The sequence below is a fragment of the Xenopus laevis genome, chromosome 2S (assembly GCF_017654675.1).
Source record: "Xenopus laevis strain J_2021 chromosome 2S, Xenopus_laevis_v10.1, whole genome shotgun sequence".
NCBI classification, from domain to species: domain Eukaryota; kingdom Metazoa; phylum Chordata; class Amphibia; order Anura; family Pipidae; genus Xenopus; species Xenopus laevis.
In genome coordinates this window covers 106,594,179-106,647,261 of record NC_054374.1, presented here as the reverse complement: position 1 = coordinate 106,647,261, position 53,083 = coordinate 106,594,179, and the positions used below count along the sequence as shown (strand labels likewise).

The window sequence follows — 53,083 nt, the reverse complement described above, 5'->3', positions numbered from 1 at the left end:
ACCTTGTAGTTCCAAGCAATATGTCAGTTTGGAGGGGTCCTGGTCTCCAATAAAGAACAATACCACATACATTTACTAGAACTCTTGGCTGTCAGATTAGCAATTGTACTGTGCTTTCTCCAGATCCAGCCACAGAACTTTCAGACAATAAAGTTGTATCTTTTCTATGCTAAGAAGCAGTTTTGCTTTAGAGCCAGATCATTGAAAGAAACATATTCCTCATATCCAAAAGACATACCAGTAATGCAAGAGAAATAGCAGTCAGACCATCTATAGACTTATAGTGTGTGTATATATATATATATATATATATATATATATATATATATATATATATATATATATATATATATATATATATATATATATATATATATATATATATATATCGTGTATATGGCACACTGCAGTAAATGTAGTCTCCCACCACAAAAATCTATTTTGAGATTCCCTAAGCTTCAGGGAAATAAATTTAGTCGCACCATCATCATTCCAAGCCAAAAATGTGTTTTAGGCTATTGTACCACGTGTCTAGTACAGACAAACAGTTTTATATCTACTGGCAATTTCTGTCAGGCCTTTGTGCTTATCATAACATTGATTCACAGAGCACTTGTGAACATATATCAAGACAGGGCAACAGATGTAGTTATAAAATGTCCATTTAACTTTCCAAGATGAGGTATCAGATCTTACAACTAATGCATCATGGTCTAAAAGTTCCCTCATGTTTACAACAGAATACCTTCAGGCCCTAGGTGTTTCTACAGAAATGAACCTACTCATGATTGTCAGCCCCTAAAAGGGTTAGATATTTGAACTTTCACTTCCCTTTCTTCAGCTAAGGATATTGTGCCCAACATATCCAGTTTATCTTACCTTATTATTTAACTTGGGTCTTGCATTTCTATACTGAAATGTATCATTTTGCAAAGGATTTATTATATCAGCAAGTTACAAAACATTGCTTGCAGACTAACTGTAAGGAGTCTCTACAGAGGCTAATCTATCCTCGCTATGGATACATACACACAAGACTTAAGTTCTCTCTCCTATGAAAGGTGTTTAATAACCCTACAGATTTGAGCTCATTGTCCATTAAATTAGCTTGTCTTCTATCCTCAGTTTATCAGCAATGAAAACAGTACTCTAATTTTGGCCCTTTGTTATGAGGGATCACATTTGTTATGAGTTATAACATTATCCTTAGAGGATCACACAGATTTTTGCAGTGTGGTTGAATTAGACATAATTTAAAGGACCAGTAACATCAAAAATTTTTTTTAAAAAATTCGTTAGTACACAACGAAAAAAAACACATACACAAATTATACTTTAAAAAAGCAAAGTCTTTATTAAGAAATAACTTACAGAAACTCTGCTTCCTGTCTTCTACAGAAACGGCGAAAGGGCGACCATCCATTGAGCGGTGCTTGATTTCTCCTCCCTGGCTCTCTGCTGCTGGATCCTTCAGCTGCCACATTCTGTGCTTTCTGTAGTGCAGCGGCGCTTCCAGCAGGAACTTGAGGCGGATCTTCAGGTGTTCCTGTGGGCCATGATCTCTCTATCACTGCTGTAACAGCTCAGGCCCTACAAGATCCCCCTCTGCCCGGGGAGGTGAGTCCTGGTCAGTTCCCGACAAAACTCTCATTGCTGTAACAGCTCAGGCACTGCTGAGCTGCGGGGCTCTGCATCCAGCTGACTACAAGTCCCTGCGTCCCACTGCCGGTAACGCTTTCGGAGAAGCAGATGGGACGGATGCATGGTGGGACTTGTAGTTTTGTCGGTTGCTGCGAAGCGCCAGAGAGAAACAGTTGCAGCGGGTGTGTGCAGCTGCGAGGGCGCACTACCGGTTGTCCCAGCAAACTGTCCCTTGCCACACAGCTGCCCTACAGGGAACTGACCAGGACTCACCTCCCCGGGCGGAGGGGGATCTTGTAGGGCCTGAGCTGTTACAGCAGTGATAGAGAGATCATGGCCCACAGGAACACCGGCACCGCAGATCCGCCTCAAGTTCCTGCTGGAAGCGCCGCTGCACTACAGAAAGCACAGAATGTGGCAGCTGAAGGATCCAGCAGCAGAGAGCCAGGGAGGAGAAATCAAGCACCGCTGAATGGATGGTCGCCCTTTCGCCGTTTCTGTAGAAGACAGGAAGCAGAGTTTCTGTAAGTTATTTCTTAATAAAGACTTTGCTTTTTTAAAGTATAATTTGTGTATGTGTTTTTTTTCGTTGTGTACTAACGAATTTTTTAAAAAAATTTTTTGACGTTACTGGTCCTTTAAGACTCCGATCATTGCGTTGCTATATTTATAAGCCTCTTAATTTATTTACACAATGTATTCCTTAAGAGGAAATATTACATATTATTAATAACTTACAAATAATATCACAGGATTATTCATTTTGGTCCAATCTAAAATTTTGATGTTGATACATTCCATTCAAGGAAAATTCCTTTTGAAGATCCACAACAACCAAGGCTACCCTGAGATGTCTTATTATTTTAATATAGTAGCATTGTGGCATGCTTGACATAATGAGACATTCATAAAACAACTACTAGATGTGTGGTATTCTCCCATCAGCTGTTGCTAGGTGGTAATCTCCCGTAGAACAAAGAAGTGTTTGCAGGAATCTATGACCTGCAAACAACATTTGTTCAAGGGATAAGATTGCCACCTAGCAACAGCGCCCACCCGTGTCCCGCCCTTAAATTGCAACATGTAATTCCTTCCGGAATTCCTAGTAGTTGTGATTATTTCGTGGATTTTTCTTCCTTTCCCTCTTGTCGTAAAACAAAATCTTGGGAAGAAGTTGGATTATAAATCCAAAATCACAGAGGACAAGAAAGGACGTTACTTCCATCACTCTGGATGTGCCTAATGTGTCTTTAACCAAATTGATTGGGTTCATTTCATAGTGAATGTTATAATACAGGTAGCTAGATGTTATAAATCATTTAGTTCCAGAAACTATAGCCGTATTGCCTGATACTTCCACCCTGAGATGATGTATCTATTTCTCAACAACATTAATTGTTATAACTTTCATTTAGTTTATTAGACAACTAAGGCTTAAACTGCATCTTGTCACTTAATATTTCTTATTATCTCTGCTTTTATCAAAGAGCATTCCCTTATTTAGGATTGTCATCCACAGACTCCCGGTAAAAAATCTAACTTCCCCGTTCAGCTAATCCCCTTCCTGTGATGTCACACTGCTCCTCACTGTCCAATCAGCACTGAGCAGACCTGTGCTTGCTCCCACATCTTAAAGGCACAAGCACGTCGGAAGGGAAATGCTAAAACGTGGATGTAGTGTTAAAATAAATTTTTCCAGCGTATCTTCGGGAGGCTGTCGCTTAACCCATCAGCTGTTGCTAGGTGGCAATCTTATCCCTTGAACAAATGTTGTTTGCAGGTCATAGATTCCTGCAAACACTTCTATGTCACTTATTAATAGAAATAGTGCTGTGTTTTGATGCTACTATTACTTGATGGTGTTGTTGATGTATGATGCAATACTCCCATGTCTTTAAAAAAAAAAAAACACCTCTAAACTATCTCCTTATGTAACTGTGTGCCCTTTATCAAATCCCCCTACCCCACACTGCTACACAGCAGCTTATTTCCATAAACTGTAGCAAATACAATGTTTTACCAGAGTAGAGTACAGTGTATTATTATTCTGTGTTTCTGGTCCTTTAAAGGAACCGAATCCAAAATAGTGGATTTGGTGCATCCCTAAAAGTAATTCAGATGTATGTTAAATATATCCGAAATCCTGCATAACAAAGCATTATTCTCTGGCTTCTATTGCCTAACTTATGTAACTTCCTTTAGCTAAGTTACTATTTATGAGTTTATTTACTATCAGTTTGAGTTTTACCTTTTTTCTGTTCCCATAAATAAAATTTGTAAAAGAAATCGTAATGTGTATACATTTTCACTCCCACTCAGAATGTGCATTGCCAAATATAAGGGGTTTTAATGGAAATTGTCATTTTTTTACCCCAAATTCCAGTGTAATTATAATTGTGGATGCAAACTGCAATTTTTTTACCCAAAATTCCAGTGTTATTGCAGCCACGCTTCAAGTTGTAGCTACTGCAAATTTGATGCAAGTTACATTTAGCATTTGGGGTTTATGTCACTTTGGGGTGCGCTTCAAATATTTTTTGCATCCAATTCACAAGGTGTCTGGTGCACATATCAACACAATCTACTGTGGGAACCCTGGAGATGCAGGATGGATCGAGCTTCAGGGTGCCCCCGCATCAGTAGTTATTTAGTTAGTCCCTAATTAGTATCTAGGCTTGAGATAAAAATGAGATAACATTTAGTACATATATTAGATAAGTGAACTGGAGTATGTATTCCTTATAGTCATTATGAGATGTTCCAGCTGGACAACTCTGACATGCAATATTGGTGTTCAGTAGAGTAATGTCACTGTTTCTATGACAAATAGTCCTATTACTAGATACCATTGTCTGTTGATTAAATTCAGTATAACACAGGTTATTCTCATAATCAGAAATTCAGCAAAGCATCATGCAATGTTCTTGAGTAGTACTATACTTCCATAAATGAAGGAATATCAACAGGAGCATAGCTATTAACACTTTACAGCACCAGAGGGACTAAAGAAACCCCCCACACCAGAGCACAGAGAAATGGAGAAGTGGCAGGAATTCTCTGAATCCATAATATTTAAATTGGGCCAGATATGTAATAATAGGTTTATCCTTATTCAGACTTCAGCAAAGTTACGATAAATCCATAATTTGTGAACAAATAGTCATGGCTTTGTCATATCACACAAGTCCTTCAATTTGGTTTGGATTTGAATCTTCCAAAAATGTGTGTATTACACAAATAAAGCAAACCAAAGGAAACTAAACACTGAATTTGAATATATGTTACCATTCTTATAGCATTATAGCATCCAGAACTGATTAGGTTATGGGGTAGTTCACCTCCAAACATTTTTTTTAGTTCTATTGTTATTATGTAAAAAAGAATATAAAATGCTATAGGGGTCATTTACAGTTAGGTTTATAAATATTTGGACAGAAACAACTTTTTTTCTAATTTTGGTTCTGTACATTACCACAATGAATCTTAAATGAAACTTTCAGTTTTACTTCAGTGGGTTGAACAAAATGAGTGCATAAACATGTGAGTAAAGCCTTTTTGAACACACACAATTACCTAATTTCAGGGGCTCAAAAGTAATTGGACAAAAAAACTGAAAATAAAATGTTCATTTCTAATACTTGGTTGAAAACCCTTTGCTGGCAATGACAGCCTGAAGTCTTGAACTCATGGACATCACCAGATTCTGGGTTTCCTCCTTTTTAATGCTCTGCCAGGCCTTTACTGCAGCAGCTTTCAGTTGCCGTTTGTTTGTGGGCCATTCTGTCCGAAGTTTAGTCTTCAACAAGTGAAATGCAGCTCAGTTGGGTTCAGATCAGGTGACTGACTTGGCCATTCAAGAACATTCCACTTCTTTGCTGTAATAAACTCCTGGGTTGCTTTGGCTGTATGTTTTGGGTCATTGTCCATCTTTATTATGAAACGCCTCCCAATCAATTTGACTGCATTTAGCTGGATTTGAGCAGACAGTGTCTCTGAACACCTCAGAATTCATTTGGCTGCTTCTGTCCTGTGTCACATCATGGATAAACACTAGTGTCCCAGTGCCACTGGCAGCCATGCATGCCCAAGCCATCACACTGCCTCTGTCGTGTTTTATAGATGATGTGGTATGCTTTAGATCATGAGCTGTTCCACGCCTTCTCCATACTTTTTTCTTGCCATCATTCTGGTAGAGGTTGATCTTGGTTTCATCTGTCCAAAGAATGTTTTTCCAGAACTGTGCTGGCTTTTTTAGATGTTTTTTAGCAAAGTCCAATCTAGCCTTTCTATTCTTGATGCTTATGAGTGGCTTGCACCTTGCAGTGCACCCTCTGTATTTACTTTCATGCAGTCTTCTCTTTATGGTAGACTTGGATATCGATACATCTACCTCCTGGAGAGTGTTATTCACTTGTTTGGCTGTTGTGAAGGGGTTTCTCTTCACCATGGAAATGATTCTGCGATCATCCACCACTGTTGTCGTCCATGGACGTCCAAGTCTTATTGCGCTGCTGAGTTCACCAGTGCTTTCTTTCTTTCTCAGGATGTACCAAACTGTAGATTTTGCCACTCCTAATATTGTAGCAATTTCTCGGATGTTTTTTTTTCTGTTTTTTGCATCTTAAGGATGGCTTGTTTCACCTGCATGGAGAGCTCCTTTGACAGCATACTGTTTGTTCACAGCAAAATAATCCACATACAAGCACCCCCCCCCCTCCCTCAAATCAACTCCAGGGCTTTTATCTGTTTAATTGATAATGACATAACGAAGGAATTGCCCACATCTGCCCATGAAATAGCCTTTGAGTCAATTGCTTTTTAGCCCCTTAAATGAAGTGATTGTGTTAAAAAAAGGCTTCAGTTCCTCACATTTTTATGCAATCTTTTTGTTCAACCCACTGAATTAAAGCTGGAAGTCTGCAGTTCAACTGCATCTGATTTGTTTTATTTAAAATTCATTGCAGGAATGTCAATACCAATACAGTTAAAAAAGTAACTGTCCAAATATTTATGGACCTATATAGCACAAGACACCACCAGCAATTAACTAATGTACAAAGGGTACAAAAAACTCTCACACACTTCTGCCCAGGGTCTGTGTGCTTTCTGCAACTGGCACAAGTTCCAGCACAAGGTGCAGACAGGGGTGATTCAGACATGAGGCAAGGTTAAAATCTTGCCACGAGCAATGCTTTACTTTATTTCTTCATATGAGCTGTCTGAACTAGTAAAGTGGCCCCTCCTCAACTTGCTCTGATGCAAAAGAGGTAAATGCACGAAGGTTTAGGGGAGGTAAAGTGTCTGAATAACATACAAGTTAGAATGCAGGAGAGGGGGGATGCCTATATTCCCCCTTCTCTCAAATGCAGTCAGTAATGATTACTGTAACGTGTAAAAAAATGCTGGCTTTTTGCTGGTTGAACCCTACCCTCCCAGTCATAAACTAACCCTTATGTGTAACAGTTCACATCATGAAAATGGCTGAAGACATTTTTCAGTTTTTCTTGAAAGCTTGCACTCATATATATTAGTTAGCCAACAGATGTTACCACAATATATATTTTTTTCTTTTTCAGAACTGTGTTTTACACAATGCTCCACTCTGCTTCTGCCACTGTAAACTTGAATCATACCACTGGGGGGAGCCAATGAATGTTTGAATGAGCCAGTGAAGGTTTTTTTTTTAAAGTGAAAGTTATGGATTTGTGGATGTACAAATTAAATATATTAATGTGTTTTGGCCCTTTGACCCATAATAAAGTGGTGTGGTTGTTTTTTATGTGACATGGGACAGTTATTTCCACAATAGTCAGGTACACAGATTAAAGTTACAATATTGAACACATTAGATGCAGCCAGTATTGCGAGTATAACATCATCTGATGATACACTAACCTAAAGGAAACTTAAGGAACCCAGTATCAGCAGCCTCTTCTTCCTGTACTTGCCCCTTTTTCCATTGTTGATAGTTCTTAAGCTGGGAACACACTGTAAAATCTGCTTATTTTAACAAAGTCGCCAAAATGGCAGCTCTTTACCATACTTGAGCCATATCAATACAGTATAATCTTTGGTCTTTGAGCCAAAGATCACTTTAAAATGGTTGCTTAGAGATATCTTTGGGTTTTTTTTAGGACTTTTCAGTGCTCTAATGTGTTGTTCACCTTATAGACATCTGGTCACAAATGTGGGTGCCTCAGTACCAGCCCAAGAAGCATAGGTGCCCAAGGCCAGACTACTTTGCCTGGTGGTGCCATGTCGATGCTTGTTCAACCTCAAAAACCAACCCCCTCTACACCTGTTTGATCCACAGGTAAGCCCCATCTACTGTCCTTCAGTTCACATGGCCCCCAAGCTCCCCACAACACTGTCGATTTCATCCCTCCTTGGCCGATGCTGTTGGGGGCTGTAAGGAATCTAAGAATATAAAGGATGATAGACAGATGATTGGCTGGGTGACACTGGAGGTTTGTAGCAGTCAGGCTGGGGCTATACCTGGGTGCAGATATTAGTGGCCATTGGCAACAAAATTCATTTGGCTGATAATCATCAGTATATATAAATCTGTGTTATCTTCTAGCTCTGCACAATATTCCCTCTTGAGAATAAAATGTCATATAAAATAAAAATTATGACCATAATTTTGTAAGAAGCTAACATTATTTGAAAAAACAGCACACACACATATATATGACATATTTACTAAAAAGTGAAAATGAAACGCTTTATTACAAATAGTCAAATACAAGAGTCCTCTGGTTGAGTGCAGAGGACTCTAGTATTTGACTATATGTATTTTGTGGTCACAGCCTCATTGCACCCCCGCCTAATCGTTTTTAAAAAATAGTGGTGAGCACAACTTTCCCTTGTTTGTTATGCTTTATTACAAAACATTGCAATAAATATTTAAAAGGGGATCTTCCCCTTCAAATTATTTTCCAGTTCAGTTGGTTTTAGATAATTTACCAGAAATAAAGTTTTTTTCACTCACCTATCTATTTGTGACCGTTTTTCAAAAATTTTTCAGCTTTTTATGTGTATTTAAGGGCTAGGCCACACGAGGAGATTCGGGGAGATTTTGTCGCCTGGCGACTAATCGCCTCGTCTTTTGAGCGACTATCTCCCCGAACTGCCTCAGCGTTTTTCCCCATAGGTTGCTATGAAAAGTCGCCTGCGCTAATGCCTAGCCCTTAAATACACATAAAAAGCTGAAAAATTTTAGATTTTTCCATCTTCCCCTGACCACCAATCTTTTCATCCTCCATGCTTACTAGAATCTCTTCTTTAGAGTTTAATGAACTTTCTGATTTTTGATCTATCTCAAGTGAATATAATGCTCTCTCTCTCTTTCAGTTGGTGTATCATGCTTAGTTGCATTATATCAGCTTCACTCTTATCCAGATTTTTACATTTTAACCCAGAGATCTTATTCAGATTTTTACAGTTTAACCCAGAGATTTTATTCAGATTTTCACAGTTTAACCCAGAGATATTAGGGTTGCAGGCTTGAGACTTGTTGTTAATAGCATTGCAGGCCATCCACACACCATACAAAAAAGTTTATATCAAAAAGATATACGTCCCAAGGCTTTTCAGTGGTTAAAACAAAAATATTTATTTAAGTTACATTAAAATAGTGATACATACTGACCACACATGGTCCACCCTACGCGTTTCGTACCCTCCGGCACTTAATCATAGGTGTCTCTGTTAACAGCATGTTTCAACTAGTATTTATACCCTGTGAACCCCTCCCATTAAGTTTAAAACCAATCAACCTTCAATGGGGATTAACCTTGTATTCTCAATATTCACCCATAGCTTCCACTGTGGGGCATATGTATCTTGACCCATATATCTTTAATAGTAATTTAAAGTGGCACATTTAGTTTTTTACAAACTTAGTTAGATTCATGTGAAATGTTGTATAAATGATTCTAAAATTAATCAAACATTGATTACTTTGCATTATTAGCTATAAAAACCATCAATATGTTTATCGAAAGAGTTTTCTCTTTATGTTATAACTGACAGTTGCAACAAGTCTATGTATTTAGCTAGTTCAAATATAGCAAGTAACGTCAAATTCATAGTTAAGTCCTAAGGGTAAACGTGTTCCTAAATGAAAAATCCAATAGACCTCTCTCCTCTCCAGTCTAAGCTGGTCTCCTCCTCTTACTCCCAGTCTTACTCTCTCTATCCCTTGAATGGAAAAATGATCTATATCTCCCTCATTACATATTGCAAAATGTCTAGTGATGTAACTCTTTTCTGCTGTTCGAGGATTTTTTATCTGACTCATATGCTCCCTTGCCCTTTCCTTGAGTTTTCTCGTTGTGCAGCCGACATACTGTTTCCTGCACTTCAAGCATGTGATCAGATAGATCACAAAAGTGGTATTACAATTAATGTACCCCTTAATATCAATCTATATGATCACAAGCTGGAAGTGCAGGAAACAGTATGTCGGCTGTTTTCATGTACGGTCTCTTTAAAACTTCGACTTCGACCATTCGCCACCTAAAAGCTGCTGAAGTGGTGTTTTAGCCTATGGGGGACCTCCTAGAACCTATATGGAGGCAATTGGTGGAGTTTGAGAGATCGAAATTTTTTGGGGGGGAAAAACTTCCAATCGAAGTAGATCGAAGGTGCTATGCCTTCGATCGTACGATTTGAATGCGGACCACTTCAACCACCAAAAACCTTCAACCTCTATTCGGTTGGTCTTTTTGAATTCAAAGTTCAATGTTTTTTTTTTAAATTTTTTTAATTTTTTTTTTTCATATAAGTATACAGCATTTTCAATTTTGACATAATGTATCTAAGTTTGTATAAAATACATTACGAAGCAAGAAGTTCAAAGTTTTTTTAACTTCGACCCTTGATAAATATGCCCCTAAATGTCTAGCTATCTGGAAGCATGCTTAAATTAAGCAAGATAAGCTGTTCCGTACCAGAAAATCCCCAAATGCTCAGAATGCTTTGGACCTTGGGTTTTCCTTATAAGGGGATGTTTCCTAAAATACGGAGCATCATCAATATGGATTTATGCTAGCTTAGTTCAGATCAGGTACAGATCACTTATTTTAGTATTACAGATAGAGTGTAAATCAGTCAAAAGTAAAGAATTATGTGCTTATATAGGACACTATGATAAATGCAATGCCTTTTATTAGTTATTTCGGGATCATGGTGTCTAAACAATATATCCCACACCTGTATTTAATTGCAATAAGCATAAGTATGTTTGTTTAATGCAAAAGAAAGAAGCACGACAGTCACAATAACCATTAAACATACCCCATTATTACTACTGCAACCAATATGATCAACAGGCCAGCATCCTCAACCACAACTTCGGGCAACTTCGGAAAATGAACCGTGCTGAGTGCCATCCCACCGGCGATTTACATTTTAGCCAGTGGGAAGGCAGGAGAGGCAGTTCGGGGAGGTTAGTCGGCACAAAGAAGAGGAGATTTGTCGCTAGGTGACTAATCTCTCTGTGTGCCCTGACCAGTGGCGGAACCACCGGGGGAGCAGGAGGTGCGACCGGGCCAGAGCCCGCACCCCCTCAGGGCCCCCCGGCAGCGTCGCACGCCACTAAAATCCCTGCAATTTGGGCCGTACGGAGGGGGGTGGGGGCCTGGCTGCGCGTCACGCACCAGGGCCCGCCCCCCTCTAGTTACGGTACTGGCCCTGACCCTTAAAGGCTACATCTTCAAACATTGCTATGATACAACATTTTATGCATAATTGGTACAAAATACTCAGCTTTTTAAATATAATAATATTTGCCAGACCCTCACATACTCCATTTATCATCCCCAAGGCACCAAAGTCACTTCTTTATCACCCAGAGAACTACTATTGATAATTAGGGGCATATTTTTCAAAGTGTGAAATTAGAACTCACAGACTTCCTATTCATTCCTATTGGATTTTTAGAAGTGTATTTTTAATGGGTGAAGGTTAGAGTTCACCATTTGATAATTACACCTCTAAAAAATCCCATAGGAATGATTAGAAAGTGGGTGATTTTTTGCTGTGGTGAGCTCTAATTTCACATTTTGACAAATCTGCCCCTTAGTATTATACACAATTATGAATTAGGCATTTTTGAATTTTGCTTTGCAAACTTAGCATCATGCTTAAGAAAAAAAAGTAGATGTTATAGTATTTATTTATAATAATATCAGGAAAAATCAATTCTAAAAATTGTTTGTCACTGAAGAAACAGAAAAAAAACATCATTTTGCTGGCATTAAAAGAGTTGGAAGCATAGACAAGGGAAAACAAATTTATTTTGAATAAACATTTCCATTCAGTTGAAATGGGATTGTGTTGATTTGAACCTTTAAGTAAGAGCATCACCTAACATTCCATTTTTTCAAGAGTGTTTAAAGTACTAAAATTCTGGTATAAATATATAAAGCTCCGTTATATACATGCACTTAAGGCAGAAGCAGAAAAATCACAAGATGGAAAATTTAAGAACAAAGATAATGTAAAAACATAGTTGAACTTCAAAGACAAATATAGTTACCAGTATACAAACAAGCATTACTAAGGTCCAATCACTATTACAGTCATTACTATAATGATAGTTCTATATAATGTAACCACAGTACGTAGTGTTCTGATGTTTTTGCTCTATATCAGGGCTGCATATCTAAGGGGGTTATATGGCTAAAAAATGCCACAAAATCCTTTGTATGACATCATTATTTAAATATTCTCTGCTCTTCTAGTTTGTGATATGACGATCAATCTGTCCATAGAAAAGGCTGGATTTATCTGTATAAATAGAAGTATGTATCGGTTGCCCTTTTCTGTTCTGTCTTCCTTACGTGAATTTTACAAACAAGTCCGTTTATTCATCTTCCGGTTATTTAGGATGGGGCATTGTAAAAATAGGAAAATGTGTAATGGTGTAAAGAAGGAAACCGTGGGATAGCCATTGAGTTACTAAAGAAGTGTTTTCATGGCACACTTTATTTCAGGATCAGAGATTTGAATCATCTGCCAGGGGTTGAACTACAAATAGCCCCTATTCTAAATACACTAACTGGCCTATTCAGATAAAAGTGAAATATCATCAGATATATTTACCTGTGACAAACAACAGATCTAGGGCATACAAGATGTTTCAAAAATGTTTTATACCAAAAAACAGAAAACAAATGGTGAATTTATAAAGCACTGATGCAGCCCTTTGTGTGTTGATTACTACCATGCATCATGATGACCCAAATAATTTATATAAAAGAAGCTAACTGGCATTATGAAGAAGTGGATTTACTTTTACACCAGAGTAATGCCTAAAATGATTTTACACCATTCCAGACCTATAATAACCCATTTAAGCTCATGAGGCAAATTCAGATATCCAAGAGTTTGCAGAGTGAAGAGTGATGTAAAATGCAGTGTAACCTTATACACATGTATAAATATAGTAAGTGAGTGTGACAATAGTCAGTGTATTAAATGCGTATAGACAGTATCCTCACTGGATCAAAAATGTATAAGAATAACATAAAGTTCTAAGAGAAATGGAAAAAAAACCATCCTCAGTCTCTAAAAGAAAGGTAATGACAACTCACAGTTTATTACTGTCCATAGTGTTGGGAAGATAAATATAAGAAACATAAAATAGTAGAAACTGCTTTACTTTTCCATTGTAGCTAAGTGATAGAGCTTCTTGCCAAGGTTTTCAAGTCTTTCCTTCATCTCAAGCTGCTGGTATAAACTCTTTGGCACTTTACTTATGCCATAGAGCAATCCATAAAGACACCCTGCTATGGACCCAGTGGCACCACCTTCTCCTGCAATACAAATGAAAACATTCATCCAAATGTAGAGAATTTAATGTAATACAATTGTACATAAAACTAATACATAATCAGAACTTATTGTTGTTATTATAAAAGAACTGATCCATATAGTTTTTGGCTACTGTTTTAATCATGGAAACAAACTCTTGTTCTTTCTTGAGCTAAACAGGACAACCAGGGAAAACTTAAGCTACTCCTTATGAGGTAAATAACCATAATGATAGATAACCATTAGATTACCAGTGCAGAGATCAACCCTCTGCGTAATGGACTGCTGTCAAAAAAACAGGGGGTGAAGGAAGGGGTTGTACTGTATATTGGTAATTTAATTATCAACATAATAAGGACCAAATTTGGAGTAGCTTTAATTTCCCTATTCACCCTTTTTAACTCAAAAAATAACAAAACCCATATAAGGTAAAAATATATGAATATATTCCATGATTAATACAACAGGCAACAAGTACATTCAGCACAAGCTCTTTTCATTATAATGTCCCTTTAATTTGGAAAGTTTTTATCAGAAGACTTTGTTATCACATACACTTAGGGGCAGATGTATTAAGGGTCGAATATCGAGGGTTAATTACCCTCGATATTCGACTGGGGAATTAAAATCCTTCGACTTCGAATATCGAAGTCAAAGGATTTTGCGCAATTCGTTCGATCGAAGGAATAATCGTTCGATCGAACGATTCGAAGGATTTTAATCCATCGATCGAAGGATTATCCTTCAACCAAAAAAAGATAGCCAAGCCTATGGGGACCTTCCCCATAGGCTAACATTGACTTCGGTAGCTTTTAGGTGGCGAACTAGGGGGTCGAAGTTTTTTCTTAAAGAGACAGTACTTCGACTATCGAATGGTCGAATAGTCGAACGATTTTTAGTTCGAATCGTTTGATTCGAAGTCGAAGGTCGAAGTAGCCCATTCGATGGTTGAAGTAGCCAAAAAAACACTTCGAAATTCTAAGTATTTTTTCTTCTATTCCTTCACTCGAACTTAATGAATGGGCCCCTTAAAGTTCTCTGTTGAAAAAATCTAGCTTGTTGGTTGTCAAGTTAGTCATTTATAGCAATCACTAGAACCATTTTCAACAGTCTGTAGCAACAACATGTTTTATTTCACCACAAATTGCAAGGAATCCACTTTGAATTGCATACATAATCAATATACAGCCTAAAAGCACTGCTGACCTTCAACAGGATCCCAGATATTAATATATTAAACTGGCAAACAATGGAGAAGGCAAAAACCAGAATGCTGTTAAGATGATTATTATGATGTTTAGCAAATGAAAAATAGCTTGTTGCATCCAGAACAAATGGCAAAGAATACAATTTCATATAAAGTCATTTTTGCTTACTAATGTACTTGGCAACATCAGCGCAGGGTTGCAAATTTAAGAAATGGCATAAAAAATAAAGGGACACTTTCTTATCCAGTTTCTCATCCAGTTTCCTCTTCAGACTTGCACTTGTCCATTGGGATCATGAAAGCACAAAAAACTTGCTCAAGTGACCATATCCATAGTTACCTAACTGAAGTAGGTGAATGAAGGCAGTTTTTGGATACTACATTGGTACTTGTGTAATAGAGAGACTTCTGCCAGGGTGAGCTTATCTTTACAAGTATCAGATTTCCCAGACACATCCACATACCTCCATGGAACATTGCTCTGTTACAAAGTTCTTTCCAGTCACCCCCTGCCCCTAGAAGAGCATCGTATGCAATCATAGGGGCATCATGTCCTCTTCTTCCCCCTCTTCCCTCTGAGCTCCATGTCTTGTATGCCTGTGGTGTAGGTAGGGACACAAAGAAAGCACCGTTACTTTAACATTTGTATTACATGAATAAGATTAAACTACACATCTCTACATTATCTACACTTCAAAGTACAATAGGAAGAAACAAAATGGTTGATACTATATGTTTACCTTGTCTCTTTCTTCCGCATCATACTTATCAGGAAATTTAGGTTTGTTCTCATTCTCTTCTGCAATTTCTCTTTCTTCCAGGTAAAACTGCCACTTGGCTTCAAAATAAAACCAGTGTTCCTGATATTCTAAAGTGGAGAAATGAATTTGTGCTTATGGATTATCGCACACAATAATATTTTTCATCTGATGAGGATGGTGTTTGAACTCACAAACAGACAAGAATAGACCCTTGTATAATGGATTCTTAAATGTTGTTTTGAACAACTTGCAATACCAGAACATGTTTTATAATATTTCTATATACCGAGTATTCAGTCAAGAGATAGTGACGGATAAAAATCTATAAATGCACCACAATCTTGATGGAATTGTATCCAATTATAAAAATACTTTGAATATACAGTGTACTATATATTATGATGTTACTGCTTATTGTAAACCTAATCGCATGGTTATTGAAAGACAAAATGTTACAAACACTTTTAGAGATCACAACCGAGTCAATTTTACTGCTACCTGTGCTTTCCCTTACCTGCCATGTGCCGTATAGTCTTCTTACAGTACTCTTCAGCCATAGGCAACAACTTCAGCATTTCTCTTCCCCACTGAGCAAGTGGTTTCTCTTGTATTGCATAGGAAGTGAACAGGGCCGTGCACAGGGACCCAAGGAATCCTTGAATGTAGAGAAACCCATTAAAAAATACACTTTATTTGTATAAAACATCATCTTGTCTATATAATGGGGCATTCTATTTAATTGTAATAGCAGTTATATTTTATATAAACCAACAGATGCCAGTCCTTGCTGTGAATTTTCCTAATCCAAAAGCCCCAAATTTCTTATAAAATAAAAAGTCTCCTCACAAACGGTCTACTAGCAGAATTTTCCTGCTGCTGATCACATGCTGCCTCAGGCAAGTTTCTCACCTTGTCTCATGGCAGAAGAAACTCTGGGTATTGCTCTAAAAATTTTACTGCTTTACACATTTTATGAACCAGGTTCAGACTGGCCTGCCAGAATAACCAATGAAGATATTGGTGCAGGGCTGAAGTGGGAGGACAAAGCAGCCCAAGTATTCACACGCATGCAAAGCATGATATATATTTCCAACCCCAAGGTTAACTGGAACTAGTCTTTATTAAGAGATATTTTAAGAGTCCATTATCAATAATCCCCAGCAATATTATACACCCTATGTGCTGGAACTGGCCCTTGCAACAAATATCTCAACCTAGTTTACTATTCTACCAGATGGATAAGTGGCCCTATACTTACTGTATAGTCTAATTTTCCTTTGTGTGCCCCCAGCTAGAACATGCACCCTGGCAGATCTTTAATGTGAGTCACAGGGCCAAAGTGTGGCATACTTGAAGAGACTAGGCTGCCTCATGCAACGGCTCATTTATATTTCTAAACTGAGTGGCTAATTTACACAGTAAAGGCAGACCGAATTTGTATTTTAAAGCAAGTGGCCCATCGGGCCACAGATTGCCAATCTGGGCCTGTATTGGTGTCCTCGGGAAGTGTCTGGCCTCATTGAAAGACAATAACCAGCAACTACCACTAGTGCTCTATTTATTATACGAGGACTTTTTATATTGTAGTGGCTCCATGTGGATAAATCCATTGCAGCGCACAAACATGTCTCATACTTACTTTAGCTCTTACTGATGCTGTTTACTACTTCATCCCTTTCCCCTAGTCATAGACATCCACCCACTGTTACCTCACATGTTGCAGTAGTGCAATGATGGACACTACAAATGCTTTGAATTGGGGGTTCCTTCTTATAAATCAAACCAGCATATATTGCTTATGCATATCTCAATGTTATCATCTGTGCAAGCACAGTGCCTGCCTCACTCAAGTATTTGTTATTAAGGTTTCCACTCAGCCATCGCTGTGACATTTCCATTAGCTCCCTATTTAGCAGGTGACTTAGCCCACCAAGAGTTTTTGGCTGCAAGATATTCTGTCATCACTGAAGTTTTCCTTTGCATAACTTTATGATGGATGTATTATAAGAAAATCTAAGTCATCCTAAACCATGCACCATCTTGAATCTTAATGCCACACTAGTATAAAGCATACTATAAAATACACAATGACAGAAATCTCAGTAGTGCAAAAAACATTTTATATCTTGATTTTTTTTGGATCAAGCTAGAATAGACTTTTTTTTATTTAGCTGTCTCTGAGGAAGGGACTCAAAATATCTAGCTGAGGCCAAAGTAAAGTTACAAAATAAGTTTAAATTTATACCTATTGAATTGCAGTTCACAATAGCAGGTTTGATCAACTTGTATTTGAGCAAGCACACAACCCATTATAAAATGGTAGCTTGAGGTAAAACATGTAAAAGTGAAATATTTATAGATTTTCATAAGGTGGTTTTATGCTTTGATAGGTCATCAATTACAATAGAAATATTCTTATGATTACATTTTCTTTGTGTTGTACCTGTTGGATGGTTATGAGTCATTCTCCCACTTTCAATGCTGACTTCAATTAGTGTTTCCAACCTGCCTGGTTTCCAGTATCTCATCCCAATACACATGGCTTTTGTTGCAGCTCCAAATCCTGAACCTAAGAAACGACTAAAGTCACTGGTGGTCTTCCCTAAAGAACCCTCTTTGCAGTTTAGTCAAATTCTAAAATTGTAAGTCTAATGTGGGAATATAATAAAATTAATGGAACAGCTTTTGCAATGTAAAAAAAAATTCCTTGGCATGGCAATCATGGCAGAAATTTAATGCAAATTTTGCAAACTTAGAGAATACGGGGAGGCTGATTTATCAAAGGTTGAATTTCGAATTCATGTAATTTTTTTAAATTCGAATATACTCACAATTCGACTGGGAGGTTATTTAAAAAATTTTTGAATGTCAAATATTCGATTGAATGGTTCCAATCCAAAAATTCGAATCGTACTGATTCGAATTTGATTTTTCCGAAAAAAAACCTTGAATGTCAGGAAGGCTATTAACGTCTCCGAATGGCTCAACTGGCCTCTGCCATATTCAAAATAGGTCTGTTTTCATGGTCGAGATGTGATAAATCTCATATTCAAATTTACATTCGAATAGGGGGATTAAAATTCGAATTTGTGTATTTTGAATTTCGAATTTGAATTTACTATTCGTCTCTTAATAAATCTGCCCTGTAGTGACCCTTCCACCAGTGGAAGAAAGTGTGAATTTTATAGTTTGCACCACTGCGCAGTGTAACTATAAGTCATTACCTTTATGTACAAAAAGACCCCATCTCTAAACAAGCATTAAAGATGCACAATTAAATCTCACATTGTAACTATCTATTAGAGAATAATATTACATGGTGGTGTGTTTTTTTATTCTTATTTATGCAGATATTTTTTCTTTTATTAGTTTTTCCCCATGTGATAAATGCACTAAAAATCTAAATTGGTAAAAAAAAAAAATCACATTAATAGAAACACAAATTTGCATTGCAAACTGTAACATTCAACATTAAACAGGCGTTACATTAGTGCCGGGGTGCCCAAAAGGTAGATCTGGATCTAACAGTAGACCATTAGCTGGTGATCAGTAGATTACAAGTCACTGTCAACAAACAGCTTGTCTAAATCATACTCCTATTTCATGCTTTTTATTCAGTTATTACATTAATGTCACATAAGAAATAGTTGTTTGTTAAATATAGCAATGTACATTTTCTCATAAATCAATATTTAATATCTTTCATGGAACAGAATGCTAAAAACATTTTATGGAAATAGATCATAATAGGACATCAACCAAAAGTAGACCTTACATTAGTAAAGTATGGGCACTACTGTATTAGTGCATTTTTGAGGCCTGCTTAAAATAACATATTGGTTAGATGCAAAATTACTTTTGCAGGAAGAAGTTTTCTAACATGCACGATGCACTGGTGCAAACTATAAAACTTAAAATCTTTGTTCCACTGGCAAACAGGCTCTAAACAATTTCTAGAATAACAAAAAACGTATTAAAAATTTGTGTAAAAATAACATTTGTATTGCAAATACGTTTTTGTTAATGATATTTCCGTTCCTCTATTACATTCCCGATAGATCTGTAATATATACACATTGTAAAAACACATTGGTAAGATGAATAAATGCAAACAGGTATAGATTTGGCTGAGAATTACAATAATACATCTTTTTAAAGAGTGGAATAGTCTATAAATGAATATTGTCATTTATTTCAAGTTTCTTTGACTATTTATTACTAAGCCTTGGCATGATACACAGAAGCACAAGCAATATCCCACAGGCCACATTAGGAGCATCTATGGCATGTTACAGCAGCCCATTTGGCCTTTGTAAGAATTTATAGATTGCCAGTCTGGGCTCAGCACCTTACAAACCTTTTTCATTGAATGGGGTGTGCCAAGCTAGCAGGTAGTTATCTGGTTTCAAGTGTGCACATCCTTCAATTGTTGCTGGATCAGGCCGCCGGCCCTGCAGCTTGTCAACAACATCAATGTAACGTTTTACCATGTCACGGTACAGGTCTTCTATGCTCCAGTAATCTGTTGCAAAAGAGAATTTTAGAAAGTGTTATGGTAGATTTATCTAAGCATTTTGAAACTTTTTTGTTTGCCTGAAACATGAGAAAAATATGCATTGGTTATAGAAGGAAAAACTTGTTTTATTTCTAATCAATTATGCTTTAATGCTACTAGACACTATGGTGTGTAAAGTAGCAAGACTTCCTTATTTACTTGCTACTCTTTCTGTACATCATCATCTTCCAAAAACCTTTCTCCAAACAAAGCACTACATTTGCAAACTGATTCAAGGTTATTGACATTGTATTTAGAAAACACGTCTAGTCTGCATCCACAACTGCCTTCCTATCCTTTCCTTCAGGACAAAAAACTCCACTATTATTACATTATTATTGCATTATTACATTTTATTAGCTTCCCCTTTTGCATTTCATGTTTCCTTGTGATTTTATTCATGTTGTAAGAGAATGAATACCAGAACCATAAAAAGTACTTTATTTAAGAAAGGAGAAATGCCCTGGTTCAATTGAGCTACTTCTGTCTTTTTATGCTTGGCTGAGCTTTATTTAGATAGCTAACATTCCCTCTTACTGAATATTGATGCTAAATTTAGGTCATTCTTGGCTGAGGATTAAACAGTGGCATTAAAACAAATGCCAGAACTTATCAGACAAAAGAGGTAGGACATTCCACTCTGTCCTCTCCCTATATGTGTATATACATTGCTACACGAGATAACAAAACCCTTTATGCTAAGCATATGTTATGGCCCTGCATGATGACTGTGCATCCGCCTATCAGTTCTAAGTCTGTTTAACACTACTTTATTGAATATATATAGTCAATGTTTTTCTGCATTGAATTGTACAAAATGGTTTGTTAACATGTTAATGGCCTAAATCGCTTTTTTAGAGCTCCTTGTTACCTCTCTGAAGACATATGTAAACAGTGAACCCGGTTTTAAGCTACTTGTGAAGGTTAAAATACAGGCTGACAGGACTTTATCATTACATAATGTGCTGCCAGAGGGCAAAGTCACTTTCATGTCAGTCAGTTGTCTCGCACAAGATTTGCAAAACCACTACAATAATATTATTATTGCTATTATTCATCCATATTGGATTTAGACATTAAAGTTCACCTCTTCTAGAAAGGTTGGATGTTGGTTTTTAAAAGTTATGTTTCAGTCTACTGAATCGTATCAAATGTCATAGCACGCTGGCAAGGCTATAGGCAATCTGACTGGTCAGCCCTTAGGCCAAACCGATGGGTATTGGTGACTATATTTTTAACCTGAAAGATCAAGTCTCCATGGAGATAGGGAGAGACTTGAGTTTCATTTGCAGCCTCATCCACCATGCCCCCATGCATCCACCAAGAAGATACATGTGCAGATGGCATATCTGCCATGTCACAATAATGGAGATGTTGTTGTCCAGGGTGTGACATTTTTAGTCTGGACAGATTGACTACAATACAACATGATTACAAAATGGCTAGTCAACCCTGCCCCCTTGATCAGTTCCTTTAGGTGTAGCATTACTTCTGTTCCAGTGATACCCAAATTGATGCTTATTTTGAATGCTTATTATCCCTGCCTTCTGCCTACTATGGCCTCTCATTACTTGCGTTGAAACCATTGAAAAAATATACTTCTTATTTTCCCACACTCTTTTAACATCTGTCTCTGCTATAACATCACCATCCTTTCAAAATCGTATTGTCTTTACATTAATTTTTCATCCATATTCTCATACCTTAAGAGAGTGTAACACTCATCTTTATTTCCCACCTTGATTTGAATCATTCTAACAGGCCTTACCCAACTACTCACTCTCCTTTCCATAATTCACCTTGTTGGTAGACCTCTCATTCTTTCCATAAATAATCTTTTTACTTAACTATGTCAGACATACCAGATAACATTATGCTAACCATTTTATTTGCTACAGCTGACAAATACTCTACCAAAAGTCTTCTACGTTATGTATGCAATGTCCTTATTTCAGTCACTCATGTCACCTCCCATAATTTTTAATTTATTTCAAGACTTTTGTGCTGTATCTATAATTGCTGAATCCATTCTTGACCAATCAAACTAAAACCCTAATCCAAGTTTTATCACATTACTTAGAAGCCCCCTAAACTGAAAATTTCAATTTAACCCACCATCACCCTGGCAACCAATCCTGGATTCTACGTCAATGTACTCTTCTTCCACCTTACAACACATTTTTATAAACACCATTCAGCTATATCTTTTTTGTACAATGGGTATAAAAGAAAACTATATGCAGGTCTGCGGACAGCCCTAATCTCACCAGAGAATGGAACAACTGCTGTATTAGATATTATTTATAACTATTTATATCGGCTGCCTTCACAGCTACATTTCTATGTGGCGATATAACTTTGCTGAACATTGTATCTGAGGACTTGGTTTAACAATACACAAGGTTTTAAGCTTCATTGCTATCACCCAGGCCCTGTACACTCTAAGGGGTAAATTTACTAACCTATGAAAATTCGCCAGCGACGGCTTCAAACCCATCGATACACTTCGCCAGGCGAAAATTCGCTCAGACAACACTAATTTACTAAAATGCGAAGTTGCCTCCAGGGCGGCGAACGCTGGCGAATTTTCGCTACCATTACTTTGGCAATCAAACCGAAGATGCGCTAGCGTTCAGTTATGCCTAGCACGACTTTGCTAGAAGAATTCGGTCAGGCTAATTTGCATACAGGGGGAAATGATAAAGTTGAATGGACGTATATTTTGCAGCAAATACATTACATTACACAAATCCAGGGAACCTTAATAAAGAAAATAGAGTTGTTATACTGCCCTACACATGAGCCCACTGTATAGTTTATGTTACATATGTTAGAAAATGTATGGGGGAACCTGGTTACCCAAAAAAATGCCATTGTTTTTTGGACTTAGAAACTTTTACCTATAAAATATGGTGTAAGTAACAGAAGAATGAGGAAGATCTATGCACTCCAGTGCACTTTGCCTAGTCAAGTCTGGCTAAAGAGGTAACATTCAGTAAAATTTGCATCTTAGTAAATTTGCGGAGTAACTTCCATTTGCCAGAGCGAAAATTCACCTGGCGATAGAGTGTGAATCACCGCTAGCGTCTATCTCCTTCGCTAGCGAAGTGACGCCTGCGCCCGTTAGTAAATCAGTGAACTGACTGAAAGCAGTAACGCTGGCGAATCATCATACTTTATAACAAATAATAGAACAACAACAGCTATTTGTATTCAGAATATGGAACATAAAGTTGCCATATAGTATGCACATAAATACATGTGAAAATAAATAATTACATACATAAACAATTATACATTTAGGGGCAGATTTATTAAGATTTGAAATGGTAAATTAGAATTTTCTAATTTTTTTTGGTCACAACTCACAATTTATAATTTTCAATCAACAACTCAAAAGTGAGATTTATCACACCGCGACCCTAGAAACAGTTCTAATTCGATTATTTGCCACCTAAAACCTGCCGAGTTCATGTAGAAATCAATGGCAGAGGTCCCTTGAACCATTTGAAGATGTTTATTGTAGAGATGCATAAAATACACTATTTTGGATTTGGCCGAACCCCGAATCCTTAGTGAAAGATTCGGCCGAATACTGAACCGAATCCTAATTTACATATGCAAATTAGGGGTGGGAAGGGGAAAAAACATTTTTACTTCCTTGTTTTGTAACAAAAAGTCACGCAATTTCCCTCCCCGCCCCTAACTTACATTTGCAAATTAGGATTTGTATTCGGTTCGGCCTGGCAGAAGGATTCGGCCGAATGTGAATTCATGCAGCTTACTTACCATGAAGTACAAGATTCTGTTTTAATATTACAGAGAAAAAAGTAATTATTTAAATTAAGTAATTTGAAGCTTTCTGTATAATGGGTTTCAGGATTATATATGGATAAAAAATATGTATAAAGTAGAAGTCTTACCTGAGACTAGTGATTCCGCTGTGGCTATGTGCATTAGAGTATTGTTACTCACTGGCCAGCCGTCTATGGACAGAACCAAATTTTCCAATCCCCCAAGTTGTTTTAGCTCTTCTTGGATTTTTACGCCTGATGCACAAAATACCCAGCTAAAGTTCTTATAGCCCAAAGCATCCCCTGTCCCAGCTAGAAGCATTGCAGCCTTAAACTTCTCCATAGCAAGGGCAAGTGCTTGTGGAGGGTCCAGCTTCTCTTTTGTTTGATAATAGCCAGGTCTAACTTTAGTGTCACACTATGGTTTGTAGGAACCCTGTAATCTTACTTGCTATAAAAGGCAAAGCTATTCTTATCTGAGATAGTCACATCCTCCACACTGGCTAATCACAACTACTAATGCTTTTTCTACCATCTGAAACCAATATATATATTCCATGGTACTCATTATAATACCAGTTCCAAGGTATAAGCTATAAACTATGTAGTTTCTTTTCATTTGAAAACTGACAGAAATGGCAGCTTTAGCATCATTTGCTATTTATTTTTCCAACTGGCCAGGACACACTAGACAGCTCATGACTATAGTTTTAGATTGTGAGCTCTATGGGACAGGGATCTCCTTCCTCTTGTCTCTTTAAAACTCAGCACTTATACTTGAATGTACAGTAAATATACTGTATGTAGCATTTATCTTTTATTTTATCATTAAACTAACCCTGATGTGTTCTATAAATGCATTGTTCTACTGTAAAGCACTGTATGCACAAGTAGAGCTTTTGCTTTATAAATAATATAGGGTATAAAGTACCCCCTATTGGAAAATATAAGGAAATTATAAGTATAATAAGAAATTATAAATGACCACATAAAAGCACAAGGCTGAAGGCTGAGTGCTTTTATAAAAGGTGACTTGTGATATCCTAATTTTTTTGAACACGGGTGCTTTATTTATTATAATACACAAGTTTCAGTGACTCGTGACTTTAATTACATATCCAAGCACCAATTATAACTGATGACATTACTAAGCTGTGTTTGTGAATATTCACAATTATCCAGGTCATGGTATATCTGTAGAAATAAGTCAAATCAACTGGACTTGCTGTGTTTTTCTTGAAGACATTTCACTAGTCATCCAACTGACTTTCTCTATTCAGAATGACTTGTAATTTATTACAGACAGATCAAGTCATTCTGAATTGAGAAAGCCAGATGCATGACTGGTGAAACGTCTTCAACTAAAACACAGCAAGTGCAGTTGATTTGACTTATTTCTGCAGATATCACTAAGCTATAAGGACATAATTTACAGGATATTCATGACTCTTGTGTACTTAGACTGTAAGCTCTACGGGGCAGGGACCTCCTTCCCGCTATGTCTGTCACCACATAGCACTTTTTTGTCCTATGATTCTGTATATATTTATTACGTGATTTGTCTCCCCCATCTAAACTTTTATATATATTGTACTTTTATGCACTGTGCAGCGCTGCGGCTCCTAAACAGCGCTTTACAAATAAAGTTATACATACATAATAATAATAATATAGATACATACATACCATAATAATATACATACACACAACTCCCCTACGCAAAAATGACAATTACTAGTAGGCTGGCCGGGAAGTCAATACTAACATTCAAGAATAGTGACACACAAACTTCAGCACTAAAATTTGCTAATCTTTGCATGTTTTCAGTGGGTAAGTAGGTGGAAGGATGCTGGAATTTGTAGATCTCAAAACACATAAAAGGTTATTTCTCCTTGAGTACAGAAACTACTACTCCTTTTCCAATATGATGCTGGTAGAGTCCTGCGCGGGTCCATTTTTTGAAACCCATACCCACAACCCGAACCTGCAACCCAAACCCGCAATTTGACCCGCATGTTCCAGCTACCCGACCCGCAATAGGCCAACTAAACTTCCAACCCAGGGGGCATGTGAAACTGGAACTGATTTGAAAAATACTCACTTAAAATTTGAGATTTCCTTCCCCATTTAAAGGGTCAATACATGAGCAGACATTGGCTGCTAACTCTCGTGATCAGCCTTTAATCAAATTTGCAATATTTAATTAGTGCTTGTTTTGATATCAATTGTGCTAGAAGAAAACAATCCATTGGCTAAAGGCAGGGCTCAGCTGCAGCTGTGGGACTCTACTGACTGCCCTACAGATGGCCCCCTACAATATGATCATTGACCCAAGTGTCCAACTATTGACTTAGCCTTAGCTATATCTTTTCAAGACTGTTCCTCTTAAACTACATTGAAACTTTTCCTCACCCAAGGTTTTGGCATTGGATTTGGGGTTCAAAGGGATTTTCTTTTGAAATTGTTAGATAATTATTACAATAGGTTATAACATTTTGCAATTTACAAACATATTAGACTAATTGAGTCATGTGAGTCCAAAGCTTAGATAGAACTGCTCCAGGAGTGGTAGGTAGGTTTGGAAAAGTCAGGTCACAGGAGTTTATTAGAGGAGCAGAAATTGACCACAGCATGGAACTGTCACCTCAATACTTTTCTGTGGAAAATCTATTTATTACAATAGATCTCTCTGCAGTTTCAGAATACAGATTTACATGAGAATATATTTTTACCATTGGCAGCCTTTTCTGTCTATAGTAACATGCGGCTATGTCAAAGCATGTGTTAGCTACAGTAGCTTCTCTGACCTTAATCAAGAAATGCAATACCACCAGGGATTACATAGTGAACTCGAAGGCATTCTGATGGATTTTAATTCTTGTTGATGTCTCCAAACAGCAGGTTAAAAATAGTAAGTAAATAATTATATTATACTAAAAGAGGAATTCAAATATATTTTTTCCTGGTATATAGTTACCATTTGTTCCTTATGCAGGAGCAGGTCACCACTCTTAAGAATGAGGTTTAACCTTTAAGGGAATGCTAAAAACCTGAGAAATTCAAGGTTTTTTTACTATAAAAATCTTAATTTCTAGTGGAAAAAAACCCCTAAAATTCTTTGAGTTTTTAGCATTCCGACTTTAATAAATAACACCCTAAATCTTAAAGGTTAAACCTCATTAAGAGTGGTGACCTGCTCCTGCATAAGGAACAAATGGTAACTATATACCAGGCAAAAGATATGATTCTATTATATAATCAGAACAATTTAAATAAATAACCCCTGAATGTGTAAACTCATTTATATGAAAATATTTCTTTCACATATTTAAAAAGGCAGGGTAATGCTTTTAATGCAGACGGCGAATGAAATGTTTTCTCTCTGGCACATTTCTGCTGCTAAGTTTGGGATTTCCGTGAATGGCAAAATAAAGTTAATAATTGCTGCTCTTTTATTAGAGAGAATCTGGCCAATAATAAACTTATTTTTGTACACCTGGGGGATATTTACAGTTGACAGTTTTTTTTGTATTAGTGGTTCTGTCAGTACACTTAAAAATAATATCAGTAGGTTCTGATTAAGGATGAAAATAAAGTTTACCTATTCAACTAAGTCAACAAAGCTTTTAACACAATATGGTTTCATAGCACTGCTAAAAGCAGTTGAATCAATTCTGGAGAATTGGCAGATTATAAAAAAAGCTTTAATAAATGTGCCAGTTATTAAAAACTTTTTCCTTAAAGTCAGGAAAGCAAATTTAAAATATACACCTAGAGGCTTATTTATTAAAGGTTGGATATTGGAAACCACGACTAAACTTACAATCTCTAAAACTACGATTGTTATTGAATTTATTAAAAGTCTGGAATAAAAAACGTACAAAGAAAAAATGCGCTGAACAGTCCAAAACAAAAACCGAATACCATGAAAACATCTAAAAACTTTAGTTTTTCGGACAGTCCATAGTGAAAACAAAATCAGGAAACTTCTGTTTGGTTTAAAAATGGTCCAGTAGGATCAGTGCTGTTCCTATCGACTTCTACAGCACATCAACAACTTTTTCTTGGCGAAGATTGTAAGGCTTTCTTGGTTTTTTCACTTGATGAATTTCAAATTTTTAGAGCTTTTCTAAAAGCTTCTAAAAAAAATGTGCTTTATTTCATTGGTGTAGCTACAAAATGAAACACAATGTCTGCAAAATACTGAGAGCCCCTTGGGAACCAGTGTGCATGTACCGTTTGTGCAAAATCAGCTGCCAATGAAAGATAAGTTATTCTGAGTAGCTGTACTGCTTTGATCACTGCACTTAAGAGTTGCCCAATGCAGGCCATTGACTTGTTATTGGAGATAACTTGGGAACAATTACCTCACATGTCAGTATTTATTTAACATAAAGCACCTGCTCCAAGGGCTTCACCAGGTGCTTGTTTTTTTCATTGCATGTTTGCATGGGACACTATGGTGTCTGTGGAAAATTAGTGATGCATTAGAAACACAAATAGCTGATAAACACGGCTGTCTGGTGTTGTGCTTTATGTTGAGAGCTGACCTGAAACTCCCGCAGGGAACAGCTATCAACAGTTATCAAACTGAACTTGACCGGAAGCAGCATTTGGCAACTTGCCTCCAGTGGCATTGTGATAGAGAATAATGAGAGGGAATAGTTCCCAACCCCAGCAAGGTGAATATTGAAGTTAAATCAGAGGTAGAAATTGTGATCTCAATGGAAGGTCTCCCTTAAAGTGATACTGACACTAAAAATGTTCTTTTCAGGTCATGTTGACTGTTTTTCGATGATAGTCCTTTTTGTCACTTAAAATTCCTAAGCCATACTGTTTTGCCAACCTGACTGTCCCTTCTTAACCTGTCAGTTAAGAGTTTCTAATGCTAACAGACTACTGCTGCACAAATATGGCAGCCCCCTCATAAAAGAACATGGCATGGGGGAAAGAAAGGTAATGTAAATGCATCAGGGGAATACTTTTATGACAAAATTAGAAATAGCATTCAAAGATAATGTTATGATAAATATAAGAAGGTTATTTTCTGGTGTCAGTATATCTTTAAGGGTCATCAATACAATCATCTACTGTATAATACAATATTCATCTATAATACAAAACATCTCCCAAAAATAAGGGGAAGATTTATGAAGGGAAGAAATTAAAAATTCAAATGTGAGTTTAAAAAAATGTTCCTCCAAAGAAGCAGACTGGAGAGCCTGCCATCCAAATCCCGGTTCTACCTAGTATTAACTGACCTGGATAAGTTGGGAATTTTGTTGCATGGTAGTTTCATTGCTAATAGTTGCGAGGTGTTTGTAAATTGACAACTGGCAATACTTCTAAGCATAAAAGAAATTACACTATTCTCCCCTTTCTTTTCAATTATTTCTATTATTTAGAATTATACAAAATAGATATCAATATACAGTTGGTCCCAGGTATTTCTGACCCAACTTCTTACTAGGGCAAGTTAGTTTCATATTGACAGAAGATAACCATACCTTATCTCCAACTTTGAAATTTGGCCCCGGAGAACGTCTACGGTCCGCATAGTCTTTATAATCACGTTTTGCCTTGGCCATTGTCTCTTGTAGAGTTTTAAAATTTGAAGACAAGAAAGCAAGGTGATCCTGGACTGCAGGAACAGGTATATGAGGTACAGAAGCTGGAAAAATAGCAGGGTCAAGACCAAAATTTACACAATTAATGATGAATGGAGGGCACACCAGAAAAGTTCAAAGATTAGTTAGAGGTGCAGAAACAAGTGTTACCCCTACCTCAGGTAACCCACATTTACTGATTCATCTGCATGTTTGCACACTCAAAACAAAAACAATTTGGCAAAGAAGGTGGTTTAAAAAGTAAATTTTTACTATTTGTTCAGAAAAACATTTTATACAGACAATGCCTTACACAATCTGGCATAATTTAGACAATATTAAAAAGTAGCAAAGAGTATTAACCACCCATTAGTTATATGCAGCAAAAAAGGAAATCAGCAAGGGAGCGGATACACCTACCAGAAAAATGAGAATGACCCCAACGTTTCGGCACCAAGGCCTTTGTCAAGGGGATTCTGATGTTTACCACATTTGCTAGAGGTATAAATACCCTGTTCAATCACCTACTGGACGCTTCGTTCGCGCGCTACCTACACTTCCGGTATACGTGACGTCACTTCCGCCTACGTCACTTCCGCCGATGAATCATCAGGCTTGGAGACGTGGCGCTATACTGCACATAATCAAGGAGGAGGCACGCGCATTTGTTTATGCCGTTACTAGGCAACTTCCTCTGCATGTGCCATTGTTTATTTATATTCAGAGGAGGAACATGCGCATCAGTTAACCTTGTTGCTAGGCAACTTCCTATACCTGTGATCCTATTGTTTACATCGCCTCAAACATATATACAAATATAGCGTCCAGCGGATTTACAGATCAAAGAGAGAATCAAAAAATATCTTATAACAACACAATTCATAAAGCTTTGAAAAGTACAATGCATATGGCTTTGAGAGGTGCAATAGTGCAAGCAGTGTTCCATATCATATAATATTATTAAAAACCTTAAGATATATATATATAGATCATGTGACATCCCATATCATTTCTTAAAAATAGTCTACTACTAACCATATCCATAAGTGAATCTTCTTTAAAAATTAATATATATTTCATTACATGTTGAAATTCATACGAAGATCCCGTGTATCAAAAAATGCATATTTAAATACAAAAAAGGTGAAATAAGGATTCCTTAATCTCACATATGGTTAGGAAAGATTAATTGAACATGTGCCCCATGAATCACTTCATACTTAATGAATCTTCTTTAAAAATTAATATATATTTCATTACATGTTGAAATTCATACGAAGATCCCGTGTATCAAAAAATGCATATTTAAATACAAAAAAGGTGAAATAAGGATTCCTTAATCTCACATATGGTTAGGAAAGATTAATTGAACATGTGCCCCATGAATCACTTCATACTTAATGATTCTACATATATATATATAAAGTGCAATATATATATAAATATATTGCACTTTATATATATGTAGAATCATTAAAGAAGATTCACTTATGGATATGGTTAGTAGTAGACTATTTTTAAGAAATGATATGGGATGTCACATGATCTATATATATATCTTAAGGTTTTTAATAATATTATATGATATGGAACACTGCTTGCACTTTTGCACTATTGCACCTCTCAAAGCCATATGCATTGTACTTTTCAAAGCTTTATGAATTGTATTGTTATAAGATATTTTTTGATTCTCTCTTTGATCTGTAAATCCGCTGGACGCTATATTTGTATATATGTTTGAGGCGATGTAAACAATAGGATCACAGGTATAGGAAGTTGCCTAGTAACAAGGTTAACTGATGCGCATGTTCCTCCTCTGAATATAAATAAACAATGGCACATGCAGAGGAAGTTGCCTAGTAACGGCATAAACAAATGCGCGTGCCTCCTCCTTGATTATGCGCAGTATAGCGCCACGTCTCCAAGCCTGATGATTCATCGGCGGAAGTGACGTAGGCGGAAGTGACGTCACGTATACCGGAAGTGTAGGTAGCGCGCGAACGAAGCGTCCAGTAGGTGATTGAACAGGGTATTTATACCTCTAGCAAATGTGGTAAACATCAGAATCCCCTTGACAAAGGCCTTGGTGCCGAAACGTTGAGGTCATTCTCATTTTTCTGGTAGGTGTATCCGCTCCCTTGCTGATTTCTTTTTTGCTGCATATAACTAATGGGTGGTTAATACTCTTTGCTACTTTTTAATATTGTCTAAATTATGCCAGATTGTGTAAGGCATTGTCTGTATAAAATGTTTTTCTGAACAAATAGTAAAAATTGACTTTTTAAACCACCTTCTTTGCCAAATTGTTTTTGTTTTGAGTGTGCAAACATGCAGATGAATCAAGACCAAAATTTGCAAAAAATGGTGACTGTTGTATAGAAGAATGATGAGCATTATTATAGGCAAATTCTGCCAGAGGTAATAACGTTACCCAATCATCCTGAGAAAAGGATGAAAAACATCTTAGATACTGCTCAAGATTCTGGTTAGTCCTCTCCGTCTGTCCATTAGACTGTGGACGAAAGGCAGAGGATAAAGAAACTTTAATCTGAAGTGCCTTACACAATGCTCTCCAAAATTGGGAAGTGAACTGAACACCACGGTCAGACACAATTTCATCAGGAACTCCATGTAGACAAATCACTTCTCTAATAAATGTTTCAGTAGTGACTGCAGCCGAAGGTAATTTATTTAATGATGAAAAATGTGCCATCTTGGTTAATCTGTCGACACAAACAAAAATCGTAGTTTGTCCTTGTGAAGGTGGTAACTCAGAAATAAAGTCCACTGAAACGGATCCCCAAGGATGCATTGGGATAGGAAGAGGTTGGAGTAACCCCATTGGCTTGGAACGTGGATTCTTGAATCTAGCACAAGTCTCGCATGATGATACAAATGCCGTGCAATCTTTGGCTAAAGTTGGCCACCAAAAGAATCTTTTGGCTAAAATAATAGTCTTTTTAATACCAGGATGACCAGCAAGTTTTGAATCATGAACAGTTTTGAGAACATCGAGTCGAATCTCACTTGGTACAAAAATCTTTGCTCCAAAAAATAATAAATTAGATCTACGAGACAAGAAATATCGACCGGAAATAACATCAGGTACAGAAGATGATGCTTTCTTTAAACGATCCATTAAAGATTCTTGAAGGAGAGCGAAAAAATTACTTGATTTTAGAATTGTTTCAGAAGAGTTTGGAGTTGGATCTGTAGAAAACATGCGAGAAATGGCATCTGCTTTAACATTTTTACTGCCTGGACAATAAGTAATGTGAAAACAGAATCTCATAAAAAACATTGCCCAACGAGCCTGTCTTGGTCTGAGACGTTTAGCGGAACGTAAATATTCAAGATTTCGATGATCTGTATATACAATGACTGGATGTTTAGCACCCTCAAGCAAAAATCTCCATTCCTCAAATGCGAGTTTAATCGCCAACAGTTCTCTGTCAGAGACATCATAGTTTTGTTCCGCCTTATTCAATTTCCTAGAAAAAAAAGCAACAGGATGTAGCTCCTGCTTAACTGTAGTTCTTTGAGACAAAATGGCTCCCACTGCAGATTCTGATGCATCTACCTCTACCACAAAAGGTAGAGTTGGATCAGGATGACACAAAATAGGGGCTGAAGTAAAAGTCTTCTTCAGAGTAGTAAAAGCTACTTGTGCTTCGTCAGTCCAAAATTTTTTTTTATTGGAACAAGTAAGTTTAGTAATAGGAAGAATAATCTGAGAAAATTTTTTGATAAATTTCCTATAAAAATTAGAAAATCCTATAAAACTCTGAACAGATCGGCGATTAGTAGGGACTGGCCAGTCCAGAATGGCAGAGACCTTCTTGTGATCCATTTGAATTCCTTTAGACGAGATGATAAAAACCAAAAATTCCACAGATTCTCTTTCAAATTCACACTTCTCTAATTTCACGTACAGACGATGGGTTCTGAGACGAGTGAAAACTTTTTTCATATGGATTCGATGCTCCTGAAGTGACTGTGAAAAAATAAGAATATCATCCAAATAAACAATTGCAAAAATATCAAGAAAGTCCTGTAAAACATCATTTGCGAAATGCTGAAATGTTGCGGGCGCGTTGCAGAGCCCGAATGACATAACCAGATATTTGAAATGCCCATATCAGGTACGAAAAGCAGTCTTCCACTCATCTCCCTTGTGGATCCTCACTAAATTATAGGCTCCTCGCAGATCAAGTTTTGAAAAAATCTTTGCGCCTCAAAGCTGTTGCGCAAGTTCTGGAACAAGAGGAAGCGGATATCGATTTTTAATTGTTATTTTGTTCAATTCCCTGTAATCAACACATGGCCTTAACAAACCATCCTTCTTCCCCACAAAAAAAATACCAGCTCCTGCTGGGGATGTAGAATATCTTATGAACCCTTTGGCTAGGTTCTCATCCACATAATCTTTAAGAGTCTTTAATTCTGGCTCAGATAGCGGATAAATACGTCCAAAGGGTACTTGACTGCCAGGCAAAAGTTCAATAGGACAATCATATATTCTGTGAGGAGGTAATATGTCCGCACATTTCTTGTCAAAAATATCAGCAAATTCTTGGTACTGTTCCGGAAGAGGATTAAGTTTGTTACTTGTAGGCACCGCACATAACTGTTTCCCAGGAAGTTGTAAACAAGACGTTTGACAAAGTTCAGAATAAAAACCCAATCAATAACAGGGTTATGCTTACGAAGCCAAGGAAGACCTAAAATGACTGCAAATAATGGAGAAGCAACTACATCAAAACTCAATTGCTCAAAGTGAATTTTATTCAAACAAGTGATCAGGGAAATAGTCTCGAGTCACAGGTCCGGAGCTGATTGCAGAACCATCCGCAACTCTAATAAAGACAGGACTCTCTTTTGACAGAAGAGGAATGTGAAGATTATCCACTACTTGAGAGTCAATAAAGCACCCACTTGCACCAGAATCAACAAGGGCTGGAAGATTCACCTGTTCCTCTCCCCACTGTAAAGAAAGGGATACAATCAGTAAAGGAGAATAACTTAACGACTGGTTAGTAACGGAAAAGGAAGTTCTTTTACTTGGGGAAGCTGGACGAATAGGGCAGGTTCGTAGAAGATGTCCTGCTTGCCCACAATAAAGGCATAAGTTAAGCCTTCGTCTTCTCAATCTCTCCTCAGTCCAAAGAGTAGGTCTGATAGCCCCAATTTGCATTGGCTCAGAGTCAGGAAGCACGGGAACGTTCCTCACTGGAGGAGGAGCTCTGGGAGTGACCCAAAAAGGAGAGGTTTCAGCAACTCTTTCAGTTTTCCTTTCGCGCAATCTTATGTCCAATTGTACGGCCAGAAGAATCAACTCCTCCAGAGAGCCAGGAATTCCCACACGGGCAACCTCATCTTTTAAACCTATGGATAATCCCAAACGAAATTGATGTTTGAGTGCAGCATCATTCCACTCAGTCTCCACAGCAAGTTCCCGAAACTCCATAGCATAGTCCTCTACAGGCCGTCGGCCCTGAGTGAGAGCTCTTAATGCAGCTTCAGCAGTTTCAGTGCAATGGGGATCGTCATAAATAACAGCCATAGCTGAAAAGAAGGTTTCCACAGATGAGAGTGCAAGGTTTTGTTGATCCATAAGACGAAAGGCCCAGGACTGAGGTTGACCTTGAAGCAAGGAGATAATAAACCCCAACTTCACTTGTTCTGTCGGATAAGATAAGGGTTTTAACGTAAAAAACAACTTGCAATTATTAACAAAAAGTCTAAATTTCTTCCGGTCACCGGAAAATTTCTCTGGAAGAGATAGCTTGGGTTCAGCAGCAGCGGAAGACGCAGAGATACTGGGTTGCTGTTTGTTTATAACAGGAGGCGGTCCAGCAGCGGGTTGCACATTCTGCAGCTGGTCCTGGAGTTGGTTGTACCCTCCTTGTAGTTCTTGGACTGCTTGGGTGAGAGCAGCCAGTTGCTGTGTCATTTGGCTTAACACAGATTCCTCTACTTCTTGATCCATGGCTAGGTTATACTATAAGGCTTTATGCGGATCAATTTGCAGAAGAGGGCTCACAAGCAGCTTCCACCAGCGACAGACTAACCTGAAGGTGAAACAGGAAGAATGCGCTGCGAAAAGAGGCCGGAGAGTCCGGACGAAGTAACAAGGGTGTGAAGGCCGAGGTCAAACAGGTCCGGGTCAGAGGCAGGCAGCTCAGATTCGTAAACGGAGTCAAGCCGAGGTCAGATGCAGGCAGATTAGATTCGTAGTCAATATCAGGCCGAGGTCGGGTGCAGGCAGAGTTCAAGCGAGTCAGGAATAGCCGGGTCAACAACAGGAGATCAAATATATAATGCTGGGGTCTCTTGGAAATGAACTAAGATAACCTAGCAATTTGTTTGTATGTCAACTGAGTTGATATAGGCCTAGCGTGAACTCGCATGCGCAGAAACGCAGGGCGACGCAACGCACGCACGCCAATGCGCACGCTCGCGCTTTTGCCGGCGACAGCGACCAACTACTTGCCTGCAGGGACAGACAGGTCCAGACATCCCCTCCACACAACAGTGAGTAGCCTTACAGTGGCCTAGAGGTGTGATCAAATATAATGTTAAGGCTAGCAGCTGAGGGAAGGAACAGCTCTAGCAAGGTCTATCAATTGAAGCATTTTTAAAGTGTCTTTATTATAGATGCATGCACGGATTATGTTAACTCCTGCGAGTATATACCATTGAGGGGGGTCCTCACAATGTCTAACTCTGGTTTAACTTCATTATTCACTTTGTAGTGTTGGAAACTATTCCCTCTCATTGTACATGTTTGCACTTTGTTCCTCCACAGACATTGTTTTTTTAATTTTCCAGGCGTACTGTAGGCTTTTTGCAAGAATGCTGCTGTACGGCACTTGTTGCGTGAAGTGGCACAGTATATATATACAAGTGACCATCATATATACTTTTGTTTTTAAATTAATAATGTTTTAAAAGACCAGTAACACAAATTTTTTTCAAGTTCAAAATCCACTCTACCCTTTTCCATCTGCAGATCCATCTCTCAGACATGGTACTATGATTAATGCTTAATAAAAAAAATACCATTATAAAATACAGGTTCCAGATGTACTCTGTCTTTCCCAAAAGGCGACTGCAAGATCCAATGTGTGTTGCTCAACATCTCCTCCTTGCCAGCCTTCTAAACTGGAAATTAGTTTTGGCGGCGGGCAGTGTAACTTCTTCGGCATAATTTATTTCTGTAAAAGCAGGGGAGAGGTGAAGGAATGCATGCACGGATTTAAGAGAGGTCTATGTTTTTAGATTTATTGCTGACCAGTTTGCTGCTACAGTCTGTCACTCGCTTGCTTTTACAGAAATAAATGACACCAAAGAAGTTACACTGCCCGCAGCCAAAACTAACTTCTGGTTTAGAAGGCTGGCAAGGAGGAGATGTCGAGCGCCACACATTGGATCTTGCAGTACATCCGGAAGCTGTGTTTTATTATGGTATTTTTTTTATTAAAGGGATACTGTCATGGGAAAAAGATTTTTTTTTCAAAATGAATCAGTTAATAGTGCTGCTCCAGCAGAATTCTGCACTGAAATCCATTTCTCAAAAGAGCAAACAGATTTTTTTTATATTCAATTTTGAAATCTGACATGGGGCTAGACATTTTGTCAATTTCCCAGCTACCCCAAGTCATGTGACTTGTGCTCTGATAAACTTCAGTCACTCTTTACTGCTGTACTGCAAGTTGGAGTGATATCACCCCTCCCTTTTTCCCCCCAGCAGCCAAACAAAAGAACAATGGGAAGGTAACCAGATAGCAGCTCCCTAACACAAGATAACAGCTGCCTGGTAGATCTAAGAACAACACTCAATAGTAAAAACCCATGTCCCACTGAGACACATTCAGTTACATTGAGAAGGAAAAACAGCTGCCTGCCAGAAAGCATTTCTCTCCTGAAGTGCAGGCACAAGTCACATGACATGGGGCAGCTGGGAAATTGACAAAATGTCTAGCCCCATGTCAGATTTCAAAATTGAATATAAAAAAATCTGTTTGCTCTTTTGAGAAATGGATTCATTGCAGAATTCTGCTGGAGCAGCACTATTAACTGATTCATTTTGAAAAAAAAATGTTTTCCCATGACAGTATCCCTTTAAGCATTAATCATAGAACCATTTCTGAGAGATAAATCTGCAGGTGGAAAAGGGTAGAGTGGATTTTGAACTTGAAAAAAATGTGTTACTGGTCCTTTAAGCCATAAAGAAATATTGGACAAACTGGAATTTTCTATTTATATTTCCATCATACTCAAGGCACAGCAGTTTCCCCCGAGACTAAAGGAAAGGCAATGTTACCATAAACACAGAGTAAGTCTCTTTTACTGACAACTGACAATTTTCCTAAATGTACATATAGGACATCTATTTTACATGTATCCCTTTTAAAAAAAATACAAACAAATTCACACAAATGACAGTTGTATAACATGGTTCTTACTGGTTTTAAAGCTTTTAGTAACTTGTATGAAGGTGAAGTTGAATGGCAGAGATGTAGTAACAGATCTCATGCAGTTCTGATTGCATATTATTTTCATACAATGTGATCAGATCCATATTTTGAAGTCTATTCTGCAAGAAGTACTGTACTTATTTAACATATCCACCTGGAGTAAACATGCTGTGCCTGAACCTTCAAATAATAGAAAAAATACAGTTTAAATATTATTTAATTATATATCAATTTAAATAAAAAAAAAACAAAGGCATGAGTTATACATTAAAGCTAGTTAACACTATAATTTATGTTTATTTTACATTGACATAGTCAGAATGAATCCCTGCCCCGAAGAGCTTACAACTGCATTTTTGTACCCAAGGCCTAGGTACACAAGAGGGCATACTGAAGATCACATACAGTGGACTTGGTTTTGAACCAGAGCTTCATAATGCCAAATTCTGTTCTGGTTTTGCTTTGTAAGGGCCTTTCCTATATTATTTTCATTATTGTATCAAAGGGTTAGTGATAAAAAATACAACATGCCATACAAGTTCTCATCAGATAGAATTTATACCACAAATACTGCATTTTATATAGTTACAATATAATACAGCGGATAAGTAATTGCTGGTGTTTACCTCTGGCTCATAAACGGAATGGCATGCTCATTAAATATTTTCTTTTTTTAATAAAATGGCCTCAATTTGAATTGCTCCAAAGTATAAAATCATGCATTCTCTACATCCTATATGATACAACCAATATAAGATATGAAGCCAGCATCCCACAAACTACCAGTGCCCTCACTAGGGCAAATTCCTGTCCAAGAACAGCCCACCAATATGGTTCAGGCAGAATTCTGACAAGGATTTTCTCGAGGTCCAGAATTGTCTGCCACAAGGTCTTCTCGGTCTCAGCCATTAACCAAAAAAAAGTCTTCATTTTTCAATGAAATGGCGAAGCATCATTAGTCCTTCTTAGCAGTCTTTAGCTAAAGAGGTTTACGTTTTCCTCCTGTGACTAATGGTCTTGCATACTCTACAAAATCATCTATAAGAACAGGCCATGCTCCTGAAAGAGAAAAGAATTTGTTTCAATTATACTTTTAGAAGATATACATTCCTTTGTGCACAGAACAGAGATATATCAGAATGTTAAAGGGTTTGTTCACCTTTAAATTCACTTTTAGTATGATGTAGAGAGTGCCAATTTGACTAGGTAACTAGCCATTAATAGTCACTCTCAAATGGAGCTTATTTTGAATAGTGGCAATACATTTGAACACTTTCTAGATACTGTATGTAGCAGAGTGCCCCTCAACTATAATTGAAATTGAGCCACGTAGATAAACGGTCCTACACCCAAAAACTATTTTTTTAATAATAGAAAATGTAATTCTAGGCAACTTTCTAAACTACATTTATTAAAGATTTTTTGTGGTTATAAAGTCATTATAAATGTAAATGTTCTCTGAGTCTGAGCTTGCTTGTAACTTTGTTTAAGAATTAAGAGCCAGGGGTGCAGAAAATGTAAACAGTCAGACATATACTGCTTTGAAACGCAATGACATTTTCAAAAAAAAAAAAAAGTTTTAGACCACTAAAAACGTATAATTAACGTAGCTTAGAATTACATTTTCTTTCTCTGGTGAATAGGACCCCTTTAAGACTCATTACTCATCCTGGTTTTACATTACAAATGTTATGCTCAGTGGTGCATACTAGTGCATGCTTAGACTGCTTTTTATGTTGCTGTCTTGTCAAGTGAAACTAAAGCTGGCCATAGACGCAAAGATAAAGACGTACCAATCAAAGTTTTTTACGATTTTCGGACCTTGTAGTTTGTCCCAAACTTTTTCGTACAATGTCGATCGGAGAGGTCAGAAGATTTCTGACGGCTAACGATAATTACTCTGAATGTATTGCCTATCTGATATAGGTGTCTGTCACTACTATTTGGCAGACATAACTTTTGCACAATTGCCGTCACGGGCAGAACATTGTCTAATTTGTTCCTTTTCTACTTTATTTAATCTCAGTGGTTAGAGCCAGGTCGGAAGTGTCACGGCCGGCACCCGATACCAGAACAAATGCCAAGCACCCTGGTCTCGGCTCGGCTTCACCAGTAGTGTGACCACCGTTGGGCTTCGGGAGGAGCCCTCAGCTTACTTGGGTGCCACCTGGACTTAACGAGGGGTGCAAGGTGAGATGTTCTGGCTGGCGAAGGGGCACGGCTGTTAGTAAAGTCTTTTTGGGCCGAAGGCCACGGTACAAAAGGATTAGGCAGAAGGATGGTCAGACAGGCTGGGTCGAGGCAGGCAGATATCAGAATCGTCAGGCAGGCAAGGGTCAAACCGGGTTGTCAATCAATGGGTTAAACAGGAAGAGTTGTCGTAGGCAGGCAAGGGTCAGGATACAGAGTTCAGAGTAGTCAGGATACAGGCAGGGTCAAACACGGATAATCAATATACAGGATAATAGGAACAGATGCACTAAGGCTCAGAAGCACCAGGAAACAAGTCCTAATGTAAGGAATCCTTACCCTGGTGGTCTAGTGGGGGGACGGCAGGGACGCCTGCCGCGACGCACTCTTCCGGCGCTTCCTTAGTGTGCGCGCGCATGCGCACTTCCGTATTTAAAGGCACATGCGCGCGCACACTAAGGAAGCGCCGGAAGAATGTGTCGCGGCGGGTGTCCCCACCGAGGGGGCGGCAGGCGTCCCTGCCATCCCCCCACTAGACCACCAGGGTAAGGATTCCTTACAGGAAGATTGCGATGTCCGATCTTCGTCGGATACAAGGCTAAAATCTGCACATCTATGTGGCGGATATGTGGGCCAAGATGTTGCTATTTTCCTTTAATTTTTTTTCTTTATACCCTTCCCTGGTGGTTAGCAGATCTTCGTTCAAGAAAATTGGCACACCAACTCTTGCCAGCCCCTAAATACTTGCCCAGTCCTGCATCTAAATGCCATTCGACAATTTAATGTATGTTAAGTTAGATGAAATACAAATACCTTCTTCATCATAGTTAGACATATCATCTGCGATCATATTGCCGAAATCCAAGAGAAGGTTCCATGTATCTTTTGGAATAGACCTTTTATGGTGTTCCTAAACAAATAAACATAATTATGTGTGTGTATCTATATAAAACAGTCCACAAGTAGTGAGTGCACACTGGGAACCATTCAGTAGGTTATTTAAAAAACATCATTTCATTTAAGTTAATTAAAAAACAGGCCTCTCTCTCTCTCATGTTTATTTATTGCAGTTAACAATAAACAATAATACAGTGTAATTCAGTAATGCAATTTGCATTGTCAGATATGAGAAATAACATTTGCTTCACATTTATTATGCTTTGTAAACTAAATTCACTGAAAAAAAACAGTGTAAAAAGATGTGTAAATAAGTGGCAAACTTATCAAGGTGGTGGGTCAAAACACTAATTTCAAAAGGGGCTAGATATTCATACACGTGGTCAGTTTATGCCATATCTTTTATATATGATAAGGGTAGCAGGCAAACTGGAACTGCCTCTGCCCATGTTTAGTCCCATGTTTACTTTTACACAAAAAAACTGATCTTTATTTTCTCTATCGCACATCAAATATGACTAATACTGTGTATGACTCGATTATTGCACACAGGCATTTTCATATCATTCATCAAAGCAGCCATTTAAAAATAAATTATCATTGCAAAGTGGTACTGTACTTGCAATACTATTCTCAGGCATAAGTTTCTCCACTAAACCACAGTGACAATCAAATATCCCTGTATGCCATAACCCCAAAAACAAGTACCTGCATTTCAATTGATTATATAGGTATTGCATCTTTTATTTGGAACCCTATATCCAGAAACCTCCAAATTATAGGAAAGTTACATCACACAGACTCCTTTTACATTTTTAAAACATACTTTCTATTACTCTGTAATAACAAAACAGTACCTTGCACTTGATTCCAACGAAGATAAAAATAATTCTTATTGGAGGCAAAACAATGTTATTTTATTTAATTAATGTTTAAATAATTTAGAGTAGACAAAGTAGGGATCCCAAAATATGGAAAGAGCCCTAATCTATTGAAGAACCAAAGCCAAATAAAGAATAAATAGCTATAGTGGGCATCAAAGACAATTGAACACCTAGGGGCACATTTATCAAGGGTCGAATATCGAGGGTTAATTAACCCTCGAATTTGACCCTCGAAGTTAAATCCTTCGAATATCGAATTCGAAGGATTTAACGCAAATACTTTGAACGATTATAATCGATCGACCAAATTATTTTTCTTCGATCAAAAAAAGGTTAGAAAAGTGATGGGGAAGGTCCCCATAGGCTAACATTGTACCTCGGAAGGTTTAACCTGCCGAAGTATGTAGTCAAAGTATTTTTTAAAGAGACAGTACTTCGACTATAGAATGGTCGAATAGTCTAAAGTTTTTTAGTTCGAATCATTCGAATCAAAGTCGAAGGTCGTAGTAGCCTATTCGATGATCGAAGTAGCCAAAAAAAATACTTCAAAATTCTACGTTTTCTTAGTAAATGTGCCCTCTAGTAGAATGCATCTATAGCCTGCTTCAGCATTTCCAGAAAAAAAGTTCAGTAACTTGATTTGTGAACTAATACATTTGCAGCTTGGGCTTTTAAACAAGACACCAGCAGGTAACAAATACACAAAAATACAGAAGGAAACATGATTACATAAAGGGCTGGACTAGTTTGGAATACGTGATTTCTGTAATTTGCAAAACAAAAAGGTATTTTCATGCATCTTGTCTCTTGTTTGGTATATGATTTCCCCAGTGAAACAAACACCCTGTCAGGGCCTTCCTCAGAAATCATTGGGCTCCACACTAATTATTAATTTAAAAAAAAAAATCTATAACATCATAAAGATTATAATACAGGTATAAGATCAGTTATCTTAAAACCTGTAACCCAGAAATAACGAATTACGGAAAGGCCATCTCCCATAGACTCCATTTTATCCAAATAATTTGCATTTTAAAAAATGATTTTCTTTTTCTTTGTAAGAACAGAAAAGTACCTTGTACACGATACAGAGTAAGATATAATTAATCCTTATTGGAAGTTAAACCAGACTTTTGGGTTTATTTAATGTTTAAATGATTATATAGTTGACTTAAGGTTAAGAAGATCAGTCATCTGAAATGTCCCAGGTTCCGAGCATTCTGGATAACAGTTCCCATACCGGTTATCCATACCTGTAGATGGTATACTTACCAACAAAAATGTATTCCAAAGATCTAAAAATTTGAATCTTCCAGATAACACTAGATTCCAATAAGCAACTGCCATATCCAATTCTGAAAATAAACACACAATATAATTAGCTGGAGTGAATATAAGAGGAAATCTTGAATGTAGGTACCCTAGAATAGTATAGTAAAGTAATAACTGGTGCAAAATTTGAACCAGGTTGACTAACCCATTTCAGCTAGTCAACTAATACATTCAAACAAACCTGCTCAATAGTAAACCCACCGTGATTTTTAAGGTCAGTGCTGTCCAACTTCTATGGTACCAATGGCCAGAATGTTTCTGGTCTACTCAGTGAAGGGCCGATAATGGAAGTCAGTATTGACCACTGACTTTTTCTAAACCACACCCACTTTAAACCACACCCATGTTATCACAAGAACGTTTAATATACACTTTAATGGTGGTAGTACACCAAAAAAACAAATGGTTTGTGCTTGCTGCAGTGATATCACTGTGAAAAATGTAAGTCATTTTAAAGCATACCCTTAAATCCATATGTCCCCTCCTCCCCTGTGGATAATACAGCAACCCCAGCACATGATGAAATACCCTAAATCAGTGCTGTCCAACTTCTTTGGTACAGAGGGCCAGCATTTTGACGTTAATGGAAGCCAGTGTTCACCACGCCCCCTTTAAACCCCACCCATGTTATCACAAGAACATTTAATACCATGTCCACTGTTAAGCGCTCCGGGAGACCGGTGCGTCCTTACCTCGAAGCGCGCCGATCCCCGGTCTTTCTTGCGCCCGCCCGTTTGGACGCGAAATGACTTGGCGGCGGTGCGCCTGGATGCGGGTATGCGCAATAGATAGAAAATACTTCTGCCCACATCCACTCTGCGACTTGGCGCCCACGGCTGTGCGGACGTCGTAGTGGTGCAAAAATTAAAAAATAAAAGCCCAAGCTGGTTTTCAGTTCCCTGATTCAGCTCAAGCCTGTTGTTACTATTGTCCTTATTGGTTTTGACTTCTAACCTTTTTGACCACTTTATCTTGCTGCCTGCCATTGACCCTTGCCTGACTTATCCTTTCATTACTGTGCTTCTGATCTACCTTGGCCGTGATTAAGATCCCTGAGCGTTCTGCAGCAGAAAGTACCAGGGCCCCAAAATGGCGTTGTGAAGACCGGGGGTTGGTAGGGCTCTCATCTTTCACCTAAGGGGTAGGTTTCCTGGCAGTTTACAGGCTTCTTCTCTATTTACTGAACATAACAGTCCACATTAATGGTGGCAACACACCAAAAAAAACAAACAACAACAAATGGTTGGTGCTCACTGTATCGATATCAATCATCACTCATATGTGAAAAATGTAAGTCATACCGTTAAATATACCATAAAATATGCCTCCTCCTCCCCGTAGATAACACTGCACCCCCAGCACATGATTAAACACCTTAGGGGCCCCTAACAACAATTTCCAAATGCTAACAAACCCCAAGAACAAATACCAGGCTCACGTCCCACAGAGTACAGAGTAGGGCACACACATGGAGCATAGGGCAGGCAGAGTTTGGCACACACAGGGAGCATAGGACAGAGTATGGAACTCACAGGTATTTATAGGAGAGCAAACTACCCTTGCCCTCTGCACAACCACTTCATTGTGACTCCCAAACCTGCCCAGCTACTGCTTACATGATTTCTAAATGTAAATCTGTGCAGTGAGGTTTGCATCATTCATGTTTGCTTGTGCCAATTCCTGTCCCTGGAGCAGATTGTTAAGCAGGAGCACTGGAAGGCAATCTTGTTCTGGCTACTACCACACAAGCTTGGAAAGCCTGGAACCAGAACAGAGGCCAAACATTGTGGCTACTCTTCCTGTATCTGCAGGTAAGATATGGGGTAGTAGGGCTATTTTTGGAAGCTGGAGAAAGGATAGATTGGCCTGGAGGTTAAATATGTGTAGGGGAAAATAAAGTTTCCTTTATATTTACAGCACCTGGTTACAGGAAAAGCATTAAAGTCTGTCCCATGCTAACCTCTTTTTGGGAAGAAGTCTCACAGTTATTAAATCAGGTCACCGGTATATCCACTAGGCTGACAGCGCCCTTAGCCCTGTTCAATCTAGCACTACAAAATTACTCTTTCCAATTTCAGAAACTAGTGTTCCATATACTCACTGCGGCTAGGCTCTTAATTCCTAGAAAGTGGAAATCCACTGATATTCCGAATTTAGAAGAAGTAATAAATTCAACTGATTCAAATTTATCTCATGAAAAGTCAATACTTCAACATTCCCCTTCGACTAAAAAACAGGAAATCACCAACCAAATATGGGAGACCTGGAAAAGCAAACTACCTCATCAAATAAGTGTATAGTTACTTTTACACTTAAAGGCCATTGGACCAAAATAGCAGGAAACGGTATTACAGACTTTCCAAATAACTACCGTGTGATAACTTACTGCTTTCTCGCTCTTTTGAATTTCTTTTTCTTATTGTGTTCTTTTTGTTTGAATTCCCGTTTGATTTTAACATTGGACAATTGTAATTTGAAAAATTAATAAAAAGTTAATGGAAAATAAAGTCTGCAGCATGCATTTAAATTTGTTGCTAATTAGCCACAAATAATGAAAATTGCATGGTTTGAAAGGGTTGAGATAGGGCAGCAATAGGCTGTGAGGGTTCTGTTACAATGGCACAATTTAGTTTTAAATATGTTACTATCTTCCAGCACCTCTAATATTAGTTGCCAAAAGTATGTTACCTCTACTGCCTCTTTTATCTAAGGAAGGAGCCAGGCGGTCAAGGGACTTAATCTAAGAAACATTAGAAACTATTGAATGGACATGTTAAACTGGGTAAACTGCTCCCCTGACAGGGAAGTAATTCACCATGTTAAAGTACACTTGCACCAAACAGGTACCTCCGGTTTTCTAGCTTACCTGCATGGCCAAGCTGGCCACACATCCACTATATTGTGTGTGAAGTCAAATGGCTATATCTGACAATGTGTGACCAAATCATTATGGTTGGGTGAGCAATTACAACAAAGCATCATATTTTCTTTTACCACCAGTTAGTGCTATAATTACATACCTAGTCCCTTTTGCCCAGGATTCTTTGCAAAATTAAATGTAAACTGATAGAAGTCTTTGAATTTGAGGGTGTCTTTGAGATCTTGTTCTAGTCGAGGTAGCTGAGCCCTTAATTTATCCGTGCTGTCAGACCTACCATAGAAGAATGGCACAATTAACTCGGCTATTCATATGCTCATCTCCATTACTAAAATAGAAATTAGCAAGAACCATAACAGCAAATGGTGCTTTAAAAGTATTTGCCTAATACAAAAACTCTAGGTTTGTACTGTAGCTCATGCAAATTAAATGCATTAGAATACAGGTATGGGATATATTATATGTAAAGATATTATCCAGAATACTCTAAAAACAGAGCAATATCATCTGTCATAGCATTTATTGAAATAAATTATTCTTAATTTTTGACTGATCTTTATGTCTCTGTAATAATAAAAAAGTAACTTGTACCTGATGATAACCAAGCTAGCATCACTCCAAGTTAATACATCTTATAGGATTATTTTGCTAAGTTTAAGTTTCTTTAAGTAAACTTTTGGGGGTCAGCTCCACTATATTCCAATGTCCAATAGTCCTTTTTAAATAAATAAAGTCCAAGATGCATGAAAATCAGAATTATCATTTGTGTTGGGGGCACCATGCAGTGCTCTTCAGCCCCCCAAAGAGCCACCTTAAAGTCTGGGAACCAATGCTAAACTAAAGTGTGCCGCACTAGCAAAAGAGCCTTAATATGGGAAACACCTGTTCCTAAGATTTGCAGTTAATAGATCCCATACCTGTATTGTTATCTCTGCCTTTATGTAATGATGCGGACAGTGTGCAAAATATGTTTGTTTGTTTTTACAGTAATGAGGAGAGAAGGATTTTTCATCTTTAATCTGCCAGTCAAACATTTAGCTGTAAAACACACAAACACACCTTTTTATAGTAATACATCTTTAAAAGAAAAGGGAAAAACTAATCATACCAAAATATAAACATTTTATGATGAAGATACACGCTGTTATAATTATAGCTCCGACTAATGAAAAACATAACTAATAACTTGAAAAGTAGATGAAGATTTCGCCGAACTGCCCTTCCGGACTTACCCAAGCTCTGTCATTCCATCAATAAACTCCTTTTTACTAAATTCACATTGTGTGGCCGCTCTAAACTTCCAAGCAATTACTAGTACGCTGGTACTTGCTGGATCCAGATGCAAATCATCACAAAACAACTGAATTCCATCTATACCTATTTTATTTTCATCTTGGGGATCTGTAATAGAAAACAGATAAAAAGACAAATAGAAGAAGCAGTCTCGTTAGCTTAAAACATTTTGCAATAAAAATACCTGTGTAGAGCTCACTTTACCATAGCAACCAATCAGGAATTATTTTGAGTTTTAATCAGCCAAAAAAAAAGTACGTGTAGCATTGGTGAAATTTTGCACCCGTCAATAAATTTGCCCTTATTGGTCAGTAACACATTGCAGCAGTTCTGATATATAGCCAGATGAGATACTCATTGTACCTGTACTCAAATTCACTGCAAGCTTTTCATCTGATATGCCACTGATGCTGTCCTAACGGCACTGCTAACCACATTCCACATCCCAAAGTATCTTTTACGGTCATCTTTCTTATAAAATCTATAACTTATGGCACACATTTAGGGACCAGACCATATATTTACTTACTGTATAAAATGTTTATTAAGTTTAAATAACATTGTCTGACATGAATTGTAATTATTTTATGTATGAACCCTTTTTATAATTTGCTTTCAGGAGAAAAAATTCTAAACAAATCCAATTAACTGAAGAAATCCATAATAAAAGCTATAGATGAACCAAAGTAGACAGAATATGCTATGTTTAGTTGTACCACTAAAGTATCATGAAAAGTGACAACTTTAATGTCATAGAATCCTTTTTTTAGTATCATGTATATATTCTGAGACAATAAGCAGTTGTTCTTCATTTTACAGTTTGTGTTTTTTTTTTTTAATTTAGCTTTCTGTCCAGAAGACCTCTATTAGTAATACAATATACCCCAACAACCAGCAGTAGTTTAAATAAGAGACTGGAAGTTGAATAGGAGAGGATCTGAATTGAAAGAGAAGTAATAACAAGTAACTAATAGTAAAACTGAAGCTTGGTAAAGCTTGGTTTAGTAACCCCTTTTGAGAGCTGGCACTAGTCGACAAATTATTAAAAAATCCAGAAATCTTGTTTCGAACAGCCACAATACAAAAATCTGTTTCTCACATTGTAGTTATCAACATGTAATGCCCAGATAATGAATATGACCAACATGTGAGGTGTGGGTAAAAAATAAAGTAAAAAGGGAACCCCTGTACTTTATGGCTTTCACATACTCTGCATAAATTACTCTCTGCACAAGTTGAATATGATTAGGTAGCTAGGTAAACACATCAGAGAGAAAGAAAGAGAGAGTGGGTAATTTTTGACTATGTTTTTAAATATATATATATATATATATATATATATATATATATATATATATATATATATATATATATATATATATATATATATATATATATATATATATATATTTATTTATTTATTTATTTTTTTTGACAGATTTCTAAAATCTTAAATCACCCTGAAGCTTCACATCACTATGAAAGGGAATTACATGTCAAAGACCTATTATGTAAGAGGCACAGTAAGTGCTTTGAAAGACACCAGCTTTGATTGCCTTACGCTGTACTGAGAAAAGACCAAGGGTGCCGCCTAAGGGCGGAAGGAGGAAGAGTTAAAAATTCTTACCTTTGTATCGGTTATATAAGTGTTCTAATTTCTTTTTGTCTACTGTACTTTTCATTGATTCTTTGCAGTACAATGATGAGTTCTGGAAGTAGTTGTCTGTTGCCAGTTCTAATTTCCAGTCATTCTGTGTTAAACAATATATTGAAGTTCTTTCCCCAGCTTGGGTAAATGCCATAAACTGACGCACCTTGTCCTTCTGAGACGATTTAAGTTTATGCTTTAGGATGCAAAAGAAGCAGCAGAAGTTGTTTCAGCATGTTTCTCATGTCTAGCTTACTCATAAACAAGACTTAAGTCTCTTGATTTATGTATGTATGTTTCATGTCAGTATTATCTCTTAGAACAGCATAAGATGAAAAAGCTTTTTTCTTCAGTTTTAAATTATCTTATCCACAAACTCAAGGGAGAACATCTACATATCTCTATTAAAAACAAACCAGAATCTGGTAAAACATCAGGCTTCTGAAAAGAAAGTGTAATGTGAAACAACATACTTTCTAAAATAAGCAAATACGCATTCTAAGTATATTTCTGGTAGGTACGTTTGGAAATATTTCCTAACCATTTTCTAATTGGGGTTGTTTGAAAATGACTATATTATTTTATTTCAGGCCGTTTTCAAATTTACACCGGCCCTCAGCCTCCATCATGAAATTAATAGTAATGAGGCCCCCCAGCACAGTGCGATCAGGAATCCAATAGCAGTAATATTAAGGCTCATTAGTGAAATGATCTGCCACTTGGTCTATACTGCTGACTGTGTGCTGAAGGTGTTAGTAATAGACATGTACTGGCAGGTAAAGAGGCGCTGTTTTCACATAGGGCTTAAGGTGTCAATAGATGTACTGATGTGCCAGTACAGTAAACTAAAGAAGTATGCCGTCACTATGTGCCAATACATGTCTATTGCCAACACCTTCAGCACACAGGCAGCAGTATAGACCAAGTGGCAGATCATTTCACTAATGTACCGAAATATTACTGCTACGATTACTCGATTCCTGTAATTTAATGTTAATGGTTCAAAGAATGTCAGGCTGAATGGTCGGCCCCCACACATTTTCACCTCACCAAATCTGGCCTTCGTTGCAAAAAGTTTTGGCACCCCTGTTTTACATAGATAAAGTAAATATATTTAAATCTGGTTTACTGACCAAAAAATGCCTATGAATATTCAGCCTATTTATCATACTGTGTTTAAAAAAAAAAAGAAAAAAGAGCAACCACATACACCTCACATCCCCAGGCATCACAGCACAGAAAACATTATATTAAATTCTGTATTGATTTTCAGGGGCCAAGTACCTTTGTGCAAAAATCTAGATAAAAGTAAGCAGCCACTTGAAAAGAATATGGGAAAATACGACTATTAGTAATAGCATTTTTTAGTGTATTTTTACAAGAACAACTTGTATGGATGAAAAAAAGCTGTTAATAAATGCCATTCCTGGTTTGAGAGAATGCACCAGCCAAGGCAAAGCATCGCAATGAAACGTAAACAAATGTAGCAAACAAATACTTTGTTCACAAGTGAGCTATCAATAATTTTGATCTTTAAAATATATTAACAGCTCTAATGGTTTTCTACATAAGAGAAAGGTTATGTAGAAAAATATTAAATAATAACTACAGTGTAAAAGAATGTGGAACCAACTCAAATGTAATGTCATCAGGGCAGAAATCAGATTTGTTGTGCTGCTGGCACACTCAGAAGTACAGCCGTTTTCTGATATTTGCACTAAAGCAAAAATACCTTTTGAAATCATCTAGTTACCTCCCATTGTTATTGCTGAACCCTCAGAGAAACTTTAGACCAAACGTTCTGGAGCGTAGATGCATCATTGAAAGAAAGGACTAGAAAATTCATTTGAGTCTGACTTGCCATTGTTTTATCACATGAATAGGGTGATATTTTGATATTCTTTCAAATATTGTTGGATAACTGATACTATATATATATTTATATATATTTGTGTGTAACCTTGATATGAGCAAAGTGGGCCATGACCTAATGTTCTAAAGAGCTTTAAGCCTATGAAGGACTAAAACAGCAAGTGACTAAGGTTAAGGGCCCAAATATGCAACAATAACACAAATAAAACTTGAGTAACATTGGGCAAGCCATTTTGGAAACACATTAATAAAGCTAAATTAAGCAGTAATGACATTTTTCCATGTGGGAACAGCCCTTAAAGCTGGTATTTGGCAGTAAGCTTCAGTAGGTTTATAAAAGAAAAAAACTGCACACCTAGTTGCTTCCATATGGGTGGCAACAACCCTCAGACCCCTTGAAAACAAAAGTTAATCCCTCCAGCCCTACCTGTTTCCTTAATTTAGAAGTGCAGAATCCCCCCCAAAAAAGTGTTGGAGTGAGAATGTTGGGCCTGTGAAGGAGTGGGACTGGAGTCAAGAGGCCCTGGCACAGCTACCATATCAATACACCTAACAGTGCAGGCCAAAAAAGGCAATGGTGGAAGCTGCATGTGACAGCTCTCAAAATACCAGCAAATCCCCTCCTCCTCCAGCCTGTCAGTCCCCTTGTGCCTGACTCTCTGCTTGTCACAGCACCTGACAACCAAACTTTACAACAACTCCTCCGGCTCCCATGCACAGGGAACTCGCCTTTCATACCCGACCCTAAGCGCTTTAGAACCGGAGAATAGTCCGAGCTGTAGTCTTGTCAGCACTTGCACAACTACAACTTCTTACACTGGGGGATTAGCTTTCAACAGCAGCTGGAGGACCGCCGTGAGGAGAAGTGAAAGGGCCAGCCCTGTTGTCAAACATTCTGACGACACACATAAATATATATATATATATATATATCTATCGAGGCGAAGCGGGAGGCTGTAGTAGCAGAGCACAAAGTTAGCTGCCTGCTTTCCATGTATCACCGGTGTCCCTGGAATTGACCTTTCTCCTACGCACATACTAGAATTTCCACCCTTTCTACCGTCCCTCTGAGTCCTACCACTTTGGTGTGTGTCTCGTCTGTATCGTCTCCCAACCTAGTTAAACCCCATGAATTCCTACCCCCCACCTTACCATTTTATCCCTAGCAGCTTGCACCACTTCTCAGCCCAAAGCAGGCGGCCACGCATGCGCAACAGCAACCTCGTTCATCACTCCCTCCTCCTTCCATGGACCTGAAGTGCCCCGGGGGATGCCGGGAGTTGTAGGTCTTCTCTGTGTTGTTTGTTGCTTGACAGTCTATGGCTAGTGTAAATGCCTTCACCAGGATATGGTTGGGACTGATAAGCTGCGTTCCTAACTGGCATAGCCCCGTTTATTCACATATAACTTTGTACAGGTAACACACAAATAATGCTCTCATACACGGCCACTGAACGTTTATCTATAGAATAAAACTGATTTTATTTAGACATAATAAAATCTGGCGCCAGTTTTCCTCCAGCTGAGTTATGGCAGCATTTAAAACTACATTTCCCGACACACCTTGCGAGGCGCATCGTGATGACAAGTAGCTGTAGGAAGTGTGCGCGTACTGAGGTGCGCTGAGTTTTGATTAGCGGCGGCTCCGCTTGGTGACGCTGGCAGTTGAGTTTAGAAGCTGCTGCGTAGGGGAGAGGAGACACAGGCGAACAGTGTCTTGTGTAATACTTACCTAACTATGAGCGACTCCATGTGGAATAGCGTTTTCTTGCTGGCTGTAGGGAAACGCCGGTATGATGGAAGCCCTTCTGTATGAGAAGCAGTTGCTATGCTGCACTGATGCCAGTCTATTTAAAGTTATATAACGATGTTCCCTAGATATCAGGTATGAATATTTACTTGTAGTCAATGCTTCGCTCTTTGCCCAGACCCTCCCTCATCTCCAATTTGAAGTGGATTAGATATACTCCGGTTAAAAAAAAAATAAACGCTGACTATTTTGTAGGACAAAATAAATAACTGGGTTGCCAAGGTAACGATTATCCAATATTGACGACTTTTTTTGGTAGGCTAGAAATGCACAATGATTTTTGGAGTTATTTTACCAGCCCAAGGGAAGCACAGCTCTTGAGCTGGGGAAGATCTGTGCCCTCTGCTGCTGCTGTCAGTTACCTGAGCTTAGGGACCTACTAACAATATATTGCATATATAGAAAATAAAGTCAA

General features: G+C 37.7%; 2 protein-coding genes across 4 annotated transcripts; both read right to left on the bottom strand.

Moving 5' to 3' along the window:
• Positions 1-11,924: 11,924 nt before the first annotated feature.
• On the bottom strand, positions 11,925-24,131 carry adprhl1.S (ADP-ribosylhydrolase like 1 S homeolog). The gene is given in 7 exon segments (NM_001093322.1): positions 11,925-13,463; positions 15,133-15,265; positions 15,409-15,536; positions 15,944-16,084; positions 17,873-17,998; positions 19,787-19,951; positions 23,908-24,131. Coding segments are annotated over 7 exon segments (1,065 nt in total). The 5' UTR covers positions 24,122-24,131; the 3' UTR covers positions 11,925-13,305.
• A 13,932-nt stretch (positions 24,132-38,063) lies between these two features.
• Positions 38,064-52,067, bottom strand: dcun1d2.S (DCN1, defective in cullin neddylation 1, domain containing 2 S homeolog). 3 transcript variants are annotated; one of them, XM_018248366.2, is made up of 7 exons: positions 51,937-51,957; positions 48,966-49,182; positions 47,278-47,446; positions 46,188-46,318; positions 43,108-43,190; positions 40,868-40,964; positions 38,064-38,923 (listed from the first exon to the last, which is right to left on the bottom strand). In XM_018248366.2, exons 2-7 carry the CDS (start codon positions 49,138-49,140, stop codon positions 38,844-38,846), a joined length of 735 nt encoding a protein of 244 aa, XP_018103855.1. In that variant the 5' UTR covers positions 49,141-49,182; positions 51,937-51,957; the 3' UTR covers positions 38,064-38,843.
• Positions 52,068-53,083: the final 1,016 nt, after the last annotated feature.

Bases quoted from the DNA above. Each gene is read 5' to 3' on its own strand.
- dcun1d2.S (XM_018248366.2), bottom strand. From the start codon at position 49,140: ATGGCATTTACCCAAGCTGGGGAAAGAACTTCAATATATTGTTTAACA. The intron at 46,319-47,277 runs GTAAGTCCGGAA...CTTCTATGGTAG, and splicing joins GATGGAATGACAGAGCTTGG to GTCTGACAGCACGGATAAAT. The intron at 38,924-40,867 runs GTATTTGTATTT...TTTCTCTTTCAG, and splicing joins GTCTAACTATGATGAAGAAG to GAGCATGGCCTGTTCTTATA.